This window comes from Pseudophryne corroboree, chromosome 3 (genome assembly GCF_028390025.1).
Source record: "Pseudophryne corroboree isolate aPseCor3 chromosome 3, aPseCor3.hap2, whole genome shotgun sequence".
Lineage (NCBI taxonomy): Eukaryota > Metazoa > Chordata > Amphibia > Anura > Myobatrachidae > Pseudophryne > Pseudophryne corroboree.
The window spans coordinates 85,501,584-85,573,672 of NC_086446.1; the positions used below are offsets into that span (position 1 = coordinate 85,501,584).

The following is a 72,089-nucleotide window of genomic DNA, read 5'->3' on the forward strand; positions in this document are numbered from 1 at the left end:
CCTGAGCGCACGACCATGGAGGCGCCGTCACGCAACTGCGAATATGCGCACGCACGGGAGAGAATGTGCACGTGCAGCGGGCAAGCGCATGGGGTTAGTACAAGGCATCATAGGTCGCTATATTTTTCGACTTTGACAGTCCACCCTTTGGCAGTCACCAATAACTGCCACTTCCTAAACAATTCAAACAGAAAAATATATGTCATCATGTAAATACCTTTTTATGATTGGGTAACGGGAGGAGAGGAGAAGGTGGGAGAGATATGATCTAGTGAGACAGTAAAAGCATGTGTGTATGAGATCCATGTCTGAGGGGTCATGTATCATCGTGCCGTACGTGTTCTAAATCAAGCTTCGAGGTATTGCGAAGTATACATTGGAATCCTTCTTATCCCGTATTAAGAGTCTGTGGATGGGCTGTCAAACTCTACCGAGCTCTTTTCGGCTTTTGGTTGCAACAAATGGGGGAGCACATTTAGTTGATGATACATGAATGGGGGGAACATGTGAATGCTGATATATGTGTCTATATTCCCTGTCGACTATGTGTGTCATTACCTGAAGGTTGTAGAGGTGAAGATAAGAAACGTTATAAATGTAGTCATACAATTACGTGAGTTTAGTATGCATTCGCCGATTGGGTCTTGTCTGATGTCTTGTCTGGATCGTCGTATCTTTACTGTAGCTTTACGGATAATGGCAATCGAAAGCTTCTTCAAGTGTCCATAAAATTATAGTCTCTAAAGTATTGGGTTTTCGTAGAAAGTTAAAGTCACTAGGGATATTGGGTGTCGGTGACATAGTTCATCAATGGTCTGTATAAAAGAGGTTGTCAAATTCTTCTTCCAAGCGGATGTCTTTGTACCTTGGAGGAAAACAAAGGAGAGACGGGTGAAAGAAACGGACCATGGAATCACATTTTCATCACAACATTGTCTCAATCGTTGGGTCATAAATTAAACCAATTGGGATTACAGTGTCCTCGCTCTTCAGACTCATCACTCTGGTACCACGTTTACACTTCATTAAAGTCTGTACGCATCTAAATATCAGACTGATCAATATGATGACTCCCAGAATACACAAGAGAAATTTCCCTACATCCATTATAATGCCTTGCGCCCATTCTCCTAAACTAGAGAACCAATTTCGTGGGTTCAACCATGACACCCAACCAGTCAGCTCATTACCCACAGCAGCGAGAGTGAGATTGTGCCTCCTTCGGAACTCCCACTTTAATTGCAAAATGTCATCCATCTTTTGGTCTATGACCTCGACCGGGTCCTCAGTGCTGTTTGTAATGTACGTGCAGCACTTTACTCCATACTGAGTCGCTAGGGTGACACAATACCCGCCTGTCACTGCTGTGAGATAATTAAGAATCATCCTATGCTGAACCAGCTCTGTTTTGTAGGCTTGTAGCTCTCTCCCAGTATACCTGAACGTGTCGTCATACATTTCAGTGATATTATCTATCAGGTTCGCAAGCGCGTTTATATACCTAAAGTTTATCACTCCCCTGGCCGTACGAGTGATATCTAACGCGAGAAGGAATTGAATCCCGGTGGATTCATGGATCAAATCAGAGGCTGGATGCTCTGTCCTTTCAATCAGGTGCCGTTTAACGACGTGCTCGTAGTGAGTGTGAGTATAAGGAGCTTGGGCACCGCGGTGAATATCTTTCATTTTGTTATGGGATACAGTCATTACTTCAGGCAGTACTTTTCCAATGTAACATAATCCCTCTGAGTTTGGGGCAAGCCACTTATACGCCTTTCTCCCGCATATGAAATATGCATCATCGGGGAGAACATATGGGACGGAGTATGACATAACCATGTTACAAATTTTCCATGTGAAATCTCCTAACCCTAACTCTCCCATCTGTCTAGTACACGTATCAGGATGTATGACATGTGCACAGTATCCTGGTGATACTTCTCCAACTCGCATGATCCTACTTCCTAGAGTGTACCTATACCGGAAATATTTTCCATTGTCGGCTATCTGACGTATAAGTTCTGTGTCTATGGGCATTCTGTCGGCTCTATGTGAAAATGTCATGGTTTGATTACTCCATGACACTTCCCAATTTCCCGGCTTTCGGGGATTGGAAATGTTAAAGCATACTAAGGACTTATCCACATGATATTGGTGGAGCTTCAAACTAGGAGGACTAGAGATATTAAACCTCTTGTCCACCGGCCTCCCACCACTTAACTCAAGTACCTCTCCTATCGTTAAAGGGAATGGTACTAGTCCTGATTTGCTATGACCTTGAGGTACTTGAGAGCACACCCAACAGTCTGTCTGATTTAACACTTTACCCACTAATGAGTGATAGTCACCCAATGGATGCCGGTCCATGTTGATATTAAAACTGGACTGACATTTCTTGATGCACCCATCCTCAACTATGTTGTCACAATGCCTACAGATGCAGTTCTCTTCAGCTAACAAGCCTTCACAATTCCTTCTATGGTCAATGCTACCAGATCGTTTTCTGATACTCGCCTTTACTCGGTGATTATGTTGCTCTTGGAAATCTACGCCTCCATCCTGGTCATCAGAACCCATTCCAGATCCTTTCTCGACCTCCATGGTACTCTCACCGAAACAGACTGCTCTGGTCAACATCATGGTCAACAGGAAAATCCGGATCACAGTCTCTTGGGGCAAGTCCATCTTACAGGAGGAAAAGGAGAAGAATGAGAAGGGGGAAGGTAGAAAATGAGGGAGATGGGAAGTGGAAAAACAATAAAAGGGAAAAAGAAATCTAGCTTGACAACGGCCTTCGATCTTATTATTCTCAATGCTCAGGTGCCGTCTCAACCTTCCTGAAACAGACACTCTAGTGATACAACTTCCTCTACCGTCTGTTCTTTGTCACAAGACTTCTCTGGATCAGCAACCTTCTTACAATGGGACGAATGGACCCAAGTCTCCCTCTCGGCAACCTTCAATGCTGTTGTGCTGGTCAATAAGACTTGATATGGTCCTTCCCATCTGTCAATAAGGCAACCTGAGCGTAGAAAATTCCGTATCATTACATAATCCCCAGGTTCAATGTCATGACAATTACTGTCTGGCAGATCAGGAATCACCAACTTTAGATTATCATTCTGATTCCTCAATTGCTTACTCATCTAAACAAAATACTTTACGGTTACTTCATTGTTACATTTCAAATCATCCTGGGGGTTAATCATAACATGGGGTTGTCGACCAAACAGAATTTCAAAGGGGGACAGATTAAGAGGGGACCTGGGAGTGGTTCTGATGCTGTATAGTACGAGGGGCAAAGCTTCCGGCCATAACAATCCTGTTTCAGCCATCACTTTGCTCAACTTGTTTTTAATAGTGCTGTTTATTCTTTCCACTTTCGCACTCGCCTGGGGGCGGTACGGAGTATGCAGCTTACTATTAATTCCCATTAACTTACACATTGCTTGAAAGACATCACCTGTAAAATGGGTACCCCTATCACTTTCAATGATTCTAGGGATACCGTACCTACACACAAATTCCTGCACAATTTTCTTTGCAGTAAACACAGCGGTATTTGTGGCTGCGGGAAATGCTTCAACCCAATTTGAGAACACGTCAATACAGACCAATACATACTTTAAATTTCTACAAGGTGGCAATTGTATGAAATCAATTTGTATTACCTGGAAAGGGCCATCTGTAGGAGGGATATGGGATGGCTCTGTTGGTATTGCCTTTCCGATATTCTTCCTCAAGCAGGTGAGACATGTCATCGCTCTTTTACCCGCATGGGAAGAAAATCCTGGGGCGCACCAATAAGCTCTTACCAACTTACACATTCCTTCTTTGCCTAGATGAGTCAGCCCATGTGCCGCTTCCGCTAGACTTGGAAGGTATGCTCTGGGTGCCACTGGCTTACCCTGTCCATCTGTCCAGAGTCCTGAGGACTCCTGGCCATATCCTTTTAACCTCCAAACTGCCTTTTCCTGTGGGGAACACAAATTTTGCATTTCACACAATTTCTGTGTATTGACAGTACTGAATACCATCAGTTGTGTGATGTCTGTCTGTATGGGGGTACCGGCTGCTGATTTAGCAGCTTCGTCTGCTCGGCTGTTACCAAGTGATACCGGGTCTTGGCTATACGTGTGAGCTTTACACTTGATAACAGCCACTCTGTCGGGTTCCTGTATCGCTGTTAGAAGTCTTTTGATGTGGGCTGCATGCGCTACGGGTGTGCCAGCTGCCGTCATGAAATTTCTGAGGCGCCATAGGGCCCCAAAATCATGGACTACTCTGAAGGCGTACCTAGAATCCGTGTAGATATTGGCTGACTTGCCTTTGGCCAATTCGCATGCTCTGGTTAGGGCAACCAGCTCAGCAACTTGTGCTGAGTGTGGTGGGCCTAGGGGTTCCGCTTCTATGGTACCTTGGTCATCTACGACTGCGTATCCAGTACACAAGTCTCCCGAGTCCGTCTGTCTGTGACAACTACCGTCAGTGTAGAAAGTAAAATCTACATCTTCCAGTGGGTTGTCACTGATGTCAGGCCTTGCCGTGAAATTTTGGGTCAAATATTCCATACAATCATGTGTGTCATCTCCTGTACTAAATCCTCCTTCACCATCACTCTCATCCTCCACCCTTTGTGCCTGTCCAGGCACACCTGGGAGATATGTTGCAGGATTTAATGCGCTGCATCTCCTTATGGTGATGTTTACCGGGGCCATTAACGCCAATTCCCATCTTGTAAACCGCGCTGATGAGACGTGTCTGGTTTGGGCAGAATTCAGTAAAGCTGACACTGCATGTGGTGTATGAATTGTGAGGTTGTGTCCTAGCACTACATCTTCGCTTTTACTTACTAGCAATGCTATCGCTGCAACACTTCGCAAGCATGTGGGGAGGGATCGCGCTACCGTGTCTAGCTGAGCGCTGTAGTAGGCTACCGGCCTGCTGGCATCACCATGCTTCTGGGTTAAGACACCTGCCGCGCAACCAGCACTCTCTGTTCCGTACAGCTCAAAGGGTTTCCCATAATCTGGCATACCTAATGCTGGTGCCTGCGTTAGGCACTGTTTAAGTCTCTCAAATGCCATCTCAGACTCGTCTGTGTGCGAAATCCGATCAGGTTTGTTTGATGAGACCATCTCCTGCAAAGGCAAAGCCAGTATGGAAAAACCTGGGATCCTGTTACGGCAATACCCACACATTCCTAAAAACGTTCTAATCTGTTGCTGGGTTTGTGGCAGGGTCATGTCACGAATTGCTTGAATTCTATCAGCGGTTAGGTGTCCCAGTCCTTGTGTCAGACAGTGTCCCAAATATTTTACCCTGGTCTGGCATAATTGTAACTTATCTTTGGAAACCTTGTGTCCGGTGTCTGAAAGATGAAACAGAAGCTGTTTCGTATCTCTCAGGGACGATTCGAGTGAATCGGAACACAGCAGCAGGTCATCTACATACTGTATTAATATTGATCCGCTCTCAGGTTGAAAAGACTGTAAACAATCATGCAAGGCTTGTGAGAAAATACTTGGACTGTCAATGAAACCTTGTGGTAAACGAGTCCAGGTGTACTGAACTCTGTATGTGAATGCGAATAAGTATTGACTGTCAGGGTGCAGAGGTACCGAGAAGAAGGCGGAGCAGAGGTCAATCACAGTGAAAAATTTGGCAGTGGGAGGGATTTGCATAAGGATGACAGCTGGATTTGGCACTACGGGGAATTGACTCTCAACTATTTTATTGATCCCTCTTAGATCCTGCACTAGTCTGTAACCCCTCCCCCCACTCTTTTTAACAGGGAAGATGGGACTATTGGCAGTGCTGGACGTCCTTACCAGAATGCCCTGTTGTAGCAAGCGCTCTATTACAGGGTAAACTCCTAACTCCACCTCTGGCTTCAGAGGGTATTGTGGGATTTTTGGAGCTATCCTACCATCTTTTACTTGCACAACTACTGGGGCTACGTTTGCCATTAATCCAGTGTCTTGTCCATCCTTGGTCCAAAGTGACTCCGGTATCTGGGAAGTAATTTCTTCTACCTTGGACGGACACCTATTTACAACAACAGTGTGTGACATTAATCTTGTTGGGGAGTCTAGCATATCCTGCACTTCCTGAGCGTGGTTCTCGGGTATGTCCAAGAACACACCTTCAGGAGTACAATATATGACACATCCCATTTTGCACAGTAAATCTCTCCCAAGGAGATTAGTCGGAGCCGATGCAGCCAGCAAAAAGGAATGCTTGGTATGCAAAGGCCCTATCGTAATGTCTGCTGGTTTGCTTGTTAATCTCCTCCACTAGTTTGTTGTTCTCCTTTTTAAGCTTCACTAGATACTGAATTTTCTGCTGTGGGTTTTGGTGGCCCAGTAGTTTCCCATTCTCCTCCACAAGAAAAGCAATTTGCTTTCTCTGCAGCTCTGCCTCCTGTAATTTTTTTTCGGTCTCCTCATTTTTTGCTTCCAATAATGAACGTATTTCCTCTTTTTCTTTGAAGGCCTTGGACTCTAAAGCTCTTGTACGCTCAATTTCATTGTGTAACTCACTCAGGGAATGTTCTTTACTTTGGAGCAAGTTTCTTACCTCCTCTAACTCTGACTGTACTTTCAGGAGTTGCTCAATTGCTTTACCCTTTTCCATTCGTTCACAAACTTCCTTTTCTATTTCTCTTTTCAGCTCCAGCATACCAGATTGTTTATGCTCTTTGCATGTCTGCTCTCCTTTTTCTCTGTTGTCCCTGCACAGTCCCTGCAAGTTTTGGATCTCAAGGCGTAGATTTTCTGTTTCACACAACTGGGTCTTAAGCCTGATTATTCCTTCATTTTTGGTAATTCGTTCTTCATTTAGTTCAGATACAAGGTGTTCCAATAGGGAATTTTTATTTAAGCAATGTGACAGTTCAGATTCAAATGGATTTGCCATTGGTGTTTTAGGGGTCTGCAGAAGCATAGGAGAACCTCCGTTGCTGTTTGACATCTTTACTCCTTCATCCTCAGTGTTAGTGATGTCAAGGCCCTGTTTTAACTGGTTAGTCAGGTCTGCAATTAATTGTTCTTTTTTGAGCAACTCTTCCTTCTGGTCTTTAAGCAAGGCCTCCTGCTTGTTAAAGACTTCCGTTAACTTGCCAAGCTGTTCAGTTGCATGAAGCAAATCCTCGCATAAGAGCTCTCTCTCAATGGTGTCAGCGGACCGTTTCCTTTCCAAGCTCTCTTTCAGATTATCAATTAGTTTTTCTTGTTGTTCTAGAAGTGTTTTGCTTTATTCTTTTGCAGACAGTGAAGAAAAGTATTTACTATTGAGGTCTTCCAGCTCCCTTGTAAGTACATCTACAGACTCCGTTTTGTGCATGATGGTTGTCCTCAAACCTTGGATTTGGTTCATAAGGTCACTCATGATCTCCTTATCCAAAGAACTTTTCTTTTCCAATTCAGATATAGTCTCTTTGGAAGAAGTTAAATGGAGTTTAAGCGATTGAAGCTCTGACCTGCAGTTCACACTTTGTCACCAGATCTGAGTACTGTTTCTTGAGATTCACATTCTCCTCTAGAACTTTCAGAAGCTCTTTAGAGTTGTTCTCTTTGTCCTCCTCCAGCTGAAACTTCAGGTTTTGTCTGTGTTCCTTTTCGGTTTCTAAAAGCTCCAAAAGATTACTAAGTTCAGCTTTCAGAGTCTCATTCTCCTGTTTGCTGCCAATAAATTCTTGTTTTAGTTGATCAATCTCAAATTTCATCACCTCTTCCAGGTTATCATAGGCATCTTGGAGAGATCGCTTCTCCTCTAATAACGTTTCATGCTCCAGCCTGACATTATATAGTTGTAGCTGCACATTGATATGTCGGTCAGATAGCAGAGTCATATCCTTGTCTTGTTTATCTTTAAACAAGCTATACTCATTCTTCACTGTCCGAAGTTCACGATCTGCAGACTGCAGCACCACTCGCAGATCATGGACCTCACTCTTCAACACATCCTCCCTAATCTTAAAGTCTTGTTGTTGTTTTTCATAAATATTAATTTGTTGAAGAAGCTCCTGATGCTTGATGTTCCAGCTGGTCCTTTCTGAAGAGAAAAGCTCTTGCATCTGAGATGAATGATGCTCCATCTTATTCACTTGCTGTTGCAGCTTCAAGTTTTTACTCTCTTCTTCATCAAGTTTTTCTTGCAGAGCTGTTACTTGCTCCTGCACCATTTGTAGTTCCTCAGCAATCGCTTCATAAGCTTGCTCACTCATTTCTGGAGGGATGGGTTCATTAATTAAATTGACATGATGCTCCCCTGACTTGGGGGTACTGGGAAACTCATTTTGCTCACAATCTGGGCTGAGGTGAGGCACAAGTCGAGACCTCAAGTTATATGCTCTTGCCGGAGTAGTCATATTCTTTATTGTTTCTACGTGCATTTTATTCAACTGAGACACTTCATGCCTCTTGTGAGCTTGTATAGCCTCCAAAATATTTTCAAGATGATTGTTGGATTTGAGCAAAGACTGAAGTTCTGATTCTTGCTCAACTTGCTTCTTTTTTGTCAGCTCTTTGAATTCCTCATATTCTTGCATTGCAGTAGCCAGCTCACTTTGAACCTGTAACAACTTATCCTGCAGCTTTGCGGTAGAAACCAAATTGTTATCTGGATGTATTGGTGTGGAGTGCATTGGTACAACTCCATTATTCTTTAACAATGCAGTGGCTTCCAAGAAAGCTCGCTCAAGATCTGCCATCATATAATTGTTAATTTCATGTGCTCGTTTCACTGACTGAAGGGAAAGGAGGCGTTTATTCTCCTCTCTGAGATTATGGTTTTCCAGTGCATACTTGGCTACACGAGGGTGGTGCTCAACCTGTTCTTTTAAAACAAGCAGTTCTTCCTTCAGCTCTGCTATGAGGTCATCCTGTTCATTATTTGACAATTAATTTTGACCTTCTTTGTGAGCCTTCTCAAGTCGGGCAATGTGATCTTCTCTGAATTTCACTATCATTTTGTTTGACTGGATTAATTTTTCTTTCTTGTTGCAGAGATCTTCAAGCTGGGCCACTTTTTGCAATAGAGTCTTTTTTTCAGTGTCCGACTTCTCCAAGAGCATCATAGCCTCTAAAAAGTTATTCATGTAGTCTGTAAAATTGTCATCAACAGACGGTGCTCTGGCAATAGAAATATCCTGTGGCATCTGTCCGGAAAGAAGCTGAGAAAGCTGTTCCTTCAATTTCTTCACCTCTGCTTGCAGTTGACTCACATTCCCTTGGGTGTCTTCATTAACTACAGCCAGTCTTCTTCAATAGTGAAAATGAGGTTTCTTTAATTCAGCTCACATAGTTTACAGGGTCAGGGTCAACGTTTCGGTCCTCTATGGAACAAACAGAAGGTCAACGTTTCGGCTCACAGCAGAGCCTTTGTCAAGAACAGATTACCAGGTTGCCATCTCCCTTGTATCTTAGGCAAAGCCGTGTGCGTGTTTTACAAATTACTCCCTTACGTATTAATTTTACTTTTAACTACCAATAGCAACAAATTTTTCTCAGCACGTTATCAATGATAAATGGCAAACAGGAAAGTGAGATGTGAAAATACACAAATGAAAAATGCAGGTGTGTGCGTGTGTTGCGTACGCAATGTGTATCAAACAGAAATAAACAGTTTTAAAAGACAATAGCGTACTGTTCTTACCTTCCGGTTCCGGATTCCACCAGCACTCCTACAACTAAGCGAAGCAGACGCTTGTCTGATCAGCACTACCGTATCCCCAACCACCAACACGGATACGAAGGGATACTACTTTCCCGCCCTTTGCTGACAGACAAAGTCTGCTTAGTTTCGCTAGAGCGGATGTGTGGAGGACGGCCGAGCCCCCAATTGATAAAGCTAATTATTTATCTTATAACACAAGCTATTTCCTAACACCGTGTAGCCGTAATGGCCGCTAGACCACGTGCACGTGCTACGCACTCCGTACGCTATTTGCATATGAAGACCTCACACGAGGTACGCAAGTTACTTACACACGCTGCGCTGGGTGTATGGAATACACACAGCGAGCGCACACACAGACAGTAACCTTTATAAACTTTAAACACAGAATATGCTTACACTGTATACCTTGTACTGCAATACTGTAATGATATAACGCTTCTTAACCTTGTTAATGTACAAGCTGTTTGAGCGACTGAGATGCTCAGAGTACCCTTAGCAATGTAATGATAAACACACAATACCTTTAAGGTTCCAAAACCTTTATCTAGATGATTTTAGTATGTAAAAGGGGAAAACAGTTTACAGCTTATACACTACAAAACTAGGAGGATAGGATGGTCACAGAGAAACTTACACACGTGGAAATGATCGCTAGCGCAGTCCTGGAAATCCAGCTCTCAGTTAGTCAATGATGAAAACCTTTGTAGAGAGAAGTGAGTGAGCTGGCCCAGGCTGGCTGCCTTATATACACAACATACAGTACACTACAAAGGGCCCTACAATCTCATTGTTCATTGGACACAGGAATGTCCTCCTGCATCATAACAAAAGGTCATAGGTGGATTTGAACAGGTGGGCTGTGACTATTTCAAACTGCTAAGGTGGGAGGTATCCTCAGGATTCCCGCCGCATGGATAATGAACTGCAAACACAGTAAATGTCCATAAACTACTTTTAAGCATAACTATATGCAGGAGCGATTAATCTCTTCCTAACCAACACCGGAATATTCCTGATAACATATTCTTCAGTTTGGTACCAGACACCACTGTTCAGCCTTTGTCAGACCCTCCATATCATGTAAAGAGGAATTCCCAAGTCCCTGAACCATTTACACTAAACATACTTGCTGATATTATTAAAGTGATTATTACCAATAAAATACACTATTTGGATTAACTATGTAGCGATCGAGTCGCCCGCCAGACGCACACAAACTCTACCGTAAATGCGCATACCACGCGCCTGAGCGCACGACCATGGAGGCGCCGTCACGCAACTGCGAATATGCGCACGCACGGGAGAGAATGTGCACGTGCAGCGGGCAAGCGCATGGGGTTAGTACAAGGCATCATAGGTCGCTATATTTTTCGACTTTGACAGTCCACCCTTTGGCAGTCACCAATAACTGCCACTTCCTAAACAATTCAAACAGAAAAATATATGTCATCATGTAAATACCTTTTTATGATTGGGTAACGGGATGAGAGGAGAAGGTGGGAGAGATATGACCTAGTGAGACAGTAAAAGCATGTGTGTATGAGATCCATGTCTGAGGGGTCATGTATCATCGTGCCGTACGTGTTCTAAATCAAGCTTCGAGGTATTGCGAAGTATACATTGGAATCCTTCTTATCCCGTATTAAGAGTCTGTGGATGGGCTGTCAAACTCTACCGAGCTCTTTTCGGCTTTTGGTTGCAACAAATGGGGGAGCACATTTAGTTGATGATACATGAATGGGGGGAACATGTGAATGCTGATATATGTGTCTATATTCCCTGTCGACTATGTGTGTCATTACCTGAAGGTTGTAGAGGTGAAGATAAGAAACAACGTTATAAATGTAGTCCTACAATTATGTGAGTTTAGTATGCATTCGCCGATTGGGTCTTGTCTGATGTCTTGTCTGGATCATCGTATCTTTACTGTAGCTTTACGGATAATGGCAATCGAAAGCTTCTTCAAGTGTCCATAAAATTATAGTCTCTAAAGTATTGGGTTTTCGTAGAAAGTTAAAGTCACTAGGGATATTGGGTGTCGGTTACATAGTTCATCAATGGTCTGTATAAAAGAGGTTGTCAAATTCTTCTTCCAAGCAGATGTCTTTGTACCTTGGAGGAAAACAAAGGAGAGACGGGTGAAAGAAACGGACCGTGGAATCACATTTTCATCACAACATTGTCTCAATCGTTGGGTCATAAATTAAACCAATTGGGATTACAGTGTCCTCGCTCTTCAGACTCATCACTCTGGTACCACGTTTACACTTCATTAAAGTCTAAATATCAGACTGATCAATATGATGACTCCCAGAATACACAAGAGAAATTTTCCTACATCCATTATAATGCCTTGGGCCCATTCTCCTAAACTAGAGAACCAATTTCGTGGGTTCAACCATGACACCCAACCGGTCAGCTCATTACCCACAGCAGCGAGAGTGAGATTGTGCCTCCTTCGGAACTCCCACTTTAATTGCAAAATGTCATCCATCTTTTGGTCTATGACCTCGACCGGGTCCTCAGTGCTGTTTGTAATGTACGTGCAGCACTTTACTCCATACTGAGTCGCTAGGGTGACACAATACCCGCCTGTCACTGCTGTGAGATAATTAAGAATCATCCTATGCTGAACCAGCTCTGTTTTGTAGGCTTGTAGCTCTCTCCCAGTATACCTGAACGTGTCGTCATACATTTCAGTGATATTATCTATCAGGTTCGCAAGCGCGTTTATATACCTAAAGTTTATCACTCCCCTGGCCGTACGAGTGATATCTAACGCGAGAAGGAATTGAATCCCGGTGGATTCATGGATCAAATCAGAGGCTGGATGCTCTGTCCTTTCAATCAGGTGCCGTTTAACGACGTGCTCGTAGTGAGTGTGAGTATAAGGAGCTTGGACACCGCGGTGAATATCTTTCATTTTGTTATGGGATACAGTCATTACTTCAGGCAGTACTTTTCCAATGTAACATAATCCCTCTGAGTTTGGGGCAAGCCACTTATACGCCTTTCTCCCGCATATGAAATATGCATCATCGGGGAGAACATATGGGATGGAGTATGACATAACCATGTTACAAATTTTCCATGTGAAATCTCCTAACCCTAACTCTCCCATCTGTCTAGTACACGTATCAGGATGTATGACATGTGCACAGTATCCTGGTGATACTTCTCCAACTCGCATGATCCTACTTCCTAGAGTGTACCTATACCGGAAATATTTTCCATTGTCGGCTATCTGGCGTATAAGTTCTGTGTCTATGGGCATTCTGTCGGCTCTATGTGAAAATGTCATGGTTTGATTACTCCATGACACTTCCCAATTTCCCGGCTTTCGGGGATTGGAAATGTTAAAGCATACTAAGGACTTATCCACATGATATTGGTGGAGCTTCAAACTAGGAGGACTAGAGATATTAAACCTCTTGTCCACCGGCCTCCCACCACTTAACTCAAGTACCTCTCCTATCGTTAAAGGGAATGGTACTAGTCCTGATTTGCTATGACCTTGAGGTACTTGAGAGCACACCCAACAGTCTGTCTGATTTAACACTTTACCCACTAATGAGTGATAGTCACCCAATGGATGCCGGTCCATGTTGATATTAAAACTGGACTGACATTTCTTGATGCACCCATCCTCAACTATGTTGTCACAATGCCTACAGATGCAGTTCTCTTCAGCTAACAATCCTTCACAATTCCTTCTATGGTCAATGCTACCAGATCGTTTTCTGATACTCGCCTTTACTCTGTGATTATGTTGCTCTTGGAAATCTACGCCTCCATCCTGGTCATCAGAACCCATTCCAGATCCTTTCTCGACCTCCATGGTACTCTCACCGAAACAGACTGCTCTGGTCAACATCATGGTCAACAGGAAAATCCGGATCACAGTCTCTTGGGGCAAGTCCATCTTACAGGAGGAAAAGGAGAAGAATGAGAAGGGGGAAGGTAGAAAATGAGGGAGATGGGAAGTGGAAAAAACAATAAAAGGGAAAAAGAAATCTAGCTTGACAACGGCCTCCGATCTTATTATTCTCAGTGCTCAGGTGCCGTCTCAACCTTCCTGAAACAGACACTCTAGTGATACAACTTCCTCTACCGTCTGTTCTTTGTCACGAGACTTCTCTGGATCAGCAACCTTCTTACAATGGGACGAATGGACCCAAGTCTCCCTCTCGGCAACCTTCAATGCTGTTGTGCTGGTCAATAAGACTTGATATGGTCCTTCCCATCTGTCAATAAGGCAACCTGAGCGTAGAAAATTCCGTATCATTACATAATCCCCAGGTTCAATGTCATGACAATTACTGTCTGGCAGATCAGGAATCACCAACTTTAGATTATCATTCTGATTCCTCAATTGCTTACTCATCTTAACCAAATACTTTACGGTTACTTCATTGTTACATTTCAAATCATCCTGGGGGTTAATCATAACATGGGGTTGTCGACCAAACAGAATTTCAAAGGGGGACAGCTTAAGAGGGGACCTGGGAGTGGTTCTGATGCTGTATAGTACGAGGGGCAAAGCTTCCGGCCATAACAATCCTGTTTCAGCCATCACTTTGCTCAACTTGTTTTTAATAGTGCTGTTTACTCTTTCCACTTTCGCACTCGCCTGGGGGTGGTACGGAGTATGCAGCTTACTATTAATTCCCATTAACTTACACATTGCTTGAAAGACATCACCTGTAAAATGGGTACCCCTATCACTTTCAATGATTCTAGGGATACCGTACCTACACACAAATTCCTGCACAATTTTCTTTGCAGTAAACACAGCGGTATTTGTGGCCGCGGGAAATGCTTCAACCCAATTTGAGAACACGTCAATACAGATCAATACATACTTTCAATTTCTACAAGGTGGCAATTGTATTAAATCAATTTGTATTATCTGGAAAGGGCCATCTGTAGGAGGGATATGGGATGGCTCTGTTGGTATTGCCTTTCCGATATTCTTCCTCAAGCAGGTGAGACATGTCATCGCTCTTTTACCCGCATGGGAAGAAAATCCTGGGGCGCACCAATAAGCTCTTACCAACTTACACATTCCTTCTTTGCCTAGATGAGTCAGCCCATGTGCCGCTTCCGCTAGACTTGGAAGGTATGCTCTGGGTGCCACTGGCTTACCCTGTCCATCTGTCCAGAGTCCTGAGGACTCCTGGCCATATCCTTTTGACCTCCAAACTGCCTTTTCCTGTGGGGAACACACATTTTGCATTTCACACAATTTCTGTGTATTGACAGTACTGAATACCATCAGTTGTGTGATGTCTGTCTGTATGGGGGTACCGGCTGCTGATTTAGCAGCTTCGTCTGCTCGGCTGTTACCAAGTGATACCTGGTCTTGGCTATACGTGTGAGCTTTACACTTGATAGCCGCCACTCTGTCGGGTTCCTGTATCGCTGTTAGAAGTCTTTTGATGTGGGCTGCATGCGCTACGGGTGTGCCAGCTGCCGTCATGAAATTTCTGAGGCGCCATAGGGCCCCGAAATCATGGACTACTCTGAAGGCGTACCTAGAATCCGTGTAGATATTGGCTGACTTGCCTTTGGCCAATTCGCATGCTCTGGTTAGGGCAACCAGCTCAGCAACTTGTGCTGAGTGTGGTGGGCCTAGGGGTTCCGCTTCTATGGTACCTTGGTCATCTACGACTGCGTATCCAGTACACAAGTCTCCCGAGTCCGTCTGTCTGTGACAACTACCGTCAGTGTAGAAAGTAAAATCTACATCTTCCAGTGGGTTGTCACTCATGTCAGGCCTTGCCGTGAAATTTTGGGTCAAATATTCCATACAATCATGTGTGTCATCTCCTGTACTAAATCCTCCTTCACCATCACTCTCATCCTCCACCCTTTGTGCCTGTCCAGGCACACCTGGGAGATATGTTGCAGGATTTAATGCGCTGCATCTCCTTATGGTGATGTTTACCGGGGCCATTAACGCCAATTCCCATCTTGTAAACCGCGCTGATGAGACGTGTCTGGTTTGGGCAGAATTCAGTAAAGCTGACACTGCATGTGGTGTATGAATTGTGAGGTTGTGTCCTAGCACTACATCTTCGCTTTTACTTACTAGCAATGCTATCGCTGCAACACTTCGCAAGCATGTGGGGAGGGATCGCGCTACCGTGTCTAGCTGAGCGCTGTAGTAGGCTACCGGCCTGCTGGCATCACCATGCTTCTGGGTTAAGACACCTGCCGCGCACCCAGCACTCTCTGTTCCGTACAGCTCAAAGGGTTTCCCATAATCTGGCATACCTAATGCTGGTGCCTGCGTTAGGCACTGTTTAAGTCTCTCAAATGCCATCTCAGACTCGTCTGTGTGCGAAATCCGATCAGGTTTGTTTGATGAGACCATCTCCTGCAAAAGCAAGGCCAGTATGGAAAAACCTGGGATCCAGTTACGGCAATACCCACACATTCCTAAAAACGTTCTAATCTGTTGCTGGGTTTGTGGCAGGGTCTTGTCACGAATTGCTTGAATTCTATCAGCGGTGAGGTTTCTCAGTCCTTGTGTCAGACAGTGTCCCAAATATTTTACCCTGGTCTGGCATAATTGTAACTTATCTTTGGAAACCTTGTGTCCGGTGTCTGAAAGATGAAACAGAAGCTGTTTCGTATCTCTCAGGGACGATTCGAGTGAATCGGAACACAGCAGCAGGTCATCTTCATACTGTATTAATATTGATCCGCTCTCAGGTTGAAAATAAGAATTTACTTACCGATAATTCTATTTCTCGGAGTCCGTAGTGGATGCTGGGGTTCCTGAAAGGACCATGGGGAATAGCGGCTCCGCAGGAGACAGGGCACAAAAAAGTAAAGCTTTACTAGGTCAGGTGGTGTGCACTGGCTCCTCCCCCTATGACCCTCCTCCAGACTCCAGTTAGGTACTGTGCCCGGACGAGCATACACAATAAGGGAGGCATTTTGAATCCCGGGTAAGACTCATACCAGCCACACCAATCACACCGTACAACTTGTGATCTAAACCCAGTTAACAGTATGACAACAGAAAGGGCCTCTTAAAGATGGCTCCTTAACAATAACCCGAATTAGTTAACAATAACTATGTACAAGTATTGCAGATAATCCGCACTTGGGATGGGCGCCCAGCATCCACTACGGACTCCGAGAAATAGAATTATCGGTAAGTAAATTCTTATTTTCTCTATCGTCCTAAGTGGATGCTGGGGTTCCTGAAAGGACCATGGGGATTATACCAAAGCTCCCAAACGGGCGGGAGAGTGCGGATGACTCTGCAGCACCGAATGAGAGAACTCCAGGTCCTCCTTTGCCAGGGTATCAAATTTGTAAAATTTTACAAACGTGTTCTCCCCCGACCACGTAGCTGCTCGGCAGAGTTGTAATGCCGAGACCCCTCGGGCAGCCGCCCAAGATGAGCCCACCTTCCTTGTGGAGTGGGCTTTTACAGTTTTAGGCTGTGGCAGGCCTGCCACAGAATGTGCAAGTTGAATTGTGTTACAAATCCAACGAGCAATCGACTGCTTAGAAGCAGGTGCGCCCAACTTGTTGGGTGCATACAATATAAACAGCGAGTCAGATTTTCTGACTCCAGCCGTCCTTGCAATGTATATTTTTAAGGCTCTGACAACGTCCAACAACTTGGAGTCCTCCAAGTCGCTAGTGGCCGCAGGCACCACAATAGGTTGGTTCAGATGAAATGCTGATACCACTTTAGGGAGAAAATGCGGACGAGTCCGCAGTTCTGCCCTATCCGAATGGAAGATTAGATAAGGACTTTTATAAGATAAAGCCGCCAATTCAGATACTCTCCTGGCAGAGGCCAGGGCTAGTAACATAGTCACTTTCAATGTGAGATATTTCAAATCCACCTTTTTCAATGGTTCAAACCAATGGGATTTGAGGAAATCTAAAACTACATTTAGATCCCACGGTGCCACCGGAGGCACCACAGGAGGCTGTATATGCAGTACTCCCTTGACAAAAGTCTGGACCTCAGGGACAGAGGCCAATTCTTTTTGGAAGAATATTGACAGGGCCGAAATTTGAACCTTAATGGATCCCAATTTGAGACCCATAGATAATCCTGATTGCAGGAAATGTAGGAAACGACCCAGTTGGAATTCCTCCGTCGGAACCCTCCGATCCTCGCACCACGCTACATATTTTCGCCAAATGCGGTGATAATGTTTCACGGTGACTTCCTTCCGTGCCTTAATCAAGGTAGGAATGACTTCTTCTGGAATGCCTTTCCCTTTTAGGATCTGGCGTTCAACCGCCATGCCGTCAAACGCAGCCGCGGTAAGTCTTGAAAAAGACAGGGACCCTGCTGTAGCAGGTCCCTTCTCAGAGGTAGAGGCCACGGTTCGTCCGTGAGCATCTCTTGAAGTTCCGGATACCAAGTCCTTCTCGGCCAATCCGGAACCACTAGTATTGTTCTTACTCTTCTTTGCCGTATGATCTTCAATACCTTTGGTATGAGCGGCAGAGGAGGAAACACATACACTGACTGGTACACCCAAGGAGTTACCAGTGCGTCCACAGCTATTGCCTGTGGATCTCTTGACCTGGCGCAATATTTGTCCAGTTTCTTGTTGAGGCGAGACGCCATCATGTCTACAATTGGTCTTTCCCAACGGTCTATTAACATGTTGAAGACTTCTGGATGTAGACCCCACTCTCCCGGATGAAGATCGTGTCTGCTGAGGAAGTCTGCTTCCCAGTTGTCCACGCCCGGGATGAACACTGCTGACAGTGCTATCACGTGATTCTCCGCCCAGCGAAGAATCTTGGCAGCTTCTGCCATTGCACTCCTGCTTCTTGTGCCGCCCTGCCTGTTTACATGGGCGACCGCCGTGATGTTGTCCGACTGAATCAACACCGGCTTTCCTTGCAGGAGAAGTTCCGCCTGGCTTAGAGCATTGTAGATTGCTCTTAGTTCCAGAATGTTTATGTGAAGAGACTTTTCCAGACTCGTCCATACTCCCTGGAAGTTTCTTCCTTGTGTGACTGCTCCCCAGCCTCTCAGGCTGGCGTCCGTGGTCACCAGGATCCAATCCTGAATGCCGAATCTGCGGCCTTCTAATAGGTGAGCCTTCTGCAACCACCACAGAAGTGACACCCTTGTCTTTGGTGACAGGGTTATTCGTGCATGGAATCTGCCGAATGGAATTGCTTCGTAAGAAGCCACCATTTTTCCCAGGACTCTTGTGCATTGATGTACTGACACTTTTCCTGGTTTTAGGAGGTTCCTGACCAGATCGGATAACTCCTTGGCTTTTTCCTCTGGAAGGAAAACCTTTTTCTGAACCGTGTCCAGAATCATTCCTAGGAACAGCAGACGAGTTGTCGGGATTAAATGGGATTTTGGAATATTCAGAATCCACCCGTGTTGTCTTAGCACCTCTTGAGATAGTGCTAAAGCTGTCTCCAGCTGTTCTCTGGACCTTGCCCTTATTAGGAGATCGTCCAAGTATGGGATAACTAATACGCCTTTTCTTCGAAGAAGAATCATCATCTCGGCCATTACCTTGGTAAAGACCCGAGGCGCCGTGGACAATCCGAACGGCAGCGTCTGAAACTGATAGTGACAGTTTTGAACAATGAACCTGAGGTACCCCTGGTGTGCGGGGTAAATCGGAACGTGTAGATACGCATCCTTGATGTCCAAGGATACCATAAAGTCCCCTTCTTCCAGGTTCGCTATCACTGCTCTGAGTGACTCCATCTTGAACTTGAACTTTTTTATGTAGAGGTTCAAGGACTTCAGATTTAGAATAGGCCTTACCGAGCCATCCGGCTTCGGTACCACAAATAGAGTGGAATAATACCCCTTTCCTTGTTGTAATAGGGGTACTTTGACTATCACCTGCTGAGCGTACAGCTTGTGAATGGCTTCCAACACCCTCTCCCTTTCGGAAGAGACGGTTGGTAAGGCAGACTTCAGGAAACGATGAGGAGGATCCGTCTCTAATTCCAACCTGTACCCCTGAGATATTATCTGCAGGATCCAGGGGTCTACCTGCGAGTGAGCCCACTGCGCGCTGTAATTTTTGAGACGGCCCCCCACTGTCCCCGAGTCCGCTTGAGAGGCCCCAGCGTCATGCTGAGGTTTTTGCAGGAGCCGGGGAGGGCTTCTGTTCCTGGGAAGGAGCTGCCTGTTGGTGTCTCTTCCCTCTTCCTCTGCCTCGTGGCAGGTACGACAAGCCCTTTGCTCTCTTATTTTTGTAGGAGCGAAAAGGCTGCGGTTGAAAGGTCGGTGCCTTTCTCTGTTGGGGAGTGACTTGAGGTAAAAAAGTGGATTTCCCGGCAGTAGCCGTGGCCACCAAGTCTGATAGACCAACTCCAAATAACTCCTCCCCTTTATACGGCAAAACCTCCATGTGACGTTTTGAATCCGCATCGCCTGTCCACTGTCGTGTCCATAAGGCTCTTCTGGCTGAAATGGACATAGCACTCACCCGAGATGCCAGTGTGCAAATATCCCTCTGTGCATCACGCATATAGATAAATGCATCCTTTATTTGTTCTAACGACAGTAAAACATTGTCCCTATCTAGGGTATCAATATTTTCAATCAGGGATTCTGACCAAACTACTCCAGCACTGCACATCCAGGCAGTTGCTATAGCTGGTCGTAGTATAACACCTGCATGTGTGTATATATTCTTTTGAATAACTTCCATCTTTCTATCTGATGGATCCTTAAGTGCGGCCGTCTCAGGAGAGGGTAACGCCACTTGTTTGGATAAGCGTGTGAGCGCCTTGTCCACCTTAGGGGGTGTTTCCCAGCGCGCCCTAACCTCTGGCGGGAAAGGGTATAATGCCAATAACTTTTTTGAAATTATCAACTTTTTATCAGGAGCAACCCACGCTTCATCACACACGTCATTTAATTCTTCTGATTCAGGAAAAACTGTTTGTAGTTTTTTCACACCATACATAATACCCTGTTTTACGGTATCTGTAGTATCAGCTAAATGTAACGTCTCCTTCATTGCCAAAATCATATAACGTGTGGCCCTACTGGAAAATACGTTTGAATTTCTACCGTCGTCACTGGAATCAGTGCCCGTGTCTGGGTCTGTGTCGACCGACTGAGGCAAAGGGCGTTTTACAGCCCCTGACGGTGTTTGAGGCGCCTGGACAGGCATTAATTGATTGTCCGGCCGCCTCATGTCCTCAACTGACTGTTTAAGGGAAGATAAACCATCACGTAATTCCACAAATAAAGGCATCCATTCTGGTGTCGACCCCCTGGGGGGTGACATCTGCATATTTGGCAATTGCTCCGCCTCCACACCAATATCGTCCTCATACATGTCGACACCACGTACCGACACACACCGCAAACTCACAGGGAATGCTCTAATGAAGACAGGACCCACTAGCCCTTTTGGGGAGACAGAGGGAGAGTCTGCCAGCACACACCACAAAGCGCTATATATACAAGGGATATCCTTATATTAAGTGCTCCCTTATAGCTGCTTTAATATATATATATATAGCCATTAATGTGCCCCCCCTCTCTGTTTTACCCTGTTTCTGTAGTGCAGTGCAGGGGAGAGACCTGGGAGCCGTTCTGACCAGCGGAGCTGTGACAGAAAATGGCGCCGTGTGCTGAGGAGATAGGCCCCGCCCCTTTTTCGGCGGGTTCTTCTCCCGCTATTTTTCCAGTCAGGCAGGGGTTAAATATCTCCATATAGCCCCTATGGGCTATATGTGAGGTATTTTTAGCCTTGTATAAGGTTTATATTTGCCTCTCAGAGCGCCCCCCCCCAGCGCTCTGCACCCTCAGTGACTGCCCAGTGAAGTGTGCTGAGAGGAAAATGGCGCACAGCTGCAGTGCTGTGCGCTACCTTATGAAGACTGAGGAGTCTTCAGCCGCCGGTTTCCGGACCTCTTCACGCTTCAGCATCTGCAAGGGGGTCGGCGGCGCGGCTCCGGGACCGGACTCCACGGCTGGGCCTGTGTTCGATCCCTCTGGAGCTAATGGTGTCCAGTAGCCAAGCAGCAAATCCACTCTGCATGCAGGTGAGTTTACTACTTTCCCCCTAAGTCCCACGTTGCAGTGATCCTGTTGCCAGCAGGACTCACTGTAAAGAAAAAAACCTAAACTAAACTTTCTCTAAGCAGCTCTTTAGGAGAGCCACCTAGATTGCACCCTTCTCGTTCGGGCACAAAATCTAACTGGAGTCTGGAGGAGGGTCATAGGGGGAGGAGCCAGTGCACACCACCTGACCTAGTAAAGCTTTACTTTTTTGTGCCCTGTCTCCTGCGGAGCCGCTATTCCCCATGGTCCTTTCAGGAACCCCAGCATCCACTTAGGACGATAGAGAAAAGACTGTAAACAATCATGCAAGGCTTGTGAGAAAATACTTTGACTGTCAATGAAACCTTGTGGTAAACGAGTCCAGGTGTACTGAACTCCTCTGTATGTGAATGCGAATAAGTATTGACAGTCAGGGTGCAGAGGTACCGAGAAGAAGGCGGAGCAGAGGTTAATCACAGTGAAAAATTTGGCAGTGGGAGGGATTTGCATAAGGATGACAGCTGGATTTGGCACTACAGGGAATTGACTCTCAACTATTTTATTGATCCCTCTTAGATCCTGCACTAGTCTGTAACCCCTCCCCCCACTCTTTTTAACAGGGAAGATGGGACTATTGGCAGTGCTGGACGTCCTTACCAGAATGCCCTATTGTAGCAAGCGCTCTATTACAGGGTAAACTCCTAACTCCACCTCTGGCTTCAGAGGGTATTGTGGGATTTTTGGAGCTATCCTACCATCTTTTACTTGCACAACTACTGGGGCTACGTTTGCCATTAATCCAGTGTCTTGTCCATCCTTGGTCCAAAGTGACTCCGGTATCTGGGAAGTCATTTCTTCTACCTTGGACGGACACCTATTTACAACAACAGTGTGTGACATTAATCTTGTTGGGGAGTCTAGCATATCCTGCACTTCCTGAGCGTGGTTCTCGGGTATGTCCAAGAACACACCTTCAGGAGTACAATATATGACACATCCCATTTTGCACAGTAAATCTCTCCCAAGGAGATTAGTCGGAGCCGATGCAGCCAGCAAAAAGGAATGCTTGGTATGCAAAGGCCCTATCGTAATGTCTGCTGGTTTGCGTGTTAATCTCCTCCACTAGTTTGTTGTTCTCCTTTTTAAGCTTCACTAGATACTGAATTTTCTGCTGTGGGTTTTGGTGGCCCAGTAGTTTCCCATTCTCCTCCACAAGAAAAGCAATTTGCTTTCTCTGCAGCTCTGCCTCCTGTAATTTTTTTTCGGTCTCCTCATTTTTTGCTTCCAATAATGAACGTATTTCCTCTTTTTCTTTGAAGGCCTTGGACTCTAAAGCTCTTGTACGCTCAATTTCATTGTGTAACTCACCCAGGGAATGTTCTTTACTTTGGAGCAAGTTTCTTACCTCCTCTAACTCTGACTGTACTTTCAGGAGTTGCTCAGTTGCTTTACCCTTTTCCATTCGTTCACAAACTTCCTTTTCTATTTCTCTTTTCAGCTCCAGCATACCAGATTGTTTATGCTCTTTGCATGTCTGCTCTCCTTTTTCTCTGTTGTCCAGCTGATTTTTTAAGTCCCTGCACAGTCCCTGCAAGTTTTGGATCTCAAGGCGTAGATTTTCTGTTTCACACAACTGGGTCTTAAGCCTGATTATTTCTTCATTTTTGGTAATTCGTTCTTCATTTAGTTCAGATACAAGGGGGTATATTTACTAAGATTCGTATTCTTACCAATTTGGAGTGAGAATCAACACGAATGACATCGAAAGTGTAAAATTGCAACTTTTTTAATTGATTACGACTAATTTACTAAGCTGTCGTATTTGTATTTTTAGTGTTGTCCGATGTCGATGTCATTCGTGTTTTTTTTTTTTATAATGCGGCCAATTTTGTGGTTTTTCGGCCGTGTTCTTAGTTTTTTTTTACGACTGCGTCACATGTCTGGTACGGCAGTGTTTGTCCGTTCACGGCCGCATTTTTTTCCTAAGTTTCATTTTTGTCACTCGTCCGTGATTGGTTGTATTCGTGATGGAGGAGTGTCTGTGCACATTACTATAAAAACGCCCCAAACCGTCCGCACCTCGTGGGTGTAGCTAGTGGAGAGGAGAGAGGAAGGTGTATTAGGAGTTGGTGAGTTTGGTGGAGTTTTTGGTGGATTTGGAGCGGAGTTTTGCGATTGTTGAGTGCTGTACTGTGTGTGTGTAAGTAGTATTGTCATACTTGTTGTGTAGTTTTTTCAAAGTTTGTCTACTTTTTTGTCCTTGTTTTTTTTTTTCCAAGTCTATTGTCATTGTTAGTGAGTGAGTGTGTGTGTGTGTTGGGTGTGCGGTGTGTAGTGGTAGTGGAGGAGTGTGTTTTCTGGGTTTTTTTTCTCTGGGTTTTTTGTAGTTTGTGGGGATTATGTCTCAGTCAGAGGTCAGTGTGGTGGAGGAGGTGAGTGAGAGGGAGGAGGTGAGTGAGGTGGAGGGGGTTAGTGAGAGGGAGGAGGTTAGTGAGGAGGAGGAGGGGGTGCCTGTTGCTGCGTTCTCCAGTGATAGTGATGGTGCTGTGGCTCCGCAGCCACGCACCACTACCAAGACTGGGCGCAATGTTAAGTTCAGCTATGCTGAAAACATGGCTTTGGTGCGGGAGCTGATGAGGCATCATCGCCAATTGTTTGGGCAGGATGCTGCCAAGGTGTCCTCGCGTAGGAAGTCTGTCCTGTGGGGTAAAGTTATAGCGGCAGTGAATAGTGAGGGTGTGGTGAGGCGGACTGAGGACACGTGTCGTAAGCGCTTTTATGACATCAAGCGCCGTGTCAAGGCCAAGGAGGCCAAATCAGCAGGCCAAACCGGGGGTGGACACCCCTTCCGGGCTACTTATCGGGATTGGGAGGAGCCTGTGCGGTCCCTTATTCCTGCCGAAGTGGTGTCTGCGACTCATGTCCGGGATTCGGACCGGCCAAGGCAGGATGGTGAGTTTGTTTTAATTATTTGTTGGATATTGCATTTTTTAAAATGTTAATGCTAATTGTTACTGTGTTTTTAAAAATGGAAACATTGTGTTGGTGATGTCGTGCAGGCCTGTGCAACCTGTAGCTGTAAATGTGTTTCCAAACTACAAGTCCCATCATGCATTGGCTGAGTTTTGTTATTAGTGAATGGTACATATGTTGCAGTGCATGCTGGTATGTGTAGCTCTAATACATAATCAGAGATCTTGCTTGTCCCTAACTGTTTTATAAAATATCATTATAAATATATATATTTTTTTAATGATGTTTATTGTGTGTTTGTGTGTTTTTTTTATGTTGTTTGTGTCAATTTTGGTTTACTAATTCACTGCAATATATTGTGCAGAATTAACCTATGTTTCTGGATTATTTAGTGCAACACCATCTTAATTTAAGAATACACACCCAATTAAGTAATCCAGAATAGTTTAAACATAAAATAGTTTACTTAACATTAGGTTCAAGATGTTTACATCACAATAAGGATTTTCAGATAACAATGAGTATTCAAAGTATGGTCATAATGTTTTTATAAATTTTTCAACAGTACGCCAGAGAAGCGCCACAGACAGGCCACAGCCAACTGATGAAGATGCTGGGAATGCAGGTAAGAATTCACTGTAGTCACATATTTTGCAAACACATAGAAGCACAAAATATTAATGTTTATATTTTCACATAGGTTCTTCTTCTGCAAGCCGCCCTCCTCTAAGGCGCCCATCACAGGGCTCTGTGAGTTTACCTAGGAGGCCCAGTAAGACACGTCGTGTGGAGTCTGAGTCTGCGGCTCCATCTTCACCACCCAGGCGGCGCATCTCCGCAGTGTTGCCCCAGCCACCACAGGCAATTTTGGCAAGTCCACAAAGTGATGAGCCACGATCACCTCAGCTGTCTGGTGAGTAAAAATTTGAACAAAACAAATATAAAAAGTTTGACACAGTAAATTTACTAAGATGTGAGTTCTATTTGAGATGGCATGTTGCCCGTAGCAACCATTCAGATTCCAGGTATTATCTTCTTGAAGGTGCAAAATAAATGAGAATTCAAGTCTGATTGGTTGCTATGGCCAACATCCCATTTGAAATTGAACACCCATCAAAGTAAATTGAACCCACAGGCGTGCACAGAAAATGAATAGCGGGTTTCGCACCGGACTTACCCCCCCCCCCCTCCCCCCCCCTCCACGCCATTATAGTGTTCTCACACCTCCCCTGTCCTGGATGTAGACTGCTTACCTGATCCGCTCCTCTGGGCCGTCCAGGTGAGCAGTCTATATCCAGGACAGGGGATGTGAGAGAACACTAGACTGATTGTTCAGGTAGGCAGAATAGTTACTTCAATGGAGCAAATCAGGGCGGACAACACGCAAATGCTTGCCAATTTAACGCGAATCATCGATGAGCAACAGCGGCAGCAACAAGCCCTAATACAAGTCATCCAGCACAATCAGGTAGTGAATGAAACTTTGTCTCGGATTGTGGCCAGCCACACTGCCACAAATAATCAGCTGAATGCCAGTATTCACAATCTGAGCCAAAGCATTACTGTGCTGGCAGCACAACAAGTCAGCTCCAGCTCCGGAACGACTACCCCTAGCCAGACCCCAGTTACCTCCCCTGTTCGACGATCAAGCAGAACACGGGCCAGCGACCCTGGTCAAACCTCTGCACCCAGCACTCTAAAAAAAAAAAAAAATGAATAATACATGAAATTTGTGTAACACAATAAAATTGTTACTATTGTATTCACAAAAATACTTGTGTCCGTGTCAAACATTGTAAAACACGCTATGTGTGTATGGTTTAATGGGGTAATGAGTGACCATGTTTTAATGAATTTGATAAGCAAAAATGTACAGACCAGTATAAAGAACAAACACTAACGAACAAAACACACATTCACACCTACAATACATTTAAGCAAAGTGGTTAGTCAAGGTGATTTAAAAAATAATAATACTTACAGGTAAAATACCGCAAAATCACTTCTTGCCTTACCTGCCTCCCTACATCTGTACTCACACTGTCACCAGATGTTTCTAACTCCTCTGCTTGCTGACTGTTTTCTCCATCATCATGTGGCAGATGTTGTTTCAAACACAGATTATGGAGAAAACAGCAGCAGAACACAATCCTAGTCACCTTTGAGGGACTATACAACAAAAGCCCAGCAGATTTATCCAGACACCGAAACCGAGATTTCAGCACCCCAAAACATCTTTCTATCACATTCCGCGTAGACTTATGTGCATGATTGTATCTGTGTTCAGCAGAAGAATCAGGTTGGGACAATGGAGTAAGTAGCCAAGAGTAGCAGCCATAACCACCATCACCTGAAAAACAGATATAGGCAACATAAGTACATGTGTATGATGAATAATTACCCTAAAAAACAATGGAGTTTGAAGTTAACACACATACACACAACACACTTGGAACATACCCAGCAGCCAGCCATCAGGCATTTGTCCGTCCTCAAATTTATCGAAGAGAGATGACTGACTGAGGATGAAGGAGTCATGGCAGCCGCCAGGGTAACCTGCAACCACACTCATAATTTTTAGATTTGCATCACAAACCACCTGGACATTAGTGGATTGGGCCAGATGTCGATTGGTATATATATATTGGCGGCCCCTAGGTGGTCTCAGCTCAACGTGTGTGCAATCTATGGCCCCCAGCACATTGGGCATGCCAGCAAGCTCATAGAAAGCTACCCTGACAGCATGCCACTGCGACTCCTGGGTAGGGAAGCAGATAGAGGCATTTATATGGGGTTCCAAGACATCCAAAACCTGAGTGGACATTAATAAATCTAAGGTGAGTGTCATGATCTGTATTCAATACAATACTGTGTTCTAAGACCTAACAGAAGCAACACTTAGACATAGACGTGTATATATATTTCAACTCACCTGATTCAAATATTTTGAAAAGGTGGGCTGGGAGATACCAATGACGTCGCCTGTCACAGCCTGGAAGCTCCCAGTAGCCATAAAGTGCAACACAGCCAGGAGTTTGTGCAGGCCTGACACCGAGCGTGAGCGTGCTGTCTCAGGGTCTAGTCCCAGTTTGACAAGGTCATACAGACGGAAAATGTTGGTTCTATTTAGGCGAAACATCTGTATGACCCTATCATCAGACAATGCGTTTAAGTTTAAACGTCCCCTAAAAAAACGTGGCTGGCGCAGCCTCCGCGGCACCTGTTCAACCTGCTGACCATGTTCACTTACCTGGCCCTGATTTATTGAAGAGTCATGGAGCACTCTCAGGTATCCCCCAGCAACCAAAAAATCGGTAGCACACACCACAGCCGCCATTTCAGAGTGAGAGATCTTCAAAATGTGCCTTGGAGCCTTTTATAGGGCCAAACATTCAGGTGTGACTAATGGATAATTGAATACACATGTAAACACGCTTCTCAAAAGCACGTCTACTTTTTTTTAGGACTTTTTTACGATTTGTATTTTTTCACGACCGCAAATGCATTTTCACGGTAGACATTACAAATACGAATGGTTAGTAAATGACCGAGATTCATACCTAAACAGCCGCGTTTTGACCGATGGTGTATTCATTCGTATTTTTAAACATGAACTTCCAAAAAAATACGAATGGCCTCATCACTGCCGTGATTTGAGTTTAGTAAATTCCCGAGACGACACTTTGAAGAAAAAACGGCATCTCGGTCAAAATCGGGACCTTAGTAAATATACCCCACGGTGTTCCAATAGGGAATTTTTATTTAAGCAATGTGACAGTTCAGATTCAAATGGATTTGCCATTGGTGTTTTAGGGGTCTGCAGAAGCATAGGAGAACCTCCGTTGCTGTTTGTCATCTTTACTCCTTCATCCTCAGTGTTAGTGATGTCAAGGCCCTGTTTTAACTGGTTAGTCAGCTCTGCAATTAATTGTTCTTTTTTGAGCAACTCTTCCTTCTGGTCTTTAAGCAAGGCCTCCTGCTTGTCAAAGGCTTCCGTTAACTTGCCAAGCTGTTCAGTTGCATGAAGCAAATCCTCGCATAAGAGCTCTCTCCCAATGGTGTCAGCGGACCGTTTCCTTTCCAAGCTCTCTTTCAGATTGTCAATTAGTTTTTCTTGTTGTTCTAGAAGTGTTTTGCTTTCTTCTTTTGCAGACAGTGAAGAAAAGTATTTACTATTGAGGTCTTCCAGCTCCCTTGTAAGTACATCTACAGACTCCGTTTTGTGCATGATGGTTGTCCTCAAACCTTGGATTTGGTTCATAAGGTCACTCATGATCTCCTTATCCAAAGAACTTTTCTTTTCCAATTCAGATATAGTCTCTTTGGAAGAAGTTAAATGGAGTTTAAGCGATTGAAGCTCTGTGACCTGCAGTTCACACTTTGTCACCAGATCTGAGTACTGTTTCTTGAGATTCACATTCTCCTCTAGAACTTTCAGAAGCTCTTTAGAGTTGTTCTCTTTGTCCTCCTCCAGCTGAAACTTCAGGTTTTGTCTGTGTTCCTTTTCGGTTTCTAAAAGCTCCAAAAGATTACTAAGTTCAGCTTTCAGAGTCTCATTCTCCTGTTTGCTGCCAATAAATTCTTGTTTTAGTTGATCAATCTCAAATTTCATCACCTCTTCCAGGTTATCATAGGCATCTTGGAGAGATCGCTTCTCCTCTAATAACGTTTCATGCTCCAGCCTGACATCTAGTTGTAGCTGCACATTGATATGTCGGTCAGATAGCAGAGTCATATCCTTGTCTTGTTTTATCTTTAAACAAGCTATACTCATTCTTCACTGTCCGAAGTTCACGATCTGCAGACTGCAGCACCACTCGCAGATCATGGACCTCACTCTTCAACACATCCTCCCTAATCTTAAAGTCTTGTTGTTGTTTTTCATAAATATTAATTTGTTGAAGAAGCTCCTGATGCTTGATGTTCCAGCTGGTCCTTTCTGAAGAGAAAAGCTCTTGCATCTGAGATGAATGATGCTCCATCTTGTTCACTTGCTGTTGCAGCTTCAAGTTTTTACTCTCTTCTTCATCAAGTTTTTCTTGCAGAGCTGTTACTTGCTCCTGCACCATTTGTAGTTCCTCAGCAATCGCTTCATAAGCTTGCGCACTCATTTCTGGAGGGATGGGTTCATTAATTAAATTGACATGATGCTCCCCTGACTTGGGGGTACTGGGAAACTCATTTTGCTCACAATCTGGGCTGAGGTGAGGCACAAGTCGAGACCTCAAGTTATATGCTCTTGTCGGAGTAGTCATATTCTTTATTGTTTCTACGTGCATTTTATTCAACTGAGACACTTCATGCCTCTTGTGAGCTTGTATAGCCTCCAAAATATTTTCAAGATGATTGTTGGATTTGAGCAAAGACTGAAGTTCTGATTCTTGCTCAACTTGCTTCTTTTTTGTCAGCTCTTTGAATTCCTCATATTCTTGCATTGCAGTAGCCAGCTCACTTTGAACCTGTAACAACTTATCCTGCAGCTTTGCGGTAGAAACCAAATTGTTATCTGGATGTATTGGCGTGGAGTGCATTGGTACAACTCCATTATTCTTTAACAATGCAGTGGCTTCAAAGAAAGCTCGCTCAAGATCTGCCATCATATAATTGTTAATTTCATGTGCTCGTTTCACTGACTGAAGGGAAAGGAGGCGTTTATTCTCCTCTCTGAGATTATGGTTTTCCAGTGCATACTTGGCTACACGAGGGTGGTGCTCAACCTGTTCTTTTAAAACAAGCAGTTCTTCCTTCAGCTCTGCTATGAGGTCATCCTGTTCATTATTTGACAATTAATTTTGACCTTCTTTGTGAGCCTTCTCAAGTCGGGCAATGTGATCTTCTCTGAATTTCACTATCATTTTGTTTGACTGGATGAATTTTTCTTTCTTGTTGCAGAGATCTTCAAGCTGGGCCACTTTTTGCAATAGAGTCTTTTTTTCAGTGTCTGACTTTTCCAAGAGCATCATAGCCTCTAAAAAGTTATTAATGTAGTCTGTAAAATTGTCATCAACAGACGGTGCTCTGGCTATAGAAATATCCTGTGGCATCTGTCCGGAAAGAAGCTGAGAAAGCTGTTCCTTCAATTTCTTCACCTCTGCTTGCAGTTGACTCACATTCCCTTGGGTGTCTTCATTAACTACAGCCAGTCTTCTTCAATAGTGAAAATGAGGTTTCTTTAATTCAGCTCACATAGTTTACAGGGTCAGGGTCAATGTTTCGGTCCTCTATGGAGCAAACAGAAGGTCAACGTTTCGGCTCACAGCAGAGCCTTTGTCAAGACCAGATTACCAGGTTGCCATCTCCCTTGTATCTTAGGCAAAGCCGTGTGCGTGTTTTACAAATTACTCCCTTACGTATTAATTTTACTTTTAACTACCAATAGCAACAAATCTTTCTCAGCACGTTATCAATGATAAATGGCAAACAGGAAAGTGAGATGTGAAAATACACAAATGAAAAATGCAGGTGTGTGCGTGTGTTGCGTACGCAATGTGTATCAAACAGAAATAAACAGTTTTCTCTAACGTCCAAAGTGGATGCTGGGGACTCCGTAAGGACCATGGGGATTAGCGGCTCCGCAGGAGACTGGGCACAACTATATAGAAAGCTTTTAGACTACTGGTGTGCACTGGCTCCTCCCACTAAGACCCTCCTCCAGACCTCAGTTAGGTTCTTGTGCCCGGCTGAGCTGGATGCACACTAGGGGCTCTCCTGAGCACCTAGAAAGAAAGTATATTTAGGTTTTTTATTTTCAGTGAGATCTGCTGGCAACAGACTCACTGCAGCGAGGGACTAAGGGGAGAAGAAGCGAACCTACCTAACAGGTGGTAGTTTGGGCTTCTTAGGCTACTGGACACCATTAGCTCCAGAGGGATCGACCGCAGGACCCGACCTTGGTGTTCGTTCCCGTAGCCGTGCCGCCGTCCCCCTTACAGAGCCAGAAGCACGAAGAAGGTCCGGAAAATCGGCGGCAGAAGACTTCGGTCTTCACCAAGGTAGCGCACAGCACTGCAGCTGTGCGCCATTGCTCCTCATGTACACCTCATACTTCGGTCACTGATGGGTGCAGGGCGCTGGGGGGGGGGCGCCCTGAGGGCAATAAATAACACCTTGGCTGGCAAAATATACATCATATATAGTCCTAGAGGCTATATAGATGTAAAATTACCCCTGCCAGTATTACAGAAAAAGCGGGAGAAAGTCCGCCGAAAAGGAGGCGGGGCTTCTCCCTCAGCACACTGGCGCCATTTTTCCCTCACAGTTCCGCTGGAAGGAAGCTCCCTGGCTCTCCCCTGCAGTCTGAATACTACAGAAGGGTAAAAAAGAGAGGGGGGGCACTAAATTTAGGCGCAGTATAGATATTATATATATATATATAATATATATAAAAAAGCAGCTATAGGGAAAACACTCATTGATAGTGGGATCCCAGTGTTATATAGCGCTCTGGTGTGTGCTGGCATACTCTCTCTCTGTCTCCCCAAAGGGCTTTGTGGGGTCCTGTCCTCTGTCAAAGCATTCCCTGTGTGTTTGCGGTGTGTCGGTACGGCTGTGTCGACATGTTTGATGAGGAGGCTTATGCGGAGGCGGAGCAGATGCCTGTAAATGTGATGTCACCCCCTGCGGGGTCGACACCTGAGTGGATGGTGCTGTGGAAGGAATTACGTGATAGTGTCGACTCCTTACATAAAAGGTTTGACGACATACCAAATGTGGGACAGCCGTCTTCTCAGCCTGTGCCTGCCCAGGCGTCTCAAAAACCATCAGGGGCTCTAAAACGCCCGCTACCTCAGATGGTTGACACAGATGTCGACACGGATACTGACTCCAGTGTCGACGACGAAGAGACTAATGTAACTTCCAGTAGGGCCACACGTTACATGATTGAGGCAATGAAAAATGTGTTGAACATTTCTGATGTTACCCCCGGTACAACAAAAAAGGGTATAATGTTTGGAGAGAAAAAACTACCAGTAGCTTTTCCTCCATCTGAAGAGTTAAATGAAGTGTGTGAAGAAGCGTGGGCTTCCCCTGATAAAAAGCTGGTAATTTCTAAGAGGTTACTAATGGCGTACCCTTTCCCGCCAGAGGATAGGTCACGCTGGGAAACATCCCCTAGGGTGGATAAAGCGCTCACACGCTTGTCAAAGAAGGTGGCACTACCGTCTCCGGATACGGCCGCCCTGAAGGAATCTGCTGATAGAAAGCAGGAGGCTATCCTGAAATCTATATATACACACACAGGTGTTATACTGAGACCGGCTATAGCTTCAGCCTGGATGTGCAGTGCTGCTGCTGCGTGGTCAGATTCCCTGTCAGAAAATATAGATACCCTAGACAGGGACACTATTTTGCTAAACGTAGAGCATATAAAAGATGCACTTTTATACATGAGGGATGCACAGAGGGATATTTGCCGGCTGGCATCCAAAATTAGTGCAATGTCCATTTCTGCCAGGAGAGGGTTATGGACTCGGCAGTGGACAGGTGATGCAGATTCCAAACGACACATGGAAGTTCTGCCTTATAAGGGTGAGGAATTGTTTGGGGATGGTCTCTCGGACCTCGTTTCCACAGCAACAGCTGGGAAGTCTACATTTTTGCCCCATGTTCCCTCACAACCAAAGAAAGCACCGTATTATCAGGTACAGTCCTTTCGGCCCAATAGGGGCAAGCGGGTTAAAGGCGCGTCCTTTCTGCCCAGAGGCAGAGGTAGAGGGAAAAAGCTGCAGCATACAGCCAGTTCCCAGGAGCAAAAGTCCTCCCCCGCTTCCTCTAAGTCCACAGCATGACGCTGGGGCTCCACAGGCGGAGCCAGGTACGGTGGGGGCCCGTCTCAAAAATTTCAGCAATCAGTGGGCTCGCTCACGGGTGGATCCCTGGATCCTTCAAATAGTATCTCAGGGGTACAAACTGGAATTCGAGACGTCTCCCCCCCGCCGTTTCCTCAAATCTGCCTTGCCAACCACTCCCTCAGGCAGGGAGGCAGTGTTACAGGCAATTCAAAAGCTGTATTCACAACAAGTGATAGTAAAGGTGCCCCTACTTCAACAAGGAAGGGGTTACTATTCCACAATGTTTGTGGTACCGAAACCGGACGGTTCGGTGAGACCCATTTTAAATTTGAAATCCTTGAACACATATATAAAAAAATTCAAGTTCAAGATGGAATCGCTCAGGGCGGTTATTGCAAGCCTGGACGAGGGAGATTACATGGTATCGCTGGACATCAAGGATGCTTACCTACATGTCCCCATTTACCATCCTCACCAGGAGTACCTCAGGTTTGTGGTACAAGATTGTCATTACCAATTCCAGACGTTGCCGTTCGGTCTCTCCGCGGCTCCGAGGGTCTTTACCAAGGTAATGGCGGAAATGATGATACTCCTTCGAAGGAAGGGAGTTTTAATTATCCCGTACTTGGACGATCTCCTGATAAAGACCAGGTCCAAGGAGCAGTTATTGGTAGGGGTAGCACTATCTCGGGAAGTGCTACAACAGCACGGCTGGATTCTAAACATTCCAAAGTCACAGCTGGTCCCTACAACACGCCTGCTGTTCCTAGGGATGGTTCTGGACACAGAACAGAGAAAAGTGTTTCTCCCGGAGGAAAAGGCCAAGGAGCTGTCATCTCTAGTCAGAGGCCTCCTAAAACCAAAACAGGTGTCGGTGCATCATTGCACGCGGATCCTGGGAAAAATGGTAGCTTCCTACGAAGCGATTCCATTCGGCAGGTTTCATGCAAGAACCTTTCAGTGGGACCTGTTGGACAAGTGGTCCGGATCGCATCTTCAGATGCATCGTCTGATAACCCTGTCTCCGAGGACAAGGGTGTCTCTGCTGTGGTGGCTGCAGAGTGCTCATCTTCAAGACGGCCGCAGATTCGGCATACAGGACTGGGTCCTGGTGACCACGGATGCCAGCCTTCGAGGCTGGGGAGCAGTCACACAGGGAAGAAACTTCCAAGGACTATGGTCAAGTCAGGAGACTTCCCTGCACATAAATATTCTGGAACTAAGGGCCATTTACAATGCCCTAAGTCAGGCAAAACCCCTGCTTCAAAACCAGCCGGTACTGATCCAGTCAGACAACATCACGGCGGTCGCCCATGTAAATCGACAGGGCGGCACGAGAAGCAGGACGCCGATGGCAGAAGCCACAAGGATTCTCCGATGGGCGGAAAATCACGTGTTAGCACTGTCAGCAGTGTTCATTCCGGGAGTGGACAACTGGGAAGCAGACTTCCTCAGCAGGCACGACCTCCACCTGGGAGAGTGGGGACTTCATCCAGAAGTCTTTCAAATGATTGTAACCCAGTGGGAAAAACCACAGGTGGACATGATGGTGTCCCGCCTAAACAAAAAGCTATAAAAATATTGCGCCAGGTCGAGAGACCCGCAGGCGATAGCTGTGGACGCTCTGGTAACACCGTGGGTGTACCGATCGGTTTATGTGTTCCCTCCTCTTCCTCTCATACCAAAGGTACTGAGGATAATAAGGAGAAGAGGAGTAAGAACTATACTCATTGTTCCGGATTGGCCAAGAAGAGCGTGGTATCCGGAACTTCAAGAAATGATGTCAGAGGACCCATGGCCTCTACCGCTCAGACAAGACCTGCTGCAGCAGGGGCCCTGTCTGTTCCAAGACTTACCGCGGCCGCGTTTGACGGCATGGCGGTTGAACACCGGATCCTGAAGGAAAAGGGCATTCCGGAGGAAGTCATTCCTACGCTGATAAAAGCTAGGAAAGAAGTAACCGCAAACCATTATCACTGCATATGGCGTAAATATGTTGCGTGGTGTGAGGCCAGGAAGGCTCCAACGGAAGAATTTCAGCTGGGCCGGTTCCTGCACTTCCTACAGTCAGGGGTGACTATGGGCCTTAAATTGGGTTCCATTAAGGTCCAGATTTCGGCTCTATCGATTTTCTTCCAGAGAGAATTGGCTTCACTACCTGAAGTTCAAACTTTTGTTAAGGGAGTGCTGCATATTCAGCCCCCTTTTGGGCCTCCAGTGGCACCTTGGGATCTCAATGTGGTGTTGGATTTCCTAAAGTCACATTGGTTTGAGCCACTGAAAACCGTGGATTTGAAATATCTCACGTGGAAAGTGGTCATGTTGTTGGCCTTGGCTTCGGCCAGGCGTGTTTCAGAATTGGCGGCTTTGTCATGTAAAAGCCCTTATCTGATTTTCCATATGGATAGGGCAGAATTGAGGACTCGTCCCCAGTTTCTCCCCAAAGTGGTATCAGCTTTTCATCTGAACCAACCTATCGTGGTGCCTGCGGCTACAAATGACTTGGAGGCATCCAAGTTGTTGGATGTAGTCAGGGCCCTAAAAATGTATGTTTCCAGGACAGCTGGAGTCAGGAAGACTGACTCGCTCTTTATCCTGTATGCGCCCAACAAGTTGGGTGCACCTGCTTCTAAGCAGACTATTGCTCGCTGGATCTGTAGTACGATTCAGCTTGCACATTCTGCGGCTGGACTGCCGCATCCTAAATCAGTGAAAGCACATTCCACGAGAAAAGTGGGCTCTTCTTGGGCGGCTGCCCGAGGGGTCTCGGTTCTTCAACTTTGCCGAGCTGAAACTTGGTCAGGGGCAAACACGTTTGCAAAATTCTACAAATTTGATACCCTGGCTGAGGAGGACCTTGAGTTCTCTCATTCGGTGCTGCAGAGTCATCCGCACTCTCCCGCCCGTTTGGGAGCTTTGGTATAATCCCCATGGTCCTTACGGAGTCCCCAGCATCCACTTAGGACGTTAGAGAAAATAAGAATTTACTCACCGGTAATTCTATTTCTCATAGTCCGTAGTGGATGCTGGGCGCCCATCCCAAGTGCGGATTGTCTGCAATACTTGTATATAGTTATTGCTTAACTAAAGGGTTATTGTTGAGCTATCTGTTGAGAGGCTCAGTTGTTTTCATACTGTCAAACTGGATATAGTATCACGAGTTATACGGTGTGATTGGTGTGGCTGGTATGAGTCTTACCCGGGATTCAAAATCCTTCCTAATTGTGTCAGCTCTTCCGGGCACAGTATCCTAACTGAGGTCTGGAGGAGGGTCTTAGTGGGAGGAGCCAGTGCACACCAGTAGTCTAAAAGCTTTCTTTATAGTTGTGCCCAGTCTCCTGCGGAGCCGCTAATCCCCATGGTCCTTACGGAGTCCCCAGCATCCACTACGGACTATAAGAAATAGAATTACTGGTGAGTAAATTCTTATTTTAAAAGACAATAGCGTACTGTTCTTACCTTCCGGTTCCGGATTCCACCAGCACTCCTACAACTAAGCGAAGCAGACGCTTGTCTGATCAGCACTACCGTATCCCCAACCACCAACACGGATACGAAGGGATACTACCTTCCCGCCCTTTGCTGACAGACAAAGTCTGCTTAGTTTCGCTAGAGCGGATGTGTGGAGGACGGCCGAGCCCCCAATTGATAAAGCTAATTATTTATCTTATAACACAAGCTATTTCCTAACACCGTGTAGCCGTAATGGCCGCTAAACCACGTGCACGTGCTACGCACTCCGTACGCTATTTGCGTATGAAGACCTCACACGTGGTACGCAAGTTACGTACACACGCTGCGCTGGGTGTACGGAATACACACAGCGAGCGCACACAGACAGTAACCTTTATAAACTTTAAACACAGAATATGCTTACACTGTATACCTTGTACTGCAATACTGTAATGATATAACGCTTCTTAACCTTGTTAATGTACAAGCTGTTTGAGCGACTGAGACGCTCAGAGTACCCTTAGCAATGTAATGATAAACACACAATACCTTTAAGGTTCCAAAACCTTTATCTAGATGATTTTAGTATGTAAAAGGGGAAAACAGTTTACAGCTTATACACTACAAAACTAACATTAATATCTAAACAGAATAACTATACATAAATATACAATAGCGGCACAATCGCAAACAATAACATACAAAGAGAAAGAGAGTAAATGGCAAAACACAGAAGGAGGATAAGATGGTCACAGAGAAACTTACACACGTGGAAATGATCGCTAGCGCAGTCCTGGAAATCCAGCTCTCAGTTAGTCAATGATGAAAACCTTTGTAGAGAGAAGTGAGTGAGCTGGCCCAGGCTGGCTGCCTTATATATTTCGGGCAATTATACCCAGCCCGGCATGCTACATTCCCGTTGTTCTATTAGGGTAGCGGCTTTCTTAACAGATGGGTAATTATACCCAGCCCGGCATGAAATACGATTGAGACTCGGGTGTTTATTACTTACGGCCCCCTGCCAAGACGGAGGCCAGTTGGCTCGGCTCCCTGTCATTGCGGAGACCAGTGTCCGTTCCAGGTGCAGGACGTGCCTAATCACAGAGGTGCAGATATCTCTCCAGACCTGACTTTTTGTTACCAAAACGGCTGCAATTGATTCGGCTGGATACCTCACCGTGACAGTGGTTCCACAGGAATAACAGGGAACTTACCATGTTCTGACACAGACACACCAGACGGTACATCAGAAAGGTACTCAGAGCAGCCCTCTCATCCACTGTTCCTTTGTCTGCGGCCCCCCCTGCAATGCTCATATGTAACAGGGGAGGGGGGACATAGAACGTGGACAGCAGAAGCAGCTCGCACTATTCTGTCCTTTCAGTCCTTGGTGGACGGCTCTTCCCCGCTCTCATTGTACCCACCACTGCCCATATTGGCATATGGGGCAACAGTAGAAAGGGAAACCGTTTCCACACACCAGGGGCTCTTTCTCATGTCTTTTCTCCCTTTCTGATGCATTTCCATTATGTTTGAATAACTTAGTGTCATATGAGATCTGGAATAATAAGCTGCAACAATAACAAACAGCTTTTAAGAAGACCTTAGTAATATAGCAACCTATTAACGCTATATATTACCATATTAACTAATCCAGCCTAGTGAGCTGGTATAAATGTGGAGATCTGTCACATGGATAAATGAGTCTAATTATATCCCTTTAGGGAAATTTATTGGCTATCCTATCATTGGATGTGTCTGTGTAAAATAGCCCTGGTATTTAGGACTGCAAGAAAGGTCCATATATGCTCCTTTAGATACCATCTATTATCATCTCAGACACTGGGACAGCAGTACCTATACTAATATATGATATATTTCTCTGACGTCCTAGTGGATGCTGGGAACTCCGTAAGGACCATGGGGAATAGCGGCTCCGCAGGAGACTGGGCACAAAAGAAAAGCTTTAGGACTACCTGGTGTGCACTGGCTCCTCCCCCTATGACCCTCCTCCAAGCCTCAGTTAGATTTTTGTGCCCGACCGAGCTGGGTGCAATCTAGTGGGCTCTCCTGAGCTTCTTAGGAAAAGTTAGTTTTAGGTTTTTTATTTTCAGTGAGACCTGCTGGCAACAGGCTCACTGCATCGAGGGACTAAGGGGAGAAGAAGCGAACCTGCCTGCTTGCAGCCAGCTTGGGCTTCTTAGGCTACTGGACACCATTAGCTCCAGAGGGACCGAACACAGGCCCAGCCTCGGAGTCCGGTCCCAGAGCCGCGCCGCCGGCCCCCTTACAGAGCCAGAAGCAAGAAGAAGTCCGGAAAATCGGCGGCAGAAGACATCAGTCTTCACCAAGGTAGCGCACAGCACTGCAGCTGTGCGCCATTGCTCCTCATGCACACCACACGCTCCGGTCACTGATGGGTGCAGGGCGCTGGGGGGGGGGGGCGCCCTGAGCAGCAATATGAACACCTTGGCTGGCTAAAATACATCACATATAACCCCCAGGGCTATATGGATGTGTATTAACCCCTGCCAGATTCCTGAAAAAAGCGGGAGAAAAGTCCGCCGAGAAGGGGGCGGAGCCTATCTCCTCAGCACACTGGCGCCATTTTCCCTCACAGCTCCGCTGGAAGGACGTCTCCCTGACTCTCCCCTGCAGTCCTGCACGACAGAAAAGGGTAAAACAAGAGGGGGGGGCACTAATTAGGCGCAGTATAATATAAACAGCAGCTATAAGGGGAAAAACACTCTGTATAGTGTTATCCCAACATATATATAGCGCTCTGGTGTGTGCTGGCATACTCTCCCTCTGTCTCCCCAAAGGGCTAGTGGGGTCCTGTCCTCTATCAGAGCATTCCCTGTGTGTGTGCTGTGTGTCGGTACGACTGTGTCGACATGTATGAGGAGGAAAATGATGTGGAGGCGGAGCAATTGCCTATAATGGAGATGTCACCCCCTAGGGAGTCGACACCTGAGTGGATGGGCTTATGGAAGGAATTACGTGAAAGTGTCAGCTCTTTACAAAAGACGGTTGATGACATGAGACAGCCGGCTACTCAGCTTGTGCCTGTCCAGGCGTCTCAAAGACCATCAGGGGCTCTAAAATGCCCGCTACCTCAGGTGGCAGATACAGACGCCGACACGGATACTGACTCCAGTGTCGACGATGAAGAGACGAATGTGACTTCCAGTAGGGCCACACGTTACATGATTGAGGCAATGAAAAATGTTTTACACATTTCTGATAGTACAAGTACCACTAAAAAGGGTATTATGTTTGAGAAAAAACTACCTGTAGTTTTTCCTGCATCTGAGGAATTAAATGAAGTGTGTGATGAAGCGTGGGTTTCTCCCGATAAAAAACTGATAATCCCTAAAAGGTTATTGGCATCATACCCCTTCCCGCCAGAGGATAGGGCACGTTGGGAAACACCCCCTAGGGTGGATAAAGCGCTCACACGCTTGTCTAAACAGGTGGCACTACCGTCTCCTGATACGGCCGCCCTTAAGGAACCTGCTGACAGAAAGCAGGAGAATATCCTAAAATGTATATACACTCACACGGGTGTTATACTGCGACCAGCAATCGCCTCAGCCTGGATGTGCAGTGCTGGGGTGGCGTGGTCGGATTCCCTGACTGAAAATATTGATACCCTGGATAGGGACAGTATATTACTGACTATAGAGCATTTAAAAGATGCATTTTTATATATGCGTGATGCACAGAGGGATATTTGCCGACTGGCATCAAGAGTAAGTGCGCTGTCCATTTCTGCCAGAAGAGGGTTATGGACGCGGCAGTGGTCAGGTGATGCTGATTCCAAAAGGCATATGGAAGTATTGCCTTATAAAGGGGAGGAGTTATTTGGGGTAGGTCTATCGGACCTAGTGTCCACGGCAACTGCTGGGAAATCCACATTTTTACCCCAGGTAGCCTCTCAACATAAGAAGACGCCGTATTAACAGGCGCAGTCCTTTCGGCCCCATAAGGGCAAGCGGGCAAAAGGCTCCTCATTTCTGCCCCGTGGCAGAGGGAGAGGAAAAAGGCTGCAGCAAACAGCCAGTTCCCAGGAACAGAAGCCCTCTCCCGCTTCTGCCAAGTCCTCAGCATGACGCTGGGGCTCTACAAGCGGACTCAGGCACGGTGGGGGCCCGTCTCAAGAATTTCAGCGCGCAGTGGGCTCACTCACAAGTGGACCCCTGGATCCTTCAGGTGGTATCTCAGGGGTACAAATTGGAATTCGAGACGTCTCCCCCCCGCCGTTTCCTAAAGTCTGCCTTACCGACGTCTCCCTCCGACAGGGAGGCGGTATTGGAAGCCATTCACAAGCTGTATTCTCAGCAGGTGATAATCAAGGTACCCCTCCTGCAACAGGGAAAGGGGTATTATTCCACGCTGTTTGTGGTACCGAAGCCGGATGGCTCGGTGAGACCTATTTTAAATCTAAAATCTTTGAACACTTACATACAGAGGTTCAAATTCAAGATGGAGTCACTCAGAGCGGTGATCGCGAACCTGGAAGAAGGGGATTATATGGTGTCTCTGGACATCAAGGATGCTTACCTCCATGTCCCAATTTACCCTTCTCACCAAGGGTACCTCAGGTTTGTGGTACAGAACTGCCACTATCAGTTTCAGATGCTGCCGTTTGGATTGTCCACGGCGCCCCGGGTCTTTACCAAAGTAATGGCCGAAATGATGATACTCCTTCGAAGGAAAGGAGTTTTAATTATCCCTTACTTGGACGATCTCCTGATAAGGGCAAGATCCGAGGAACAGTTGGTAGTCGGGGTTGCACTATCTCAAGTAGTGCTGCGGCAGCACGGTTGGATTCTCAATATCCCAAAATCGCAGCTGATCCCGACGACACGTCTTCTATTCCTAGGGATGATCCTGGACACAGTCCAGAAAAAGGTGTTTCTCCCGGAAGAGAAAGCCAGAGAGTTATCCGAGCTAGTCAGAAACCTCCTAAAACCAGGCCAAGTATCAGTGCATCAATGCACAAGGGTCCTGGGAAAAATGGTGGCTTCCTACGAAGCAATCCCATTCGGCAGATTCCACGCAAGAACATTCCAGTGGGACCTGCTGGACAAATGGTCCGGATCGCATCTTCAGATGCATCGGCGGATAACCCTGTCCCCAAGGACAAGGGTGTCTCTCCTGTGGTGGTTGCAGAGTGCTCATCTTCTAGAGGGCCGCAGATTCGGCATTCAGGACTGGGTCCTGGTGACCACAGATGCCAGCCTGCGAGGCTGGGGAGCAGTCACACAGGGAGGAAACTTCCAGGGCTTGTGGTCAAGCCTGGAGACATCACTTCACATAAATATCCTGGAGTTAAGAGCCATTTACAATGCTCTGAGCCAAGCAAGACCTCTGCTTCAAGGTCAGCCGGTGCTGATCCAGTCGGACAACATCACGGCAGTCGCCCACGTAAACAGACAGGGCGGCACAAGAAGCAGGCGGGCAATGGCAGAAGCTGCAAGGATTCTTCGCTGGGCGGAAAATCATGTGATAGCACTGTCAGCAGTGTTCATTCCGGGAGTGGACAACTGGGAAGCAGACTTCCTCAGCAGGCACGACCTCCACCCGGGAGAGTGGGGACTTCACCCAGAAGTCTTCCACATGATTGTAAACCGTTGGGAAAAACCAAAGGTGGACATGATGGCGTCCCGCCTCAACAAAAAACTGGACAGGTATTGCGCCAGGTCAAGGGACCCTCAAGCAATAGCTGTGGACGCTCTGGTAACACCGTGGGTGTACCAGTCAGTGTATGTGTTCCCTCCTCTGCCTCTCATACCCAAGGTGCTGAGGATTATACGGCGGGGAGGAGTAAGAACTATTCTCGTGGCTCCGGATTGGCCAAGAAGGACTTGGTACCCGGAACTTCAAGAAATGCTCACAGAGGACCCGTGGCCTCTACCTCTGAGAAGGGACCTACTCCAGCAGGGACCCTGTCTGTTCCAAGACTTACCGCGGCTGCGTTTGACGGCATGGCGGTTGAACGCCGGATCCTAAAGGAAAAAGGCATTCCAGTCGAAGTCATCCCTACTTTGATAAAAGCCAGAAAATAAGAATTTACTTACCGATAATTCTATTTCTCGTAGTCCGTAGTGGATGCTGGGGACTCCGTCAGGACCATGGGGAATAGCGGCTCCGCAGGAGACAGGGCACAAAAATAAAGCTTTAGGATTAGGTGGTGTGTACTGGCTCCTCCCCCTATGACCCTCCTCCAAGCCTCAGTTAGGATACTGTGCCCGGACGAGCGTACACAATAAGGAAGGATATTGAATCCCGGGTAAGACTCATACCAGCCACACCAATCACACCGTATAACTTGTGATCTGAACCCAGTTAACAGTATGACAAACGTAGGAGCCTCTGAACAGACGGCTCACAACAATAACAACCCGAATTTGTTTGTAACAATAACTATGTACAAGTATTGCAGACAATCCGCACTTGGGATGGGCGCCCAGCATCCACTACGGACTACGAGAAATAGAATTATCGGTAAGTAAATTCTTATTTTCTCTAACGTCCTAAGTGGATGCTGGGGACTCCGTCAGGACCATGGGGATTATACCAAAGCTCCCAAACGGGCGGGAGAGTGCGGATGACTCTGCAGCACCGAATGAGAGAACTCAAGGTCCTCCTCAGCCAGGGTATCAAATTTGTAGAATTTTGCAAACGTGTTTGCCCCTGACCAAGTAGCAGCTCGGCAGAGTTGTAATGCCGAGACCCCCCGGGCAGCCGCCCAGGATGAGCCCACTTTCCTTGTGGAATGGGCCTTGACAGATTTAGGTTGTGGCAAGCCTGCCACAGAATGTGCAAGTTGAATTGTGCTACAAATCCAACGAGCAATCGTCTGCTTAGAAGCAGGAGCACCCATCTTGTTGGGTGCATACAATATAAACAGTGAGTCAGACTTTCTGACTCCCGCCGTTCTTGAAATATATATTTTCAATGCCCGGACCACGTCCAACAACTTGGAATCCTCCAAATCGTTAGTAGCCGCAGGCACCACAATAGGCTGGTTCAGGTGAAACGCTGACACCACCTTAGGCAGAAAATGAGGACGCGTCCGCAGTTCTGCCCTGTCCGTATGGAAAATCAGATATGGGCTCTTATATGATAAAGCCGCCAATTCTGATACTCTCCTGGCTGAAGCCAGGGCCAGTAGCATGGTTACTTTCCATGTAAGATACTTCAACTCCACCGATTTGAGCGGCTCAAACCAATGGGATTTGAGAAAATCCAAGACTACATTAAGATCCCACGGTGCCACTGGGGGCACAACCGGGGGCTGTATATGTAGTACTCCTTTTACAAAAGTCTGGACTTCAGGAACTGAAGCCAATTCTTTCTGGAAGAAAATCGACAGGGCCGAAATTTGAACCTTAATGGACCCCAATTTGAGGCCCATAGACAATCCTGTTTGCAGGAAATGTAGGAATCGACCCAGTTGAAATTCCTCCGTGGGGGCCTTCCTGGCCTCACACCACGCAACATATTTCCTCCAAATGCGGTGATAATGTTGTGCAGTCACCTCCTTCCTGGCTTTTACCAGTGTAGGAATGACCTCTTCCGGAATGCCTTTTTCCCTTAGAATTCGGCGTTCAACCGCCATGCCGTCAAACGCAGCCGCGGTAAGTCTTGGAATAGACACGGTCCCTGCTGAAGCAGGTCCCGTCTTAGAGGTAGAGGCCACGGATCCTCTGTGAGCATCTCTTGAAGTTCCGGGTACCAAGTTCTTCTTGGCCAATCCGGAGCCACTAGTATCGTTCTTACTCCCTTTTGCCGTATAATTCTCAGTACTTTTGGTATGAGAGGCAGAGGAGGGAACACATACACTGACTGGAACACCCACGGTGTTACCAGAGCGTCCACAGCTATTGCCTGAGGGTCTCTTGACCTGGCGCAATACCTGTCCAGTTTTTTGTTGAGGCGGGACGCCATCATATCCACCATTGGTTTTTCCCAACGGTTCACAATCATGTGGAAGACTTCTGGATGAAGTCCCCACTCTCCCGGGTGTAGATCGTGTCTGCTGAGGAAGTCTGCTTCCCAGTTGTCCACTCCCGGAATGAATACTGCTGACAGTGCTATCACATGATCTTCCGCCCAGCGAAGAATCCTTGCAGCTTCTGCCATTGCTGTCCTGCTTCTTGTGCCGCCCTGTCTGTTTACGTGGGCGACTGCCGTGATGTTGTCCGACTGGATCAACACCGGCTGACCCTGAAGCAGGGGTTTTGCCAGACTTAGAGCATTGTAAATCGCTCTTAGCTCCAGTATATTTATGTGAAGAGACATCTCCAGGCTTGACCATACTCCCTGGAAGTTTCTTCCCTGTGTGACCGCTCCCCAGCCTCTCAGACTGGCATCCGTGGTCACCAGGACCCAGTCCTGTATGCCGAATCTGCGGCCCTCTAACAGATGAGCACTCTGCAACCACCACAGAAGAGACACCCTTGTCCGTGGCGATAAGGTTATCCGCTGATGCATCTGCAGATGTGATCCGGACCATTTGTCCAGCAGATCCCACTGAAAAGTTTGTGCGTGGAATCTGCCGAATGGAATCGCTTCGTAAGAAGCCACCATCTTTCCCAGGACTCTTGTGCATTGATGCACAGACACTTTCCCTGGTTTTAGGAGGTTCCTGACAAGTTCGGATAACTCCCTGGCTTTCTCCTCCGGAAGAAACACCTTTTTCTGAACCGTGTCCAGAATCATTCCCAGGAACAGCAGACGTGTCGTCGGGGTCAACTGAGATTTTGGAAAATTCAGAATCCACCCGTGTTGTTGCAGCACTAGTCGGGTTAGTGCTACTCCGTCCTCCAGCTGTTCTCTGGACCTTGCCCTTATCAGGAGATCGTCCAAGTAAGGGATAATTAATACGCCTCTTCTTCGCAGAAGAATCATCATTTCGGCCATTACCTTGGTAAAGACCCGAGGTGCCGTGGACAATCCAAACGGCAGCGTCTGAAACTGATAATGACAGTTTTGCACCACGAACCTGAGGTACCCTTGATGTGAAGGGCAAATTGGGACATGCAGGTAAGCATCCTTTATGTCCAGGGACACCATAAAGTCCCCTTCTTCCAGATTCGCTATCACTGCTCTGAGTGACTCCATCTTGAACTTGAATTTTTGTATGTACAGGTTCAAAGATTTCAGATTTAGAATAGGTCTTACCGAGCCGTCCGGCTTCGGTACCACAAATAGCGTGGAGTAATACCCCTTTCCCTGTTGTAGGAGGGGTACCTTGACTATCACCTGCTGAGAAAACAGCTTGTGAATGGCTTCCAATACCGTCGCCCTGTCTGAGGGAGACGTTGGCAAAGCAGACTTTAGGAACCTGCGAGGGGGAGACTTCTCGAATTCCAACCTGTAACCCTGAGATACTACCTGCAGGATCCAGGGGTCCACCTGTGAGCAAGCCCACTGTGCGCTGAAATTCTTGAGTCGACCCCCCACCGCTCCTGAGTACGCTTGTAAGGCCCCAGCGTCATGCTGAGGGCTTTGCAGAACCCTGAGAGGGCTTCTGTTCCTGGGCAGGGGCTGCTTGCTGCCCTCTCTTACCCCTTCCTCTGCCCCGAGGCAGATATGACTGTCCTTTTGTCCGCTTGTTCTTATAGGACCGAAAGGACTGCGGCTGAAAAGACGGTGTCTTTTTCTGTTGGGAGGGGGTCTGAGGTAAAAAGGTGGATTTTCCGGCAGTTGCCGTGGCCACCAGATCCGATAGACCGACGCCAAATAATTCCTCCCCTTTATACGGCAATACTTCCATATGTCGTTTGGAATCCGCATCACCTGACCACTGTCGCGTCCATAAACTTCTTCTGGCAGATATGGACATCGCATTTACTCTCGATGCCAGAGTGCAAATATCTCTCTGGGCATCTCGCATATAAAGAAAAGCATCCTTTAATTGCTCTATAGTCAATAAAATACTGTCCCTATCCAGGGTATCAATATTTTCAGTCAGGGAATCCAACCAGACGACCCCAGCACTGCACATCCAGGCTGAGGCGATGGCTGGTCGCAGTATAACACCAGTATGTGTGTATATACTTTTTAGGGTAGTTTCCAGTCTCCTATCAGCTGGATCCCTGAGGGCGGCCGTATCAGGAGACGGTAACGCCACTTGTTTTGACAAGCGTGTGAGCGCCTTATCCACCCTAGGGGGTGTTTCCCAGCGCGCCCTAACCTCTGGCGGGAAAGGGTATAATGCTAATAACTTTTTTGAAATTAGCACTTTTCTATCTGGGTTAACCCACGCTTCATCACATACATCATTTAATTCCTCTGATTCAGGAAAAACTACAGGTAGTTTTTTCACCCCCCACATAATACCCCTTTTTGTGGTACTTGCAGTATCAGAGATATGCAAAGCCTCCTTCATTGCCGTGATCATATAACGTGTGGCCCTACTTGAAAATACGTTTGTTTCATCACCGTCGACACTAGATTCAGTGTCTGTGTCTGGGTCTGTGTCGACCGACTGAGGTAAAGGGCGCTTTACAGCCCCTGACGGTGTCTGAGACGCCTGGGCAGGTACTAACTGGTTTGCCGGCCGTCTCATGTCGTCAACTGATTTTTGTAATGTGCTGACATTATCACGTAATTCCATAAACAAAGCCATCCATTCCGGTGTCGACTCCCTGGGGAGTGACATCACCATTATCGGCAATTGCTCTGCCTCCACACCAACATCGTCCTCATACATGTCGACACACACGTACCGACACACAGCAGACACACAGGGAATGCTCTTATCGAAGACAGGACCCCACTAGCCCTTTGGGGAGACAGAGGGAGAGTTTGCCAGCACACACCCAAGCGCTATAATATATATGGGAACAACCTTATATAAGTGTTGTTCCTTATAGCAGCTTAAATATATCAAAATATCACAAAAAAATGCCCCCCCTCTCTGTTTTACCCTGTTTCTGTAGTGCAGTGCAGGGGAGAGTCCTGGGAGCCTTCCTCACAGCGGAGCTGAGCAGGAAAATGGCGCTGTGTGCTGAGGAGAATAAGCCCTGCCCCCTATTTCGGCTGGCTTTTCTCCCGGAGTTTTAGATATCTGGCATGGGTTAAATACATACATATAGCCTCAATGGCTATATGTGATGTATTCTTTTGCCATAAAGGTATTAAATATTGCTGCCCAGGGCGCCCCCAGCAGCGCCCTGCACCCTCCGTGACCGCTTGGTGTGAAGTGTGTGACAACAATGGCGCACAGCTGCAGTGCTGTGCGCTACCTTCATGAAGACTGAAGAGCCTTCTGCCGCCTGTTTCCAGACCTTCAATCTTCAGCATCTGTAAGGGGGGTCGGCGGCGCGGCTCCGGGACGAACCCCAGGGTGAGACCTGTGTTCCGACTCCCTCTGGAGCTAATGGTGTCCAGTAGCCTAAGAATCCAATCCATCCTGCACGCAAGTGAGTTGAAATTCTCTCCCCTAAGTCCCTCGATGCAGTGAGCCTGTTGCCAGCAGGACTCACTGAAAATAAAAAACCTAAAAACTTTTTCTAAGCAGCTCTTTAGGAGAGCCACCTAGATTGCACCCTGCTCGGACGGGCACAAAAACCTAACTGAGGCTTGGAGGAGGGTCATAGGGGGAAGAGCCAGTACACACCACCTAATCCTAAAGCTTTATTTTTGTGCCCTGTCTCCTGCGGAGCCGCTATTCCCCATGGTCCTGACGGAGTCCCCAGCATCCACTTAGGACGTTAGAGAAAGGATGTAACCGCAAAGCATTATCACCGCATCTGGCGGAAATATGTTGCGTGGTGCGAGGCCAAAAAGGCCCCGACTGAGGAATTTCAACTGGGTCGATTTCTGCATTTCCTGCAAGCAGGAGTGTCTATGGGCCTAAAATTAGGATCCATTAAGGTCCAGATTTCGGCCCTGTCGATTTTCTTTCAGAGAGAACTGGCTTCAGTGCCTGAAGTCCAGACGTTTGTTAAGGGAGTGCTACATATACAGCCTCCTTTTGTGCCTCCAGTGGCACCCTGGGATCTGAATGTTGTTTTGGGTTTCCTAAAATCACATTGGTTTGAACCACTCAACACTGTGGACTTAAAATATCTCACATGGAAAGTGGTCATGCTGTTGGCCCTGGCTTCAGCCAGGCGTGTGTCAGAATTGGCGGCTTTATCCTGTAAAAGCCCTTACCTGATTTTTCATACGGACAGGGCAGAATTGAGGACTCGTCCTCAATTTCTCCCAAAGGTGGTTTCAGCGTTTCATCTGAACCAGCCTATTGTGGTACCTGCGGCTACTAAGGACTTGGAGGACTCCAAGTTGCTGGACGTTGTCAGGGCCCTGAAAATATATGTTTCCAGGACGGCTGGAGTCAGAAAATCTGACTCGCTATTTATCCTGTACGCACCCAACAAGCTGGGTGCTCCTGCTTCTAAGCAGACTATTGCTCGCTGGATTTGTAGTACAATTCAGCTTGCGCATTCTGTGGCAGTCACATGATTCAAAGAAGAAAGGAAAATGTCCAAAATGTGGTGCACAAAAAATATACGGTAGCTAAAATATAACTTTTATTAGTATTCCAAGTAAAAGATATGCATAAAAAGCGAAGAATTTATTTAAAAGAGAAAGTGTAGAGGTGTCAAAAAGAATGAAAATGTGTATTAAAAAAACGCTATATGTGAAAGGACTCTATGAAATATTTTTTCTTTTTTCTGAAGAAATTCACAGAATAAAGGGAGAGCAAAGGGTCTGTGCCCAATGTATTAATGTAACATAATATGACATCCAATCTTGGGTACAGTATGATCTCCAGTAAACATATCAATCAATATTAAATCTGTGGGACTTTATGGGTTTATTTTACATATATTCTTGTTTCTTAAATTATGCCCTAATGGGTGGGATTCCCAATGTCCTCAAAAAGTGTCATGCACCTCGAGCTCTAGGCCTCACAGTTAGACTTGTTAGTTAAACTTATATATTCTGTATAAGAAATACATTAATAGGTGCTAGCGCCCACTGCCAAGCCTCTTGTGAATATATCTAAATATATATATATAGTGATTTGTTTAGATATATTTATTGTGGACCTATCCACTTAAGGCTCCAAAAGTCCCTCCTATCTCACATAAGTGGTAGTGTGAATGGAAAAATCCCATTCAACGTGATGTTATATCTATCTTTGTACCACTGAGATGGGGAATGATAAGTGGCTCCCAAATCTCAGGTTAAACTAATACACTGAGGGAGAGAAGTGTTGGGATATAGTAACTGTATAAATACTCCTTATAGATAAAGTTTCCTTATCCCAAAGGAGTGTACTATGCAAACTCCCTTATCTTGATATTGGATAGCAAAATCTTGGAGTGTGGTAGCATATATAATCTCACTATCTCTATACTCCAAGTATTAAGGATTCTGGGAAATGCATATATAATTTTTACAGTGTCTCTTCAACACTATCTTTTACTACCACTGTGGGGCAGTCAAGCACTAAGAATATCTAAACAGTGGGTCACTCTAGGTGCATTCACATATGATTGATGTTCACAATATTACAACATGATTGAAATAAAAGTTAAAGTAAATATAGAGTCCATCATTTTCACATAAGCTACAGCAACCTAACGCGGCGTTTCGCTATTTAGCTTCGTCAGAGGCAAGCCGATTGCCTTCCGGGTCCGCTTTTTAAACCCACTGGGATGACTCAGCGGCCAATCAGAATCCCTGCTCATGCGGGACAACCTATCGCCCGCTGCCGCATCACGTTTATCCCGCCTCACTCCCTTGATTGACAGGAGTTTCACAGGGCTAGGGGCTCAGTGGCGCATGGGCAGAAAGGGTGGTGCGTGTCACTGAGTCTCTTATTGCTAGACCAAAGTAATCAAATGCCGATATACGGCGCATGAAGTCAGCTATTCGGGCAGTATTCTACTGTATAGAGGGATTGTTCTTACACATACTCGCTCCAAAAGTCCCCTCTTTTAATATATCCCCTTAGTCTTTGGTTTGACTGGGTGAGAGTACGGATCTGAAGTCCGAGCTCTGGGTCACATGACCACGGCTCCCATTCTATATATATGATTGTCTCAGACATTTTTGAGGATCACCTATCTGCTTGCTAAGATGATTCGTTATGGCTCAGGAAAGTTATGAGAAATAAACACTAATGCTGGGCATAATTCAAAAGTTTTATTTTTTACTTTTTACTCCCATGGACATCATTATGTTATTCTTTTGCTGTGTAATCACCACTTTATTATAATGATCCTATTCATATTCGTATCAAATTCATTAGACAGAGCAAAAATATGTAAATTAATAAATGAGTGTGTGGATATATTGTGACTGTTCCATTGCAAGAAGGTTTATACTAAAAGAAAATCGTGAAGTTAATCTTAATGATAAAATAGTGAAGGGATGAGTGATAAGGGGTGAGTGTATTGGGAAAAATTATGAAACACTTGTAAATGTATTTATATGAACCTTAGGGGATATTAATAATAAGTTGTTAATTGTGAATGTCACATTGATCATAAAGGTGTGTTCTTTGGAAAGCTTAATTGGTGTATGTGATTGTGGTCCACACTAAAACAAACGGTGTACGTGATTGTAAATGCCCAAATCCACGAAACACAAAAAGTGAAAAAACAGTGAGAGGGGGAGGGGAGGGAGAGGGAGGGGAAAGAATCAAATTGAATCTAAATGTGAAAGAATACGTATTGGTGTTCACATAATGGTGTCGAACTAAGATGAAGCGGAGTAAAGTGTAAAAGTGTCTGTATATCAAAAGTGAATCTATGAGTTTTATATTGTTTGGAATGGGTTTATATAAGAAGAGGCAGATGATACTGGAGCAGCCTAATAGTGGGAGAGGAGATATTCGGTCTCATCTGAGGAAAGGTATGTAACTATTTTCTTCATTAAGACCGTAAGGTGTTAATGTATTCATAAGGAAAATCAGTTTTGTTTCTTGTCTGAGTAATTCTCCATCTATATCTCCCCCCCTGATGTTTAGATTGACTCTTTTCATTCCATATGCTGTGAGAAAGTTGGGATTGTTATCATGGTACCTGAGAAAATGTCTCGCTATAGGAGTAAGGGGTCTGAAGTTGCGGTGATCTTTCTCTGCATTTCTAATGCTACCTAGATGTTCTAGTATCCTCTGTTTAAGGGGCCTTTTTGTTTTTCCTATATAGCTTAAATTGCAGGGACATTGAAGATTGTAAATGATTGCTGTTGTGTTGCAATCGATATGTTCTTGGATGTTCCATGTTTTTCCAAATCTATCTTTATATGTGTTGACATTTCTCATAGTTGAACATGCTTTACATCTTCCACAATTCGTCAACGAATTGTGGAAGATGTAAAGCATGTTCAACTATGAGAAAAACAAAAAGGCCCCTTAAACAGAGGATACTAGAACATCTAGGTAGCATTAGAAATGCAGAGAAAGATCACCGCAACTTCAGACCCCTTACTCCTATAGCGAGACATTTTCTCAGGTACCATGATAACAATCCCAACTTTCTCACAGCATATGGAATGAAAAGAGTCAATCTAAACATCAGGGGGGGAGATATAGATGGAGAATTACTCAGACAAGAAACAAAACTGATTTTCCTTATGAATACATTAACACCTTACGGTCTTAATGAAGAAAATAGTTACATACCTTTCCTCAGATGAGACCGAATATCTCCTCTCCCACTATTAGGCTGCTCCAGTATCATCTGCCTCTTCTTATATAAACCCATTCCAAACAATATAAAACTCATAGATTCACTTTTGATATACAGACACTTTTACACTTTACTCCGCTTCATCTTAGTTCGACACCATTATGTGAACACCAATACGTATTCTTTCACATTTAGATTCAATTTGATTCTTTCCCCTCCCTCTCCCTCCCCTCCCCTTCCCCTCTCACTGTTTTTTCACTTTTTGTGTTTCGTGGATTTGGGCATTTACAATCACGTACACCGTTTGTTTTAGTGTGGACCACAATCACATACACCAATTAAGCTTTCCAAAGAACACACCTTTATGATCAATGTGACATTCACAATTAACAACTTATTATTAATATCCCCTAAGGTTCATATAAATACATTTACAAGTGTTTCATAATTTTTCCCAATACACTCACCCCTTATCACTCATCCCTTCACTATTTTATCATTAAGATTAACTTCACGATTTTCTTTTAGTATAAACCTTCTTGCAATGGAACAGTCACAATATATCCACACACTCATTTATTAATTTACATATTTTTGCTCTGTCTAATGAATTTGATACGAATATGAATAGGATCATTATAATAAAGTGGTGATTACACAGCAAAAGAATAACATAATGATGTCCATGGGAGTAAAAAGTAAAAAATAAAACTTTTGAATTATGCCCAGCATTAGTGTTTATTTCTCATAACTTTCCTGAGCCATAACGAATCATCTTAGCAAGCAGATAGGTGATCCTCAAAAATGTCTGAGACAATCATATATATAGAATGGGAGCCGTGGTCATGTGACCCAGAGCTCGGACTTCAGATCCGTACTCTCACCCAGTCAAACCAAAGACTAAGGGGATATATTAAAAGAGGGGACTTTTGGAGCGAGTATGTGTAAGAACAATCCCTCTATACAGTAGAATACTGCCCGAATAGCTGACTTCATGCGCCGTATATCGGCATTTGATTACTTTGGTCTAGCAATAAGAGACTCAGTGACACGCACCACCCTTTCTGCCCATGCGCCACTGAGCCCCTAGCCCTGTGAAACTCCTGTCAATCAAGGGAGTGAGGCGGGATAAACGTGATGCGGCAGCGGGCGATAGGTTGTCCCGCATGAGCAGGGATTCTGATTGGCCGCTGAGTCATCCCAGTGGGTTTAAAAAGCGGACCCGGAAGGCAATCGGCTTGCCTCTGACGAAGCTAAATAGCGAAACGCCGCGTTAGGTTGCTGTAGCTTATGTGAAAATGATGGACTCTATATTTACTTTAACTTTTATTTCAATCATGTTGTAATATTGTGAACATCAATCATATGTGAATGCACCTAGAGTGACCCACTGTTTAGATATTCTTAGTGCTTGACTGCCCCACAGTGGTAGTAAAAGATAGTGTTGAAGAGACACTGTAAAAATTATACATGCATTTCCCAGAATCCTTAATACTTGGAGTATAGAGATAGTGAGATTATATATGCTACCACACTCCAAGATTTTGCTATCCAATATCAAGATAAGGGAGTTTGCATAGTACACTCCTTTGGGATAAGGAAACTTTATCTATAAGGAGTATTTATACAGTTACTATATCCCAACACTTCTCTCCCTCAGTGTATTAGTTTAACCTGAGATTTGGGAGACACTTATCATTCCCCATCTCAGTGGTACAAAGATAGATATAACATCACGTTGAATGGGATTTTTCCATTCACACTACCACTTATGTGAGATAGGAGGGACTTTTGGAGCCTTAAGTGGATAGGTCCACAATAAATATATCTAAACAAATCACTATATATATATTTAGATATATTCACAAGAGGCTTGGCAGTGGGCGCTAGCACCTATTAATGTATTTCTTATACAGAATATATAAGTCTAACTAACAAGTCTAACTGTGAGGCCTAGAGCTCGAGGTGCATGACACTTTTTGAGGACATTGGGAATCCCACCCATTAGGGCATAATTTAAGAAACAAGAATATATGTAAAATAAACCCATAAAGTCCCACAGATTTAATATTGATTGATATGTTTACTGGAGATCATACTGTACCCAAGATTGGATGTCATATTATGTTACATTAATACATTGGGCACAGACCCTTTGCTCTCCCTTTATTCTGTGAATTTCTTCAGAAAAAAGAAAAAATATTTCATAGAGTCCTTTCACATATAGCGTTTTTTTAATACACATTTTCATTCTTTTTGACACCTCTACACTTTCTCTTTTAAATAAATTCTTCGCTTTTTATGCATATCTTTTACTTGGAATACTAATAAAAGTTATATTTTAGCTACCGTATATTTTTTGTGCACCACATTTTGGACATTTTCCTTTCTTCTTTGAATCATGTGACTATAGTCTTTGTGTCCGTGGTAGCACCCCCCATCTTTTGTGATGACTTTGGAGTGAAACCAAAATAATACTTTTCTCTGGGGGTCTCTAACTCGAATAATACTTACCTATATTTCAGCCTGTGCGCCCTTATCTCTAGGCATTCTGTGGCAGGCCTGCCACAGCCAAAATCTGTAAAAGCCCACTCCACAAGGAAGGTGGGCTCATCTTGGGCGGCTGCCCGAGGGGTCTCGGCTTTACAACTTTGCCGAGCTGCTACTGGGTCAGGGTCAAATACTTTTGTGAAATTTTACAAATTTGACACTCTGGCTGAGGAGGACCTGGAGTTTTCTCACTCGGTGCTGCAGAGTCATCCGCACTCTCCCGCCCGTTTGGGAGCTTTGGTATAATCCCCATGGTCCTTTCGGAGTCCCCAGCATCCACTAGGACGTCAGAGAAAATAAGAATTTACTTACCGATAATTCTATTTCTCGTAGTCCGTAGTGGATGCTGGGCGCCCATCCCAAGTGCGGATTATCTGCAATACTTGTACATAGTTATTGTTAACAAATCGGGTTATTGTTGTTGTGAGCCATCTATCCAGAGGCTCCTCTGTTATCATGCTGTTAACTGGGTTCATATCACAAGTTGTACGGTGTGATTGGTGTGGCTGGTATGAGTCTTACCCGGGATTCAAAATCCTTCCTTATTGTGTACGCTCGTCCGGGCACAGTATCCTAACTGAGGCTTGGAGGAGGGTCATAAGGGGGAGGAGCCAGTGCACACCAGGTAGTCCTAAAGCTTTTCTTTTGTGCCCAGTCTCCTGCGGAGCCGCTATTCCCCATGGTCCTTACGGAGTTCCCAGCATCCACTACGGACTACGAGAAATAGAATTATCGGTAAGTAAATTCTTATTATCTCTGTATGATGATTTGAGACCAGCGTCTAAACATCGGCTTGTGTCTATTTTCATTGGATATATAGAGAGTCACCTGTGACCTTACAATAATCATCTGGAACACTAATTAATCTGTTGATAATCTGATTTCTTTTTTCCCTCAGTTTATATTAATATCATTACAAGAGACAGTTCATTCATTATCTGCTCTCCTGTATTTGTTGTTATGCCAGCCATATAATTGTCGCGAGTTGGTGGACATAACATTGTATTAATTTACATTTGCACTATTTATACAGTCTTGAACAGTAGACTGGTGTAAAAGATGGCGTTATGTTACAATACTTTTACATTATCCTCTTAGGTACAAGTCCTGCCTTGTAATGGTCTGTGTCTCTAAAATTATAAGGGATTATCAATTTATGAGTCGCCGAGTTTAATAATTCCTTGAATTAATAGCCTATTAGTATTGATAATTTTTGAATAAATATCCACACAGCTTGGTTAAAAAAATTCTTCTTTATTATTATTCTTATAAATATTTACATTTTGATATTTTTGTTTTCTTTAACCCTAATATAGAATTGTAATTATTATAGTACTTTGAATTCAGGGTTAATATTTAATTACTTAGCACTCTCAGGCTATCAGAAGATTTGTCGTGCCTGGTTATAGAGATTTATTTTAAAAGATCAAATGAAAGTTATGTTTTAATACTGTAATATTTCAAAAGAGTGCGCCACACACTAAGCCTTCTTTTTAGTGATAAACCCACTAGTGGTTTTCACTAACAACGTCTAGAAAAATATTGTAACTCAGCTTAGTGGCGCACCTCCAACCTAGTTTCAATTTAACCAGGGCCTCTTTTTCCTTTTAGCCCTCATTATAGCTCATCTATTGGTTGGTTCATTATCATTATTTATGTGAATTTCTACAAAAATACCTGTGCATTATCCTTCAGACGTTTTGTCCTTCCTGCAGAATATTTATATACACAACATACAGTACACTACAAAGGGCCCTACAATCTCATTGTTCATTGGACACAGGAATGTCCCCCTGCATCATAACAAAAGGTCATAGGTGGATTTGAACAGGTGAGCTGTGACTATTTCAAACTGCTAAGGTGGGAGGTATCCTCAGGATTCCCGCCGCATGGATAATGAACTGCAAACACAGTAAATGTCCATAAACTACTTTTAAGCATAACTATACGCAGGAGCGATTAATCTCTTCCTAACCAACACCGGAATATTCCTGATAACATATTCTTCAGTTTGGTACCAGACACCACTGTTCAGCCTTTGTCAGACCCTCCATATCATGTAAAGAGGAATTCCCAAGTCCCTGAACTATTTACACTAAACATACTTGCTGATATTATTAAAGTGATTAAATAAAATACACTATTTGGATTAACTATGTAGCGACCGAGTTGCCCGCCAGACGCACACAAACTCTACCGTAAATGCGCATACCACGCGCCTGAGCGCACGACCATGGAGGCGCCGTCACGCAACTGCGAATATGCGCACGCACGGGAGAATGTGCACGTGCAGCGGGCAAGCGCATGGGGTTAGTACAAGGCATCATAGGTCGCTATATTTTTCGACTTTGACACCTTTCTTACTGAACAGGCTCAGATCAGCTACGACTATGGCAGGAATAGGTTTTATAGGTGGGGGAATAAGTCCGGTAAACTCTTGGCCAACTTGGTTAGGGGACCCCGGAACAAAATGTGGGTTGATTCGTTGCACAGTTCTGGAGTTGTTCTTTCTGATCCCACTGACATATGCTCGGCTTTTATGCGTTTCTACAAGTCCTTATATACTGCAGACATTGATAACGCGACTGATGGTCAATTATTCCTGGATGAGGCGCAGTTGCCGAGGCTTGTGTCGGAGGAGAGAGACTTGTTGGACGCTCCTATAACTGATGATGAGGTTCGGGCCACTATTAAGTCCCTCCCCAATGGAAAAAGCCCTGGCCCTGACGGCTTTAGTGCCGAATTCTATAAGATGCTGGACGCTGATGTCTTCCCTTTATTAACGCGATTATATAATCATATCCTTACAACAGGGGAGACTCCCCTTCGTTTTAACGAAGCAAAGCTCATTGTGCTTGCGAAACCTGGTAAAGATCCTACCCAGGTAGGGTCATACCGCCCCATCTCACTCCTCAATCAGGATTTTAAAATCTTGACTAAAATTATAGCTAATAGACTGCAAGCCTGCCTACCCCGTCTTATCTCGCCCGCGCAGATGGGATTTGTCAAGGGTAGACAATCCACACGGGGAGTGCTGGCGGCCCTAGCTGCGATATCTTACACTCGCTTCAGTCAGGCCAAAAATAACATCATTATAAATTTAGACGCGGAGAAGGCATTTGATAAGATTGCCTGGCCTCATCTGTCTAGAGTACTCGCCCACCAGGGTTTTGGCGCAGCGTTCTGTAACTTGGTACAGACCTTATATACTAACCCAGTGGCGCAGGTCTTAGTCAACAATGTGACATCTCCCTCCTTCACATTGGAAAGAGGCACTAGGCAGGGATGCCCTTTATCTCACCTTCTTTTTGATTTAGCACTGGAACCCCTTATACGCCATATCCTGTCACATAGGAACTATAGGGGCATTGCTGTAGGCACACAGGAATTAAAAGTGGTGGCATTCGCTGACGACCTCCGCCTTTTTATGTCAGACCCTCACCACACAATCCCGCAGCTAATTGCCATGATTGATCGTTTTTTCTCCTTCGCAGGATTTTCTATTAATTATGGTAAGTCGGAGGCGCTGGCCATGTATGGACAGGCGAGACTGGGTTGGGAGAACACCTTTCCCTTTAAATGGGCGAATACGCATATTGTTTATTTAGGTGTCGCACTCCCTGCTCATCCTTGCCACCTTTATAGGCTTAATATCACCCCGGTCCTGCGCAGGATTAGAACCGAACTTGATCTTTGGCAATCCCTCCCTCTTAATTTGCTGGGGAGATGCAACTTGTTTAAAATGGCCAGCTTTCCGAAGCTTCTTTATATTTTACAGATGACCCCTTTATTACTGTCTAAGTCGGATTTATCTTCTTTGACTGCCTCTATCTCCAGATTCATCTGGGCTGGCAAGCGCCCACGGATTAGCATGAAAAAATTATCCCAGACGATACCTAGAGGTGGAATTAACCTTACTGATATTAAACAGTACAATCTTGCGTGCCTCCTCCGCATTGCTATGGATTGGCTTGGAGACAATAATTATTACACGGATTCCAGTTTAGACTCTCAGCTCTGCGCTCCCTTGTCCCTCCGTTATCTTCTCCATGCCAGACCCTCCAAATTGGCCTTACATATTACTACTAATTTGTTGTTACTTCCCATAATACAGGCGTGGAAAATGGCGAGGAAATCTCTCAAACTTCAATATTTCTATTCACTTTCGCTACCCTTTATCGGTAACCTGGAGTTTCAGAAGGGGGGGGGGGCTCTACAGCCCTTCACTGCCTGGCACTCCCTTGGTATCCGCAACCTGCTTAACTCCTCTTGCATCCCGCTGTCTTCCACGGAGGCAAGGGAGAAATATGGTTTGCCTCCTCACCACGAGTTTGCCTATTTCCAGGCAATGCACTATCTTAAAACTGTGTATTATCTAAACTGACGGGTGTCGACTTTCTTAATTCTCTAGACACACTTCTCCAATCAGCCTGCTACTCTATATCAACCATTTATACACGTATTCGTATTGAAATTATTCCAGACACGGACCTTCCAGAACTGTCCCAATGGTCCTCCCACATCTCAACGGTCACCCCTGACTCCCTCTTAAATCACTTTCAGCTGACCCTGAAGCTTCTTCCTGCAAGCTCTTACCAAGAAATGGCCTATAAAATGCTCCATAGGGCATATATCTCACCTAAACGCCGATTTTTAATGGGCATCTCGGAAGACACTAAATGCACTAAATGCTTAATGGATGGGGCCGATCTCTTCCACTGCTTCTGGGACTGCGCTTTGGTGTCACGGTTTTGGCATGAGGTACATCATTATGGAACTACGTCCTTAGGCATATCTTTTCGTTGCACTATTTCTTGGGCATTGTTTGGATGTTTGACTGACCAGCCGGACGTCCCTAGGTCTAACAAAAAACTGCTTATGATATTATCAGCGGCTGGCAGGAAAGCAATCTTACAGCAGTGGATCCACAACATACCTCCCAATCTTTCGATGGTGACCTCTAGACTATTTTTTTTATTCACCATGGACTGGTTGGAGGCCTCTATCCATAAAGAAAGGCTCACCCCTGCTTTGTTCCAGTGTTGGGACACCTACATTTTGACACTTCCCCTACATACTAAACAAGCCATCGAAAAATGCTTCCAATCTACTTCATGGTATCTCCTTCACACTATAGACCACCCTAACCCCTTGGACATTTGATTACTTTACCCCCTTCCTTTTTCTCTAGATCCCTCCTCCACTCCTTTCTATATTCTGTTGTCTACCGGGTTGATTGGGGATATGGACCCCCGATTTTGGAGATTGTTCTGTGGATGGATCGACGGCTCGTGACCCACGGCAGGCACTACATGTTATTTTGTTTTAGGTATTGTGTTTATATTTAGGGATTTTTAAGGTAATATGCCTTTGCTGGTGGAGAACCAATGTTTGATCTATCCCTTTTTATCTTTAGTTTTCTCCGCTTCGGCAATTAAACCATATTATAAATTCCCTGATTCTACTAGTTATATATACGTTCCCTTTCTAGGAATGTATAAAGGTTTTATGTGAGGAAAAGTTTGAAAATATGTTTTGATCTCTACCTGATATAATATGAGACTGAATATTTTTTGTCTTCCTGTCTTTCGACAGGATGACTTTATATATATCCTGTTATACAATGCTAACTGTATATTCTATGTCTCGAAATGTTGCATCTCTATTCTATATGGTGTGAGATTGTAATAAAAATAGTTTTGAAAAAAAAAAAATAGAACACACTACCGCCACTTGGGAGCCCGGACGCGACTGTCACGGCGGAGACCAAGAATACTCGGGCGGTGCGGGGGCGAACCGGGGTCGGTGCTGATCCCAGCCCCAACAGGGACTTTAATATAACAGTCAGAGATGGTATTAAGAGTTCAAACACACAGCAATATAGCATTTCAAGAACAATGGCCCTCATTCCGAGTCGTTCGCTCGGTAATTTTCTTCGCATCGCAGCGTTTTTCTGCTAAGTACGCATGCACAATGTTCGCACTGCGACTGCGCCAAGTAATTTTGCTATGAAGATAGTATTTTTACTCACGGCTTTTTCTTCGCTCCGGCGATCGTAGTGTGATTGACAGGAAATGGGTGTTATTGGGCGGAAACACGGCGTTTTATGGGCGTGTGGATAAAAACGCACTCCCAGTAGGCGGCGGCCTAGCGTGTGTAACTCTGCTGAAATCGCCTTGCGAGCGAACAACTCGGAATGAGGGCCAATATACAATACGCAACAACATCCTCCTCCTCAAGCAAGTCGGGTGAACACTCGCCAAATCCAGTACGATTTCCATGCCGCGAGCAGAATCCCAACAAGGGAGTACACACATCACTGCAAGGAAATCCCTTGACTTGGCAAGTTACCTTTTAAACATAAACAAGAGACATTCGAATATACAAAAACAAATGTTCTAAATCAGAAGAAGACCCTCAGTTCGTCACCGACTGCGTGAGGAAGCGCCGCTCCCTGGGGGGTTTTGGGTTATGGTGGACGAGGTGCCAGTCGCCATCAGGGTGACAGAGTTCCGGTGGAACACTGCGGGTCAGGGGCTCCTGCCAATCCGGGAGAGCGACCAGAGGCACTCCAAGCTCTCGACAGAAAGAGAGTAAGTCAGAGGAATCTCTAAAGGAGTACTGCTTCCCATTATGCGTGACCTGCAGACCAAAAGGAAAGCTCCATCTATATTTAATTCCTGACTTCCGGAGATCAGCCGTGAGTGGGTGTAGAGCCCTGCGCTTTTGAAGGGTCGACCACGATAGGTCCTGGAAGATCTGGATTCTATGAGATGCAGTCTCTATCACGTCCATGCGATGAGTTTTACGAAGGATTTCCTCCTTTTCTGTATAGTAGTGTAGGCGACAGATGAAGTCGCGAGGGCGATCAGATGGTGCGCCTCTGGGTCTCAGGGCTCGATGGGCCCTATCAAACTCAATCGTAGAAGCAGGATCCCGGCCCAAAAGTTCATTAAAAACCGTTGTGAGAAAGTAGATAAGGCAGTTGGGTGAGACGTCCTCCGAGACCCCCCGAACCCTCAAATTATTTCTCCTTCCATGGTTTATCTAAATCTTCTACACGGTCTTGAAGCTGCTGGAGGCTAGACGCCTGTTTGATAACTGTGGCTCTAAGGGCGTTGTGAGCCGTTGCCATAGAAACAGAAAGAGGCGATCTCCCAGCGATGCTATATACAAATTCCAGATCCGTATATGTTCCTGTTTCTCAAACAAAGAACACAACATGCAATACGTCCATTAGCTGGTAATGATAATTCCACAGAACTTCCAAAGTCACTTTTCTTAGTGACTGACCTGTATTGAATAAGATGCATTCACATAAAGGTTTCTTTCATACTTCATATAGTCGACAGCCCACGGCTTATCTACACCAGGCTTACCTTTAGGATAAGCCCTATATGCGCTGAAAGGTATCTTTTCCAGTCCTTGTTCGTGTCGGGACCGTTGTTACCTCCAATCAAATAGCTCCAAATGACAGCAAATGGTGAAAAAAACATATGTCTTTGTCACGATCCGGATACTGAGACACCATTTTCCTTCTGGATGTACGTCCTCCATGGGCCTCTGCTGCCACTCCTGTCTCGCTGACCGCCGCGCGCCACTGGGCGCATGTTATTCTGCTACTGCGGCCTACATCGCAAGTGTTGCACCTTCCCTATAGTACTTAATTCCCCTTCTTTGTTTGTTCATGGGCGCAGCCATGTTAGACTCCAGTCACATGACATTATTCCTCCTATCCACGGTGCTGGAGCCTTGTCATAATTGCTCAGCCAATCCCTGCTATGCAGCAGGTATAAATATCCGGTCCCAGCTCCCAAAAGATGGTCAGTGCTTACTGTCACAACTGAGGGCTGATGACCGTGACTGGGAGCCTCAGTTGTAGGGGTTGACGGGTACTTGAACTTAGGAGGAGCCATGTGACTCCTGGACATGCGTAAAGACAGTAGCAAGGATGCCCGAAGGCGTGACCACGACAACTGGAAATATCTTTCAGTGATTTTATTAAATGAAAAGTCATAAAACTTGCAAAAACAATAGAAAGTCACAAGTGGAAATTTAGGCGTGCAACTGGTTAATACCAGTAACCTGGAATGTAGAGAAAAGTTCTGTAAACTGTAAATGAAGCTAGGGTTCACTGGAAAATTGAAATAGAAACTGGAGTGCGCTGGAAAACTGTAGTTGTTGAAGAGTGGCTGCTGGAAAGCCAGAATACAGACACAGATGAGTAAGGTGATGTTGTAGAGGGTTAATCACAGAGGTGTCGTGTTACACCACAGAGTGTAACACAGAGGAGTCAGGCTTGAATGCAGGAGAGTTCACTGGAGAATCTGTAGAAGACTGCACACAGGAACCACTGGAGACAAATGAAGCACTGCAGAGAAAGTCCATGGAAGAACTGCTCACTGGAAACACTGAAGACCATTGAAGCACTGACATCCTTCAGTGCTGGGACAGGCTATTTAAACCCACATGTTAGCAGGGATTGGTGGGCAATTAAGCCTGGATTCCATCTGCACTGTCTGTGTGCAGCACTCTGCATCTCATTGTCTCAAATCTCTTTACTGTGATTCTGGCAGCTTCATGGTTAAACTCACATGCAAGTTACAAACAGTCTTTCCCTCCAAGTTCAAACATGGGCGCAGCCATGTTTGTTTTCATCACATGTTACTTTTCAGCCAATCAGCTGCACTCTGCTCCCAGCCTGATTACACAGCAGCTGCACTCTGGTCTCTGGTTAATTGCCCACCAATCCCTGCTAACATGTGGGTTTAAATAGCCTGTCCCAGCACTGAAGGATGTCAGTGCTTCAATGGTCTTCAGTGTTTCCAGTGAGCAGTTCTTCCATGGACTTTCTCTGCAGTGCTTCATTTGTCTCCAGTGGTTCCTGTGTGCAGTCTTCTACAGATTCTCCAGTGAACTCTCCTGCATTCAAGCCTGACTCCTCTGTGTTACACTCTGTGGTGTAACACGACACCTCTGTGATTAACCCTCTACAACATCACCTTACTCATCTGTGTCTGTATTCTGGCTTTCCAGCAGCCACTCTTCAACAACTACAGTTTTCCAGCGCACTCCAGTTTCTATTTCAATTTTCCAGTGAACCCTAGCTTCATTTACAGTTTACAGAACTTTTCTCTACATTCCAGGTTACTGGTATTAACCAGTTGCACGCCTAAATTTCCACTTGTGACTTTCTATTGTTTTTGCAAGTTTTATGACTTTTCATTTAATAAAATCACTGAAAGATATTTCCAGTTGTCGTGGTCACGCCTTCGGGCATCCTTGCTACTGTCTTTACGCATGTCCAGGAGTCACATGGCTCCTCCTAAGTTCAAGTACCCGTCAACCCCTACAACTGAGGCTCCCAGTCACGGTCATCAGCCCTCAGTTGTGACAGTAAGCTGTGGTTCGCTGGAAGATGAGGAATAATGTCATGTGACTGGAGTCTAACATGGCTGCGCCCATGAACAAACAAAGAAGGGGAATTAAGTACTATAGGGAAGGTGCAACACTTGCGATGTAGGCCGCAGTAGCAGAATAACATGCGCCCAGTGGCGCGCGGCGGTCAGCGAGACAGGAGTGGCAGCAGAGGCCCATGGAGGACGTACATCCAGAAGGAAAATGGTGTCTCAGTATCCGGATCGTGACAGTCTTTATTCAAAAAACCCACCGATGATGTGGGAATAAAACCAAAGACAGAATATATAAAAAGCACAAAATAAATAAAATAAAATACCACAAGAGGTACCCTAAATAAAAAGTAGTGGGGCCACTTCCAATGGTACCGGTAGGAAGGACTGGGTAAATACTCCCAATTTAAAGGGGTTTAAGGAGAGCAAAAGTTACCCAAAGAGTAATGCCAACCACCGTGAAGAAGTGCAGCCCAGGGTCCTCCTGTGAAACACCAACTCGTTTCGGATAAAATCCTTCCTCAGGGTATGCAGTGGAAGTGACCCCCTAGTCTCTTTATACCTAACTGACCATGTCACATGTCCATCCTGGCCAATCAGGTTCCACTGTTCCTAAACATATATTACATCTCCTAATATTGTTATACATTTATCTTAAAAACCATCATCCACATAAATATCACCATAATCAGCTGTCAATATATATAAATCTCCAAACAAAGCCATAAAAAGTCCCAAATTTATCTAATTGGTTGACACTATAGTCCAAACTGGATTACTGGAACAATCCTTTATTAGGGATAAATCTCCCTCATCCCGGGTATCCATATCCACAATTTACTAGTGGACCGTTGATCATGTGTTCACACAAACTTCCGCCCACACGCCGTTCGTACTGTAGTGTATGTTGGTCTCCATGGATACCGCACGTTCTTTCTCCCCGCTGTTAACGATCTGTCGCTGCCGGAAGTAGTCGTCACATGTTTGGTTTCACTTCCGGTAATTGAACCGCAATGCGGAAGTCCGCTGCCGCCCCATTGAGCCGCACAGCGATTTTCTCCTCCATCCACATAGTTTATACAGGAAAAACGAAAAGCAGATATCAGTTGTTTTACTCTTACTTATATCCAACATATAAACACCAAAATGTCCCAACCTGGAGGACTATAATATGGAAGTTTGTAGACAACTATATGAAGGGAACACATATAAAAAACTTAGGGCAAATCCAGGAAGTGGTATTATGGACAAATTAAAATCGTTTTTAGCTCTGTACCTATCCAAAGGGGTCATTGAGGAGGAGGACATTAAGTCGATTGTTATAGAGAATCCATCAATACCGGTACTCTATATCCTCCCTAAGATCCATAAGGACAGTGAAAGACCTCCCGGGCGCCCGATTGTTGCTGGTACAAACTCATGTCTTTCTAACCTGTCCCAGGCCATTGATGGATTATTGCAGCCAATAGTCCAATCCACCCAGTCCTATTTAAGAGACACTATAAGTATCATTAATAAATTGATGAAGGTAAACTGGCAGCCCGGTTTTTTGATGGAGGGAGATTTATCCCTAATAAAGGATTGTTCCAGTTATCCAGTTTGGACTATAGTGTCAACCAATTAGATAAATTTGGGACTTTTTATGGCTTTGTTTGGAGATTTATATATATTGACAGCTGATTATGGTGATATTTATGTGGATGATGGTTTTTAAGATAAATGTATAACAATATTAGGAGATTTAATATATGTTTAGAAACAGTGGAACCTGATTGGCCAGGATGGACATGTGACATGGTCAGTTAGGTATAAAGAGACTAGGGGGTCACTTCCACTGCATACCCTGAGGAAGGATTTTATCCGAAACGCGTTGGTGTTTCACAGGAGGACCCTGGGCTGCACTTCTTCACGGTGGTTGGCATTACTCTTTGGGTAACTTTTGCTCTCCTTAAACCCCTTTAAATTGGGAGTATTTACCCAGTCCTTCCTACCGGTACCATTGGAAGTGGCCCCACTACTTTTTATTTAGGGTACCTCTTGTGGTATTTTATTTTATTTATTTTGTGCTTTTTATATATTCTGTCTTTGGTTTTATTCCCACATCATCGGTGGGTTTTTTGAATAAAGACATATGTTTTTTCACCATTTGCTGTCATTTGGAGCTATTTGATTGGAGGTAACAACGGTCCCGACACGAACAAGGACTGGAAAAGATACCTTTCAGCGCATATAGGGCTTATCCTAAAGGTAAGCCTGGTGTAGATAAGCCGTGGGCTGTCGACTATATGAAGTATGAAAGAAACCTTTATGTGAATGCATCTTATTCAATACAGGTCAGTCACTAAGAAAAGTGACTTTGAAAGTTCTGTGGAATTATCATTACCAGCTAATGGACGTATTGCATGTTGTGTTCTTTGTTTGAGAAACAGGAACATATACGGATCTGGAATTTGTATATAGCATCGCTGGGAGATCGCCTCTTTCTGTTTCTATTGTATTTAAAGAGGAGTGGTGCTCCTTTTTGGGGATCTGCCGAGCTGAAGCTAGGGCGCAAGTTACTTTTCAAATTTTTTTTTAAAGCCGTTGCCATGTCCGAAGAGAATCCTTCCAGTGAGGTTAGGCGGGATCTGATGTGCGATATCTCCGACTGAACAGCAGCAATTTCCGAGCGGACTGTTTCTCTGACCCTACCCTCCAAATGCTCAAAGTCCTGTTTTGTTGGCAGGGCCTGAAGAAGGTTCAAAATCTGAGAGAAGCTGCCCGGATCCGTCGCAGTGTGTTGGTCTGCCACAAGGGCACCCGCTTGAGAAGCAGACTCCAAAACTGGCGATAGACTTGGGGTCGAAGACGAAAAAATATCTCCCGTGGGGGCGGAGCCCTGGGGAAGGAGAAATTGCCCCATGTCAGCAGAAGGAGGAGTATCCATTGCACGTATCGGAGTGACCTTTTGCGACTTCCTCCCTCACCCTTGCGATCCTCTTTTACCTCTCACCATGAGGTGCCCAAGTTATATCAGTAGAGCTTCTAGACTAGTGCTGTGTGATTAGAGCAGCATCCCGTCAGGGCAAGCACCGGCACATAGCCCTCAGAATCGACGTGGCTAGCCGGACATTAGTGAGGGAGTACACTTGCAAAGAAGAAACAGTAGGCACAGTAAGCCCATATGGCCCCAGAGGGGCGGCCCAACATCATAAATTTACGGATAGCAGGTAAATTAGAAAAAAATCCATCTTTTGCTGTTACACAGATATTGCAGTAGAAACAGAAGATGGAGGCTGGGCGCAAAGTAAACAATGAAAGAAGCAGGGTGACCGCAGCTCTCCGCTCCCAGACAGCAGGCAGTCCGCCAGGCCCACAATGCAGTGAGCCCCTATGAGAGACTAGTGTGTCTGTGCGCTGCCCCGGGTATCACAGAGGGTGAGCAGCTGCAGACCAACAGAGTCAGAGCATCTAACAGTGAAACAGGACTGTGGTGATGCAGGGCATATATAGCGCCAACCCCAAGATGGCCACCGCACTTCAATAATACCGGCTTCCACGGGGGTGTTTCAGCAGTCAGCCACCAGCAAGGGGGGGAGGCCTCCCAACGGGGGAGTAGGGGATAGAAGCCTGGTCAAGTGAGCTCCGTGGGTCCGCGCTACGGGCCGTGGAAGACTCAGGGGCTGAGCGGCGCCAGCCGCAAGATGGCCGCCACCTGCCGGTCACACGCGGCCTGGCCGTTACCTGAAGTGGAGCACCCAGCCTCCGGTTGCCTGCAGGGGATGATGATCCAGTGGTGGGGAGCGGTGCACAGGCGGGAGAGAGTGTCCGCCCCGCCAGCAGCGCAGACAGTCCTCCGCAGCGGCCTCCGTCTGTTGTCAAGGCCCCGGTTACCGCAGTGGAGGTGAGGGGGCCGCTGTGCGTGCGGGCGTCTCTGCCGAGGGTACGGGGACTTCAGCGACAGGCAGCGGGTCAGGCAGTGCCGATAGCCACTCCAGGGATGTCACTGCAGCAGGTGTCCTCTGGATTTGGGACTTTTGGTTCGCCCACCCGGGCAGGCTGGAAAATCGAGGTCCCGGCTTCAGAGTGGAGGTAGGCCGCAACCTGCAGGAGTGTTCTACAACACTCCCCGACTCCGCAGCACAAACCTATCCACCGCAGGTGATGAGCAAGGGTAGAAGGGACGTGGATGGGGCAAAGGGATAGGTAGGGAGAATATTTTAATGGAGAAGGATCTGGGAGCTCAGGGAATCTGCAGCCTCTCTCCTCAGCCGTCAGGCCACGCCCCTGTTCCTTCTCTGGCTTTACCAATGAAAATATTATGTTACTGACACTGCATTGACATTTAAGTACCTCTAAGAATAGGATTTTTCTGAATATTTTTTGTTCATCCCTTTTTATGTCCGGCAGGTGGACTTCACAGCAGGAACACCTCAGCGGGACATCTCATTTCATCAGGAGATTGTGAAATGGAAGTAAATGTCACCCAAGATACTTGAAGTCAATTCCCAGATAGCCCCGGTATCCATCCAGTACTTCCCGGTGCAGCTAGCTCATCGGACGGCTTTGGATACGGAAGAGGTTATCGTGATAACTTAGATATAATTATAAATGAAATTGTTCGCAAAACTGACGCTGTATCACAATACGGGAAGTTTCTTAATCCCAAATCCAAATTTCCATGTTCGCAGTGTGGGAAATTATTCGGGACCAAATCTGGTTGAGTTTCGCATCAGAAAAGTCACACAGGCGGCCAACTGTTCCCGTGTTCCGAGTTCGGGAAATATTTTCCATGGAAGAGAGATATGGTTATACATCAGAGGACTCACACTGGGGAACGGCCCCTTGTATGCACTGAGTGTGGGAAAGGTTTTATGTGTAAGAGATCACTTGTCCATCACCAGATAACACACAGACCCGATAAACCATTTCCGTGTTCAGAGTGTGATAAAAGTTTTGGATCTAAGTCACGTCTGATTTTACATCAGAAAATTCACACAGGGGAGAAACAATTTTTCTCATACGTCCTAGAGGATGCTGGGATCCACTTCATGACCATGGGGTATAGACGGTTCCGCAGGAGCCATGGGCACTCTTAAGACTTTTCAATGGGTGTGAACTGGCTCCTCCCTCTATGCCCCTCCTCCAGACCCCAGTTTTAGAAATGTGCCCAGGCAGACTGGATGCACTCCAGGGGAGCTCTACTGAGCTTCTCTGAAAAGACTTATGTTAGGTTTTTTATTTTCAGGGAGAACTGCTGGCAACAGTCTCCCTGCTTCATGGGACTGAGGGGGCAGAAGTAGGAACCAACTTCCTGAAGAGTTTCATGGCTCTGCTTCTGGCTGACTGGACACCATTAGCTCCTGAAGGGTACTGAATGCTAGCCATGTCTAGATGCTCACTCCCACAGCACGCCGTCACCCCCCTCACAGAGCCAGACGTCAGAAGACAGGTGAGTAGAAGAAGACAGATCTTCTATCAAGTAAAGTGACGGCTGAGGTACCGCGCGGCTGGCGGGAGCCCAGCGCGCCATTGCTGCCCACACACACAGGCACTGCAGGGTGCAGGGGGGGGGCGCCCTGGGCAGCAAAAACACCTCTATAAACTGGCAAAAAGGGGGCACAAGATGCCCAGGCACAGCCCTACCCCCGCCAGTTTAAATATTATGCAAATTCTCTGAGGCAAAACGCGCCATTGTGGGGGCGGAGCTTCTTCCTCAGGTAGCCAGCACACTGCTCAGCGCCATTTTCTCTTCAGGGTGCAGAGACATCGCTGGTCCTCCTTCACTTCTGACTAGAAGTGTTAGGGTGCAAAACAGGGGGGGCACAAGCGAATTTGGTGCTTTATAAGTGTGTTTTACCGTGTAAAAAACGCTGCATGTCAGTGGGCATTCTGTGTTCACAGGCATTAGATACTGGTGCTGGGGTTGTGAACTGGCTGCTCCTAAACTGTCCCCCTCTGACAGATTTTACTGTGGGTCTGTCCCCTATAAGTCCGAGTGTGTCTGTGTGTGTGTTGTACACGTGTGTAAGACATGTCAGAGGCAGGGAGTTCCTCCCCGGAGGAAACCATTTTAGGGACACAGAAGTGTAATGTGGTGGCGCTGCCGGCACACCAAGAGCCTGCATGGGTGAAAGAAATACGTGATAGTATGCATCATATCAATAGGAGATTAGATAAGTCTGAATCTCATGCTGAATGCTGGAGACAATCTGTGGAAGATGTGATTTTTCAGGGTTCTGTTCTTCCATCCGCAGGTGACCCCTCTGGGTCACATAAGAAACCATTTGCGAACATTGTGAATACTGATACCGACACGGACACTGACTCCTGTATCGACGATAGTGACTCCAGGGAAATAGATCATAAATTGGCAAAAAATATACAATATATGATTGTAGCTATAAGGGAAGTGCTGGAAGTCACGGAAGCCACTCCGGTACCTCAGGAGAAGGCTTATTTCTATAAAGAAGAGAAATCTAAGGTCACTTTCACTCCTTCCCACAAGCTTAATACTCTCTTTGAAGGGATGTGGGTGAATCCCGAAAATAAATTTCGTATTCCCAAGAGAATTCAAATAGCTTATCCTTTCCCGGTGGAGGACAGGAAAAAATGGGAGTCACCCCCTGTGTTAGACAGTGCACTGTCCAGGTTGACAAAGAAGGTAATTCTTCCTGCACCTGGCACGGCTTCACTAAAGGAGCCGGCTAACCGGAAAATGGAAACTACATTGAAATCCATTTATGTTGCCAATGGTACACTGTTCAGGCCCACAATTGCTTGCGCATGGGTGAGTCGCGCTATTGAAAAATGGTCAGACAGCGTGTCATCAGAAATTGACATGATTGATAAAGATGAGATACTCCTTAAGTTAGGGAATATCAAAGACGCTGCCGCATACATACTAGAAACAATGAAAGATTCTTGAATGAAAATGAAAGACTCTTGAGTTCACAAGCCGCTACCATGGCAGTATCGGCTCGGAGGGCGTTGTGGATTCGCCAGTGGAACGCGGATGCAGATTCCAAAAGAAATATGGAGGCTCTCCATATAAAGGTGAGGCCTTATTTGGCGATGGACTGGATGCGTTAGTCTCTGCGGCTACCGCAGGTATGTCGAAATTTTTACCCTCTGCGCCTGCACCGGCAAAAAGGACATATCACTCTCACATGCAGTCCTTTCGGCCCAATAAATACAAGAAAGCGAGAGGATCCCCCTTCTTTGCAGGTAGGGAAAGAAGTCTGCAGCGGCTTCAGGTTCCCAGGAGCAGAAGTTTACCCCTACTTCTGCCAAATCTACAGCATGACGCTGGGGCTCCCTTGCAAGAGGCCGCTCAGGTGGGGGCACATCTCAAACTGTTCAGCCAAGGATGGATTCAGTCTGGCCTGGACCGCTGGGTTTTGCAGATAGTATCCCAGGGGTACAAGCTGGAGTTTCAAGACGTACCCCATGCCGATTTTTCAAATCGACCTTGCCAGCTTCTCTTCCAGAACGAGAGGCAGTAACAGCGGCAATTCAAATATTATGTCAGGATCAGGTCGTAGTCCTGGTACCT

The 72,089-nt window shown here is 45.6% G+C and overlaps 1 long non-coding RNA gene and 2 pseudogenes across 3 annotated transcripts in view; 1 reads left to right on the top strand and 2 right to left on the bottom strand.

Moving 5' to 3' along the window:
• Positions 1-6,204: 6,204 nt before the first annotated feature.
• LOC135057190 (kinesin-like protein KIF15-B) lies at positions 6,205-11,597 on the bottom strand (annotated as a pseudogene).
• Positions 11,598-22,742: 11,145 nt separating this feature from the next.
• LOC135057191 (kinesin-like protein KIF15-B) lies at positions 22,743-53,076 on the bottom strand (annotated as a pseudogene).
• Positions 53,077-68,089: 15,013 nt separating this feature from the next.
• LOC135057070 (uncharacterized) overlaps positions 68,090-72,089 on the top strand; it is a 51,696-nt gene continuing 47,696 nt past the window's right edge. The window contains exons 1-2 of one of the 3 annotated variants that reach the window (XR_010244122.1): positions 68,090-68,695; positions 68,945-69,115. This is a non-coding gene — a long non-coding RNA (uncharacterized LOC135057070). The remainder of the gene's footprint in view (positions 68,696-68,944; positions 69,116-72,089) is intronic. The other 2 variants (XR_010244124.1, XR_010244123.1) reach the window with 2 other exon arrangements.